At 36.8% G+C, this 71514-nt stretch overlaps 6 protein-coding genes and 2 non-coding genes across 9 annotated transcripts in view; 4 read left to right on the forward strand and 4 right to left on the reverse strand.

Annotated features, from left to right (window-relative positions):
* The window catches only part of LOC142606937 (glucomannan 4-beta-mannosyltransferase 2), a 7108-nt gene extending 6052 nt beyond the window's left edge, over window positions 1-1056 (forward strand). Inside the window, exon 9 of the mRNA XM_075778314.1 lies at window positions 259-1056. Coding sequence (XP_075634429.1) covers window positions 259-421 — 163 coding nt within the window. The 3' untranslated portion in view covers window positions 422-1056. The remainder of the gene's footprint in view (window positions 1-258) is intronic.
* Window positions 1057-8399: 7343 nt separating this feature from the next.
* TRNAG-UCC (transfer RNA glycine (anticodon UCC)) lies at window positions 8400-8471 on the forward strand. Its single transcript has one exon. It is a non-coding gene; the product is annotated as a tRNA-Gly (tRNA).
* Window positions 8472-8697: 226 nt separating this feature from the next.
* On the reverse strand, window positions 8698-8780 carry TRNAL-UAA (transfer RNA leucine (anticodon UAA)). The gene has a single exon. It is a non-coding gene; the product is annotated as a tRNA-Leu (tRNA).
* A 174-nt stretch (window positions 8781-8954) lies between these two features.
* Window positions 8955-12793, forward strand: LOC142607605 (splicing factor U2af small subunit B-like). Of its 2 annotated transcripts, none has more exons than XM_075779150.1 (5): window positions 8955-9384; window positions 9676-9757; window positions 10495-10621; window positions 10730-11194; window positions 11318-12793. In XM_075779150.1, the coding sequence occupies exons 1-5, from the start codon at window positions 9061-9063 to the stop codon at window positions 11340-11342; spliced, it is 1023 nt and encodes a 340-aa protein (XP_075635265.1). In that variant the 5' UTR covers window positions 8955-9060; the 3' UTR covers window positions 11343-12793. The 2 variants fall into 2 exon arrangements, with proteins under 2 accessions (XP_075635265.1, XP_075635264.1); XM_075779149.1 differs by having other exon boundaries at window positions 12403-12793.
* Window positions 12794-14418: 1625 nt separating this feature from the next.
* Window positions 14419-18699, reverse strand: LOC142607621 (histone deacetylase HDT1-like). Its single transcript, XM_075779176.1, has 10 exons — window positions 18464-18699; window positions 17308-17378; window positions 16987-17201; window positions 16547-16560; window positions 16394-16459; window positions 16179-16300; window positions 15517-15621; window positions 15317-15407; window positions 14797-14932; window positions 14419-14714 (listed from the first exon to the last, which is right to left on the reverse strand). The coding sequence occupies exons 1-10, from the start codon at window positions 18474-18476 to the stop codon at window positions 14654-14656; spliced, it is 894 nt and encodes a 297-aa protein (XP_075635291.1). The 5' UTR covers window positions 18477-18699; the 3' UTR covers window positions 14419-14653.
* Window positions 18700-30283: 11584 nt separating this feature from the next.
* Window positions 30284-31511, reverse strand: LOC142607006 (uncharacterized protein At4g22758). Its single transcript, XM_075778411.1, has 2 exons — window positions 30805-31511; window positions 30284-30686 (listed from the first exon to the last, which is right to left on the reverse strand). Exons 1-2 carry the CDS (start codon window positions 31202-31204, stop codon window positions 30520-30522), a joined length of 567 nt encoding a protein of 188 aa, XP_075634526.1. The 5' UTR covers window positions 31205-31511; the 3' UTR covers window positions 30284-30519.
* A 13438-nt stretch (window positions 31512-44949) lies between these two features.
* On the forward strand, window positions 44950-45525 carry LOC142606386 (uncharacterized). The gene has a single exon (XM_075777747.1). It carries the CDS (start codon window positions 44950-44952, stop codon window positions 45523-45525), a length of 576 nt encoding a protein of 191 aa, XP_075633862.1.
* A 12138-nt stretch (window positions 45526-57663) lies between these two features.
* LOC142607592 (protein TIC 100) lies at window positions 57664-66799 on the reverse strand. Its single transcript, XM_075779135.1, has 11 exons — window positions 66019-66799; window positions 65851-65922; window positions 63905-63994; window positions 63613-63786; window positions 62642-62732; window positions 62292-62354; window positions 62126-62192; window positions 61377-61480; window positions 61176-61302; window positions 58682-59439; window positions 57664-58338 (listed from the first exon to the last, which is right to left on the reverse strand). The coding sequence occupies exons 1-11, from the start codon at window positions 66645-66647 to the stop codon at window positions 57907-57909; spliced, it is 2607 nt and encodes an 868-aa protein (XP_075635250.1). The 5' UTR covers window positions 66648-66799; the 3' UTR covers window positions 57664-57906.
* Window positions 66800-71514: the final 4715 nt, after the last annotated feature.

Genomic DNA, 71514 nt, shown 5'->3' on the forward strand with positions numbered 1-71514 from the left:
GGTGATTAGTTTCCGATTTTTCTTTTTCTATTTTCAATTGCAAAAAGTCAACAGTTCTTTTCTACTTAATCTTCACCTAAAGTGATAGTTCATCATCAACAATTAAACTTTTGGGATAAGCGATAGTTTATCATCAACAATTTTGCTTCTAGGCCGTGCAATTGTTGTGTGTGTGTAAAAAACCAAGGTGAAGGGTGTGTATATATTTCCTAACATGCATTTCCTTTTTTTTGTTTCTTCTTGGTTAAATTTGAACAGGCTCAACACATTGGAGCTGGGATTTGCAGCTTTCCTCTTCTTCTGTGGATGCTATGACTATGTCCATGGGAAGCACAACTACTTCATATACCTTTTCCTCCAAACCATTAGCTTCCTCATTGCAGGTTTTGGCTACATTGGCACCATCATCCCCAGCTCTTAGTGGCTGTATTCCTAAATTATATACATTAAATTGGTGCATCATTTTAGTGTTTGTCCTGTCGTGTCCATATCTTTCATCCCAACAACAAATTATATATTGCGGAAAGGGGTTGAGCAACCATTGATTGCAATTTGTAGTATGTCAACTTATTCAAGAAGAGTTCATTCGTCATGTTGGACAAGAAAAGTTCTTGCCGTGCTTTCCTCAGGATATGTCATGCAATCACTCAAGTGATACTGGAAAATAACAAAAAGAAAAGGTTCACATTACTGGGAAAACACATTATACAGAACCAAGTACAAGGAAGAAGCTGAAACAGCATATTATTTAGGCAACAAGGAGACTGTTATTTAATTTGTTTTGATAGATTGTAATTGCGAGATTTTCTTCTTTTTTCGATTTCCTATTTGTTAGTTGTCCTTAGTTTTGGTGAATAATCCAAGCAATCAAAAGGGTGAACTTGTAATCAAAGTATTTATAGGCTTAAGCATTCATATGCCGCTTTGGTTTTTAATGTGTCAAAGTCCATAGTTAAGGGTGGAGAATATTTTACCAAAAGCAACAATTGCTATTTTGATTTCCTTTGAAAGACTGCAACAGTTTGTCTACTTTTATCAAAAATCAAATTTACCTGATTTTCTTCTAGCAAATGAATACTTAGTCGTTGCTCCTATAAAAAAATCAGTCGTTCCTCAAGTATATAAAAGCTCCCAAGTGGTTAATGATATTGATAACTAGTATGTGATACATTTTTTGCAGTTGGTGTCCTTTCTCTAGGCATCAATTACCTCTCTTTCTATAAGATCATGTGCTTTAATTTTTGGGTTTTACTAACGTTTGCACTAAGGGCATACGTTAGTAAACTATTTTAAGAAACTTTTTATGGAAAAATGAAAAAGTGATTAACTGTTTTGACTATTTTTTCAATTCCTCATAAAAATTTTCTTAAAATGGATAATTAATGTATGCTCTTAGAGCATTTACCGGGCCATAAGGGAACATTTTCATGTCACTTGTCATGCCTTGTCCCAATCATATATAGGTAAGATGGCATGAATTGCGTTTTATGAGTCCATGCTATCAGTGGTCACCTTTTGGCTTACTTCTTGTTACCATTATGTCAAGGGTAGCATTGTTTAAAACTGGAGATGGATTTTACTTTTTTATTTTTAATGAATGTTTAAAACTTAAAGTTTATGCATTACTTCTTGTGGAAGTGTCATTATCTTTTGTATCCTTTTCCTTTACTTGAAACAATGATAGTGAGAGAAAGAGAGACAGACAGACAGACTTGCACACAATTATAATATCCAATGGAGGTAGTACAAAAGTTATAGTACTAGAGCTAGTATCATAGAGGGCACATTAGATTTATTTGAACCACTGGTAAGGGCAAGAATTGTTTTTAATTAAAATTTGGAAAGATACCAATTTTTTTTTTTTTTTTGAAAGGGAAAGATACCAATAATTGGCATCTTTAAAATATCACTTCTTAATGCATGCCATATATTATGGAAACTTCCAAAGCAAGTTGTTCTGATAGCCTTGTCATGAAAAGATAAATGTCACAAACAGTGGACTTAGGGGCCCAACTGCTATGCATCATTAGCCCTTTATGCCCTTTGAATAAGTACATTTGTGATTTGTCTCACAATAGGAAGTCATATAACCCCCAAAAAAAATTATGCAAAGGAAAAGAACAAAGTAATTCACCATAGGTTCTGATAAAAGAGGGAAAAACAAACATAAAGCAAAAACCAACACTGAAAATGCACTGTGCTATTGCCAGTTGGAATGTTCACTGTTTACAACTATATAATTAAGTGTTTTTTTATTCTTTATTTTCTTCATTGGGGTCAGACCCATGTTAACTTTAATTACTGACAAAATATAGGAAAATATTTCAAATATTTTTGTGACTTGACACAAGCGAAGATTCTAAGTTTGCAGTCAGACTGACAGACCCATAAATCATAATATAATTTTCCTCCAATGATAAAGCAGATCACTATGAACCTTATACTAACTCATTTTGCTATTAGATTATGAACCAGATCTCATCCAATAACTTGTTATGGTCATAAACTAGGACTTTTATTCAGCCAAAAAAAAAAAAAGGACTGACTTTTATATTCCATTCATAATATCAGAAGCACTCCTATTGCCAACCAGTCATGGATGAATGACATAATTATAACAATCCACAAGGTGGTTCCTACTTCCTACCAAACCTTAAAAGAAAAATAAAATCCTGTAGTTAGGCATTATTACTGTAGTGTGAGGACCAACCAACCAGGCTACATTTCCCTTTCAATTAATATGGAAAAAGCATATATGCTTGTTTGAGACAAGTCTTTAATACATTTTTATCTTAAACTTATCTAAGAGATATATCTTGCGACAGATCATTTGTCTTACAGTGCATGAATCTCACACATGACACACTGTTGTTACTAAACAAGAAAATAGATCTGTGGAAGCTACTTAACGACTATGCAATTTGTTGCTGTTTATGGAATGTAGATGAGTTGTCTTTTTCAACTTCCATTCCATTCTGTTGTTTAATATTTGAGAGTGAATTTTTTAAGTTGGGTGAGGTAGATTTCTTAAAGAAGACTAAAAATAAATAAATAAATAGTGGTATACAAAAATTCACTTGGGATTAATTTTATTACAAGATTGCTTAGATGCTTTTCCCATCTGAGAGGTTTTTCCAAATATTTGATCCAATGATGTGTAAAGGCCGACAATCACAGCGAACGTTTCGCAATGTCATATGCAAAGTGGTTTTCTACGACGTTTACCTTAGTATCTTTCACCCTCACCCGCACAAGTAGTCTCGGGGAATGAGCAGTAATCTGGGGAAGGTTTTCCTGGAAATTGCTTCTTCTTCTTCTTCCTCTAAAATTCCAAGTCATCATACCATTTAATGTTTTATCCAAATGTATTTTTCATCAAAGGGCTTGTCTTGAAAACTACCTTCCAACTTCCAATTTTCTAATAAATCAACATTTTTAGTTTTTTATTTATTTAATTCATTTGACTTTAATTTGCTTTCAATTTAATCATTTCGTCTATTTCTATCCTATCTCATGGTTAAATTTGATACCTTTCACCTATAAAAACTAGTTTTAATATTTTTCGATTTTCAAATTGACGTCACTTTGTTAGGATTTGACGGTTCAAATTGGATAGAGATAGATGAAAAGATAATCGATAAAAGATCAAAATTAAATTTTGAATGATTAAAATGAAAAGAATATGTAATTTATAATTTTTTTACAAAAAGAATAAATGCTTGTCTTTTTCATCAAAGGGCTTGTCTTGAAAACTACCTTCCAACTTCCAATTTTCTATTAAATCAACATTTTTAGTTTTTTTTTATTTAATTCATTTGACTTTAAATTGCTTTCAATTTAATCATTTCGTCTATTTCTATCCTATCTCGTGGTTAAATTTGATACTTTTCACTTATAAAAACTAGTTTTAATATTTTTCGATTTTCAAATTGATGTCACTTTGCTAGGATTTAACGGTTCAAATTGGATAGAGATAGATGAAAAGATAATCGATAAAAGACCAAAATTAAATTTTGAATGATTAAAATGAAAAGAATATGTAATTTATAATTTTTTTACAAAAAGAATAAATGCTTGTCTTTTTCATCAAAGGGCTTGTCTTGAAAACTACCTTCCAACTTCCAATTTCCAATTTTCTATTAAATCAACATTTTTAGTTTTTTTTTTTATTTAATTCATTTGACTTTAAATTGCTTTCAATTTAATCATTTCATCTATTTCTATCCTATCTCAGGGTTAAATTTGATACTTTTCACCTATAAAAACTAATTTTAATATTTTTCGATTTTCAAATTGATGTCACTTTGTTAGGATTTAATGGTTCAAATTGGACAGAGATAGATGAAAAGATAATCGATAAAAGACCAAAATTAGATTTTGTATGATTAAAATTAAAAGAATATGTAATTTATAATTTTTTTACAAAAAGAATAAATGCTTGTAGGGTGTGGTGGCAAGAGCCGGGGTGCAAGTCTCTAGAAGAGAGCTTCACGCACATATATACTTAGATTAAGTTAGAATAGAAATTCTATCTTTTTTATTTTTTTATTTGAGAAACACACACACACAAGGAAATGAGATGATATAAGAGAATACACTCACACGTCAACACTAAAACTGCATGCAAATTCTATCTTGTATAAAATAAAATAAAAAAAAGTAATACTACAGTCACAAACTATTTTACAACATTTTTACAAACTGCTGATGTAGCCAACCTTTTATTGGAGACTAGATCTCCATTAATATTACTTTTTCATTTACCAATAATCACTCACCACAACAACAGTTTGTAAAAAAATTTATAAAATAATTTATATCTTTAACATTATTCTTAATTCAAGTAAATCAACACACTTTTTTTTTTTTTGGGAGCAAAACACACTATTTAATTTATTGCTTCATAAATAGAAAGATAAACAAAAAACACACACACACACTATCTACTGACACAAATTCACGTGCCTCCAGGCTCACACAAGAGAATCATTTGAGAAGTTACCCAATATATAAATATTTTTCTATATGGTGAATGAGAGGTTACATTATAAATTTTGTGTTGTCAGGCCCTATCACGTGGGCTGAATAGGGAGTGTCTTTGTATTTTCTCATGTAGGGTTCCAATTTCCAGCTCGAATTCTAGAATGAAAGCATCCATTGACACATCAGGTTACAATTAATGCCCTTAATTTGTGCACACCTTAGCCTAAGGCCCATTATCTCATACATGGGGGGTCAGCTATTTAATGTATATATTCGGCACCTTGGTTTGAAATATTCCCTTCTTGCTTGCTATGCATTAATTGGACCGATTTGATAGCAACCAAACCCCAAGTCACTTTCTTATATCATTCCAAAGAGCCAAAAATGTTGTGCTGTTTGAAAGACTTGTTACAAAGTTAATTATTTATAGGATAAAAGAAAGTTTCATGTGGGAGGACCAGTTGTCTTTGTGTGTGTCTCATTTTTGCAAATCTCAAGCATACGTATTTCCTACAAGCCTACAACACTATGAGTTCAAGTGACTACCGACATTCTTTGTGGTACGTTATTCAAGTAGTTTCTTTTTCTTTTTCTTTTTGATGGGAATTCAAGTAGTTTCTTTGTGTAATTATTAATTACCATTCTCGCATATTTCTATTTCTTTAGCAACTGTCTTATTTCATTTATAAATAATAGCACCCACGTTAGTAGGTGTATAATAAAAAAATGAGTAAAATTTATATGGTTCTAAAAATGACCCATATTAGTTTGTATATAATGTGAAAATTTATAAGTTTGCTACAGTAACTGGTTTTTATTTTCTTTATGTATTCCAATGACAAAAAAAAAAAAAAGTAGATAGTTGTGTATGAAGAAAGCGAAACAATTACAAAAATTGATATTTTAATGAAATATAATGTAAAATATATAACATGATCTGTAGTGTTTTAAAAATTGAGTATGTAAAATAGAAAAAGTAAATTTTTATATTAAAATAAAATTATATGAATCAATGGGGACGCTGACGATAAAAAGTAGTTTCTAAAATATAAAAAATATAGTATTATTAATTATGGAGCTAATTATAAACGAGCTAGTATGAGCCCATCTGTCAGTGAGAGAGGGGTCTCATGCACGCAGTGCATTTAAGATTTTTCTGCTAATAAACATGGCAGCCTGGCACTTTTGGCTGATTGAATGCGGGTTACTCGACTTTTCATTTATGAATTATGATAGCAAATTACCACATGCAAATTTCCTTCCCAGCAATCTGTCTTGGTGGCACTTTTGTAGTTGCACCATATATTCATATCCAACACTTGGTTAACCTACCCTTCAATGTCAAAAATTAGGCCTAGTTTCATTCAGATCCAGCATTATCAAAACAGGCACAAAATAGTAGTCCACTGCCCCAATCGAAAAGTTTCTTGCTTTCGTAATTGGATTTATGTGAACTGAAGCTTACGCCCAAAAAATTGTAGAATAGCTATCCGGATTTGGCCCAACAGAAAAGTTTCTTGCTTTTGTACTTGCATTTGAGGGAACTGAGGATTGGGCCCAAACAAGTGGTAGAATTGCTATCTGGATTTGGCCCAATAGAAAAGTTTCTTGCTTTAGTTATTACTAGCAGGTGATGTACGTTCAAGGTACGTGATGTTCTTGAGTGAAAAAATTTAAGATTTAAAAAAAAAAAAAATAGTATCAAACTATATATTTAAATTTAAAATAATTATTTAACATATAACTATTTATTTAGAATGATAATTTTTTAAAAGATGATATTTGGTATCAAATAATATCATGTTAGCAGTATCAAAATCTAATAAGTGTGAGACATGCCAATAAAAAATAACAAACCCACTAACAATTGAAATACATGTGTTAATGAGTAGTTATTTCTGCACGCACGTCTCTCGTTTCTTGGATTTTTATATGAATGACGTACTATTATTTGATACAAAATACTTTTTTATTTCTTAAAACCTATTTACTAAAGATAGCATCTACTTGCAAAAAAAAAAAAACTAAGAATAATAACAAATGTCGTCATCTTCCAACTTTTAACAACTAAGTTTTGATAAAACATTGTCACAATATTTAAATTTTCGCAATAAATGATGACATATGCTACAATTGAAACTCTTCAACGAAATAATTATCTACAACCATCTGCAATAAATATTTTGTTATTCATAATTCTTTCTTCATCATTTTATTTTATGAGCCTAATTATGATGCTTAGCTTACTTCGCAATAAATGAATCCATTTTTAAGAAATAAAACAAATAACAAAAGACATATGTTATTGAGGTTTCTATTATATAAAATTATAAATCTAGAAGATTTAAACCACTAATAAATTAATGTTCTCTAAGTAACAAATAGAATACCATACATCGCTATTTTTACTTTTTAAGTATGACTAACACATAAAACTCAAAATACACGAAAAGAATTTTGGGATATTAAAATTTAATGACGTATTTTAGATATTGCACAATCAAATATTCTAGGAATCATATGATTTTATTAGAGTTTAACTAAGAGAGTAACAATAGGGACTATATACTTGTCTACAATATAAATGAAGAAATTATTCAACTTTAAAGTTGGGGATGAAATTACCCCAAACATATACTTTTTCCATGATTCTGTTTTTGTGGTAAAACTATGTATTTTTTACTTTAAACAATGTGTTAAAAAAAAAAAAAGTCAGCCCAAGAAAATTGTCCTTAAAACTATGAATTTTGGCCCAACAAAAAAGTTTCTTGCTTTTGTACTTGGATTTGAAGGAATTGAGGATTGGGCCCAAAAAATTGGTAGCATTGCTATCTGGATTTGGCCCAATAGAAAAGTTTCTTGCTTTAGTTATTACTAGTAGGTGATGCACGTTCAAGGTACGTGATGTTCCTTGAGTAAAAAAATTTAAGATATTTATTAAAAAAATAGTATCAAATCATATATTTAAATTTAAAATAATTATTTAACATATAACTATTTATTTAGAACGATAATTTCTTAAAAGATGGTATTTAGAACGATAATTTCTTAAAAGATGGTATTTGGTATCAAATAATATCATGTTAGTGGTATCAAATAATATCATGTTAGTAGTATCAAAATCTAATAAGTGTGAGATATGCCAATAAAAAATAACAAACTCACTAACAATTGAAATACATGTATTAGTAAGTAGTTATTTTTGCACGCACGTCTCTCGTTTCTTGAATTTTTATATGAATGAGGGTGATTCAAACCCTGAAAATTTCTATTGGAAGTATTAGAAAGTGTTGGTTGAACTATAAGGATCTTGGCAACTAAATGGTATTAAAAGTGAACAATTAGGGAATGAACCTTATATATCAGCCCTTTTAGTTGCATTAAGTAATTGACAGTAGCATAAAAGTCAAGCAAATGCGTTTGTAGTCCAACGGTTAGGATAATTGCCTTCCAAGCAATAGACCCGGGTTCGACTCCCGGCAGACGCAGTGTCTACTTTTTTTTGTTTTTTAATTTGGTCTCCAGCTTATTTTTGAAAAATAAAAATACAAAAATCACAGTTTATTTTTTAAACATAAAAATTACAAAAAGCTATATATATATATAGGTTAATTTGGTCTCCAGTTTATTTTGAAAAATAAAAATACAGGTTAATTTGGTCTCCAGTTTATTTTGAAAAATAAAAATACAAAAAAAAAGGCAGGTAACAAAAGTTGCTGGCTGTGGGGTTCGAACCCACGCGCACTTATGTGCAGAAGATCTTAAGTCTTCCCCCTTAACCTCTCGGGCAAACCAGCTCGCTGTTACTAATGTCCAAGCTCAAATTAATTAACCGAAAAAAAACCAAAATTGCATTTTGATTCCTCGCCGAAACATCTAGAAGTAACAAAGAGAATCAAGGAACGGCCCTGATTACATCATCACTCTCTCTCTCTCTCTCTATTTATCACTTATCCGTTTCCACATCACACACGCCTTCTTTCTTTAGTTCAAAAAAAAAAAAAACGCGTTTTCTAGAGAAAGAATCACAGTTATATTTTTTGGTCACAAAAAAAAATTGTGTTTTGGTGTTGGGAAATGGCGGAGCACTTGGCGTCGATATTTGGGACGGAGAAAGACAGAGTGAACTGCCCGTTCTACTTCAAGATCGGCGCGTGCAGACACGGCGACCGGTGCTCGAGGCTCCACACGAAGCCCAGCATAAGCCCGACCCTTCTCCTCTCCAACATGTACCAGCGCCCCGACATGATCACGCCTGGCGTCGACGCTCAGGGCCAGCCCATCGACCCTCGTACCATCCAAAGCCACTTCGAGGAGTTCTATGAAGATCTCTTTGAGGAGCTCACCAAGTACGGCGATATTGAAAGCCTCAATGTCTGTGACAACCTTGCCGACCACATGGTACCTACCGCCTGTTCCAAACTAATTTTTCCCATCTTTTTTTGTTTTTCATGTCTACTGTTGACTAATTGATATACTTGAAGGTAGAATATGTGTAAAAATATTTAACATTTATTTAGGTACTAGAAAGTAAAATATTGTTATTCTTTACTATTACAAGCCATAATGTTTATGGACTTGTGTATAAGATATCTTTATTGTATGAAATTGTACGTAAATTTTTCAAAAATTTCTGGCCCAAATGTGGTTTCTCTCCAATGAGAAAGTCCTTGATTTTATATATTTTGGCAGGTGGGTAATGTCTATGTTCAGTTCAGGGAGGAAGAACATGCTGCAAATGCACTTCGCAATCTGACCGGAAGGTTTTATGCAGGTTCATTTTTCTTTTTCCACTTTTTTTAGATTGAGTTTAGGGTTTGTTATTTACTGAATATTTGTAGTCTAAATTCTGTTTATGCTAGTTATCAATAAGCTCTAGCTCAAAATCAAATGGTACCACTTTTTCATTTGTTAAGGGATGGAGTGTAAGGTTGCGCGTTCAAGACCCATAGGGTTCGTCTATAACTTCCTCATATTATGATTGAATTGGCTATAATATGTAGGACACTTGTTGTATTGAAAAAGCTCTTTGAGTAAGAGTGGGGGAGAAGGAGAGAGATGGGTAGAGAGGAGAGGAGAAGGCCACCCTTCCCGTTCACTCTCCATTCTGAACATACTGTAGAAGGTTTCTTTATCCTTAGAACTGTGTAGTTTATATCGGTTTCATGCATCTTTTGTCAAGAAGCTTAAAATTGGAATTTGTTCTCTGGTTGTATTACTATTTGGACTTATCAAAAAAAGATAAAAAAGATTGTATTACTATTTGGCTTACACTGAAACCAAAAACTTTAAAATATAATTTAAACAACTTTTGTCTTGCCAATGAGCTATAGCTCAATTGACACTTCCTTCTCCAATAATAATGGGATGTAGGGTGAGGTTGTGGGTTCAAGACCCACTAGGTGCGTGCATGTGAAACTTACCATTAGTAGTTTTGGCATTCATGTCTAGAATTAGAGATAATGAAAACAGGGTCCACATCTATCTCACTTTGGGAACCAAAAATTGCAGGCCGTCCCATCATTGTTGATTTTTCTCCAGTGACAGACTTTCGTGAAGCCACTTGTAGGCAGTATGAGGAGAACACTTGCAACCGTGGTGGATACTGCAATTTTATGCACTTGAAAAGGATCAGCAGGTAAACTGTCCTCTATGATATGTTATATTCTCCGCAATACCTAAACTTGTTATGCTGTGTCTGAAAGTGTTGCATCTGATTGTAATTCTTTTAATCTGATATTTTCAGGGAGTTAAGGCGGCAATTGTTTGGGAGGTACCGACGAAGGCACAGCCGCAGTCGAAGCCGAAGTCGGAGCCCTTACAGGCATCGTAGCTATGAAGAGCGCTCTCATGGGGGACGTGGTTCTAGCAAAAGGTATGATGAAAGGGATTATTATCATGAAAGTCAAAGCAGGAGGCACAGGACCACAAGCCCTGGCCATAGGAGAGGACGAAGCAGAAGCAGGAGCCCTGGGGGAAGGAGGAACCGCAGTCCAGTTAGGGAAGGCAGTGAAGAGAGGCGTGCCAAAATTGAACAATGGAATAGGGAAAGAGAACAACAGCAAGAAAGTGCTAATAAGGTTAACAATGATGGAGATGACGACAGCAATTATAATGGACATATGCAGAATGGAGATCAAAACTATGGCTACCAGCAGCAGCCACCTCCACAGCAAGAGAATATAATTTCTGATCCTTTTAACAGTTTCTGGTTCGTTTCCTCTTTCTTTTTGTTATTTTGATATAGTCTTTTGCTTCATTGGGAGAAAGTTACATTTCAGCAAGGACCACCAATTTAATGAAAATAGCTTACAGCCCATTTTCCACTGTGCAGGTGGTGTGCAGGTTCACAGTTCTGATATGGAATTTGAATTGTTATTTTTCCTTCTTTTTTTTTTTGGTTTGCATGTTGGGGGGGTGGGCTGTGCCTTTTCATCTGCATACATACTGCTTGCTGTATGGTTTAATACATGCTTTATCTCATGATAGGCTTTGTAGAAACTATTATATCATCTTTAACCAGTTTCTTTGCTTCCAGCTTCCATTTAGTATTTGCATTCCTTTTAAAAATCAGTTGCTATCAAGATTTCACCGTTTCATCTCCTCCCTCTTTTCCTCTCAACCAGATCTCTTTTATCCTTATTTGTCAACTAGTCAGTTTCTCATGGGATTAGGATCCACTGAATGCGTGCGACTGTAGTTACTAATAAAAAATAAAATAAAAAGCTAGAAAACTAGTCAATTCCTTTATTTAGAATCCCTTGACTAACTGTAATTGACGGCGCATTGAATCAAACAAACCTAACCACCATATGATATCTAAAATTTCAACTCATCCTTTTCCCTTTGATTGGATTTTTCTTCAGTGTCCTTTATCCAGAATTGTGATACATACGCGCGCGCGCGTGTGCGTGTGTGTGTGTGTGGAATTTATACCACCAGCCTAATGGGTAGAACTCTTACTGTAGAGGATTTACAGAGGCACGGTGTCAATTTTGATAATGTTAGGCATACAATTTTTAGGAAGTAATTGGTTAAGCCTGTATCCTTTAGTCAACACAAAGGAAATCTTTGAGGAAGTCTGTTTTTTTGTTGTTGATTTACTCCTGCTCGGAACCAAATTTAATAGCGTGCACCATAAGCATGTGTGGAACTTTTTTTTTGATTTGAGATATCAGTATATGCATGAATGATTTTACTGTCAGGGACTCTCTGAAACCACCACACATCAGGGGAACGATCAAATTTCCATGGTTCTGTCTTTGGTTTAGTTTTCTATGAACTCTCTTTTACCTTATTTTACCATAGTTTACGGGAAAGTTATGATCTTACATATTATGAGTTTTGCAGGTTCAGGTATCCCTGCTTCTAAGGACCAATATTGTTTTATTTGCAGCTTACCATGAAATTTATGTACAGGTTCTTGAGTGCAGCAGCAGAGGACAGGGTTTATGCATGAGAAGGAAAGTACCTGCAACCAAATTTTTAGCTTCTGAGAGTCGTAGGTGAGGTCTTGAAATATTATAGATGCCTTTCTGGTCACGTCGCAGGTCAGGGATATGGCTGCAGTGAAAACATTTGCTATTTGGCTGCAGTGAAAAAATTTGCCATTTGGCAATTGATGTTTTTGTGTTTTGGGTTTGTAATAGCTTTGGGATTGTTAATTGGGTTCATCGTTATTGACATCATTAGGATTTGCATTGGGTATTAAGCTATTCAACTTTTTAGCTTTTGTGTATTATGTTTTGCAATATTTTGAATGCTATTTCATTTCAGCCAATATGGTTGGTATTTGCCGTGCTGGTATTTAGTCCAGTGTACTTATCCTCTCCCCCCGCCCCTTCTCTCAACTTTCAAGTTTTGCTGAAATATCAAAGCCAGTTGCAATTGTTCTGGCATTTTCAATCGAATTTGGTTGGAAGGTCATTCTGAGCTAAAGAATTGTTTTTGTACAGAATGAGATTTGTTTGATCCCTTTCTCCATGGTTGTCAACATTCCGATATGAGTCTTATGATTTTATGATCCTACCTACCCAAAACGATCTAGATCTCTCAAAGATTTTTGTGATTGTTCAAGATCAGTAAGATTGTACAATTTTGACAATTTCAAATGATCCTGATTTTTTGTAATTTTTTATAATTTAACAGAAGGCTCAATTGGACTCATTTAAAAAATAACATTTCAATAGATCAAGTTTGGCTATTTTAATATAGAGAGATAGAGTGTCAATTTGATCTAAATAAAAAATAACTTCCTAATAAAGTGTCACGTTTTGAAATTTTTGACTTCTTTAAATGATGCTTACAAATGGATGTATGGTAATTACTTCAAATGGATGCAAATTATTGGTTTTTTATGAATGAATATATATTTTGTGATTATTTAACATACTAATATGTTTTTTCTGTTTTTTTTTTTTCAAATAATATAGGCTCCTATTTTTTGTATTTTTTGACAACCTTGCCTTTCTCATTCTTTTTCATGCACCTACTGCTCCGGCTTCAATACCTTCTCCATTGTCTGATTTCGACACCAAACCTACTTTCCACCTTACAAACACTGCTCCAATCACTCAAAACATCATTAATTTTGGACAAACCAACTTTCCAAACTTAACGACGCATATTTTCCAATCGCTACAGCGACCAAACATCAGTAAACAAGAAATCCAAAATGAGGTGATCTTTATTTTTAAACCTTTAATTTTTTTTTTTGGTTGGAAACGGCATCCTGTATGTATTGCTAAGAAGCCAAACAAAAAGGGGACAAATATCAAATATCAATACCCCATTTTGGCTCTCCCAAAATCATTTTGATCAATATATCATAAAACGAGGACCAACCTCACTCAAAATTGAATATTAATGACAGACTAAACACCCATCGGGTTTCTATAGTAGTTTGCAAAAGAAATCAAACATCCTCTCTCTTTCTCTCTTCCATGTTTTAGGTAATTTTCAATGCACACGATGTTGAATTGGTTTCGACTTAGATCGTTATTTTTCCTTCACCCCTAAGAAGGGATTCATGCGACTTCATGACAGGAAAGAAATTGATACTCAAAAACTCGTTAAATCACACGAAAGCCTGGATAACTCGCACACTTGATCTTCTCTAATCTTCTTGTTGGTTTTTAGCATAACCTAATTTTGAACTTTGATTAGGCCTCAATTCTCAGTTTTCTGAACTACTCATTTTGATAAATTCTACCAAAATAATAAAAAAGAAACAAATTCAAGTATTTATAAACAATCATTACATACCATAGACAATATTTGCCACGGAGTTTCACAGACCACACTGTTGATGCAATAATTATTTAGTTAGTTTTATTTAGTCATATTAAACAATCGCAGCCAAATTCTCTCATTCGATAAATCATAATTCTCCCAAGACTTCCATCATTCTCCCATGTTATGTAAAATAAAAGCAGATTACGAAGCAAGAAGAAAAAAAATCATAATAACAGTAAAAAATAACCTCGTTTTACGTTGTCCAAAAATATGAGAGAACTAAATCCGGAAAGACAAGACTCCAAAAACAGGACATTCAACTAGAACCCTCTCTCATGTATGGTGCCAAAATCTAATAACCCCTAGCTCTCTATGAATCCATTTCCAGGAAAATCCAGATCATGCTACAGCAGCAAATGTTGTGATAGCCCAGTCACTAATTGCCAGCATGCTTGGCCTTTGTGTGGGACTGAAGACCAACTTCAGAGCCGAAAGTCCTGTGCATATATAGAGAAGCATGTGAGACTAGAAAGCAACCTCAGTTATAGAATTGGAGAAAAGTGGAGTGAGTAAACATACTTGCTGCAGGTCTGGCAAGAGAATGCACCACCGGATTTTGGGGACTTCTGCTTAGATTGCTCACTAGTTGCAGGAGTCTTTGCAGCCTTCTTGGAAGGATGTGGAGTCGCTGTATGACCACCGACCTTCTTACCATCTAAAGCATAAAAACAAAAAATAGGAAATCATGTTTAAAGGTGCAGAGTTTAGTAATCTTTTCTCAGAAAATTATTGATTCCAATCATGTCACGGGAAGATACATATTTCCAGAAAAATAATTGATTCCAAACATGTCACAACAATAAGAGATGAAACAATTGATATGGAATTAAAAACACATGAAAAGAGAGTGAAACTGTTGCAAACATAGATATTTTTCCATGTGATCAACTTTGATTTTTTAGAAAACAAATAACACAACCAGAATAAGAAATGGAAGGTCAACTTTGATTATAGGGACAAAACATGATCATCAAACCCCTGGACCCTCAGTTTTAAAAGCAAGCAACCACAAGTTTGGACAACATAGAAACAAACTCACCAGTTTTTTGAGGAGTAGCTGCTTTTGCCTTTTTGGCTGGGACTGGAGTTTTAGTTGCGGATTCAGAAGGTCTCTTCTTGCTTGATTCAACCTTCAACAAAAGAGGTGATATCAACAATTTATAAAAACATCAGCAACGTCAAGAATATTCAAATAGATAGAAGAGAGAGTTATAGAGAATACAAGATATATTTCTATACCTTCTTAGGTGTCTCTTCAGGCTCCTCATCAGACTCATCATCATCCTCAGCAGAACCAAAAGACATATCCTCATCCTCATCACCACTAATATCATCATCATCATCCTGCAACATATTAAAATTTAAAGCTGGTAAAATTATTTTCAATTAGAATATTAAAAACAGAAAATGAAAATAGAAAATGTAAGGCCTACGGAGCAACATAAAGGTGCAATCAGCAACGCTGTAATTGCATAAAGTAGTCATTGCATTATGGCTAGGACCCAAGACAGGCGAAGTAAGAATTCTTTATCCATTAAAATCTACAACACATTGATATCAATCTTGTATGAAATTCACTGCCCAAAAATTTCCCCCCTTAGCAGAATAATTTGAAGAAATGTAGATAAAGGGCTTGTAGACAACAAAAATTGCTCCTTCAGAACACTCCCAAACACAATTTTTAGTTCCATATGAGAACAAGAATGCAGAGACACATTACTTTGATGTTACTTTTAGTGGAAAGACGAATTATATTTGAGCCAAGGCAAATTACCACAACCATAAACAGAAGATAATCATGCATATAACTACAATGCAAAGTGATTCACCTAAGGGTCAAAAGTGAGTATCTATGACATTCCTATTAGAAGAATTTCTGCAATAATATAGCAGCAGTATACCTCATCACTAGAATCACTCGAATCATTATCCTCATCATCTTTGCTTGGTTCTGAAATCTTAACCTGCTTTTCAGAAGGTGCAGCAACACTTTTAACTGCTGCAACCTTTGGGCCAGCCTTACCTGAAAATTGTTTAGCAGTCAGAGGCAGCAAGGGCTTAAAATGGAAAATAATATTCAGCTGACAGAAAATTAGATCTCAAAGGCATCATCTACCATTCTCTGCAATGTTCAGGGGCAACTCCTCTTCCTCTTCATCATCAAATGAATCCATATCAGAATCTGCACAAGTTTGAAATTAGTAAATATTTCACAATCACATTTTGAAAAGACATGAGAAATTTTAGAAATCATATTTTTATCACTCACCAGTAGCAGGCTCAGTGGCAAAGACAAGGGACTAGAGAGTCAAGGATACAACAGATAATTTAGAGGGAAACAGACCTTCCATATGCAACATGTGTTAGAATGATCCCAAAATATGGTGTCCTAATGATAATGATTTCATTAGGTAGATAGCTTTTTAGACTCAAAAATACGATCAGTTATTTACATAAACTAATATAGGGGAAACCAATTAGTCAGTTATTTTCTAAAACTAATACAGTTATTGGGAAGATGCCCATCCATTTTGAGCTTTTCTTTCCACATGCATTGGCAGATATGCACAGCTTACAGGTTCAGTAAATACTTTAGGATGTTAGCATTGGACTATCACATCAACCCCGTAAGACATGCACCAAATTTCAAGAGAAAGTAATTATCAAAGACTCAATTTGCTGAAAAAATTGAGCAAATGTTAAGGATATTCTTCATACATGGCAGCAGCCTTGTAACCTGCAAAGTAAACACTCCCATTTTTCCAGTTGTGAGAGAGCTCAAACTCCTTCTCAAAAACCAAATCAAACGATAGCTGAGGGAATTTCTCTTGAGAAAGAGTTCCCAACACAAGCTTCTGATCACCAAACTTCACAAAGATAGGTGTGGATTCATTTCCCTTGTTCTTAGACTCACCCAGGGATGCCTGAATCAAAAAGCATTAATTTAAACATTTCCAACACACCTAAAACTAGACAGCAATATAGCAATCAACCCAACAAAAACAACAGTACAAACACAATAATTTTTACCTGTGAAAGATGAATGAGCTTCTCCTCTCCAGGTGATACTTTAAGAGGCTGCCCTGCCTTGACTTCAACACCTTGAGATTAACACAAATAAAAAAACAGTTCAACATCTGTATGCCAGTTGATATAATCAAATAGATACAGAGCACTAATAGTTATCAACATTTTATAAGTAGTGGATTTGCCATGATCGTACATTACTAAGCTGTAGGAAGGTAACGGGCATGTAATGATGCAGCAGTTGACGAACAATAGTTTAAATGAACAGAGTGATTTCAAGCATTAACAAAAAATTGTAACAATCAATAAACATTACTCCACCAAATCATATAACAGGAAGAACTACTGAACCATAGCAATTCCCCCATTCATAACCACAACAATAGGAAGTAGAGACAAAAAGGCTCACATCTCCACAGCTCCAATGTTATACACAACAGAAAATATGACATTATCGCCAAATCACAAAGGCAATCTAGAACCACAGGAGTTCCATTTTCATTTAGATTGTAAAGAAAACACACACACTGACACAAAAAGCATAAGTAAAAAAGGCTTTAAAATATGGGTTTAATTCTTTGGGGGGTTATTTCCTCTCCTTTATCTCATTCTTTTCGAGAACCAAAAGACAGAAAACACCAACTAAAAACGTTTTGAAAATTCATTTTGAATTATACCAAGTTACAAACTGAAAACTAAGTAAACAGAAATAAACTAAAATCTGATAAATACAAAACACGACTTTTACACAAAGAAACAAATTCAGCAGAAAAAACCAGAAAGTACTTTCCCAACACAAAAACAACAGAACAGCAAAAAAAATATAAACAATGAAACATGATCCACGATTCTTACACATACAGTAACAAAACAGAGTCAGCAGAAAAACTAGAAATGACTTTTCCAAAACAAAAACAATTTTTACAAGAACAACGAGTAGCTTTCCAAGCTTCATAACAACACAGCCATGGCAACAAAAAAACAAACAAACACAAACAATCATGTGAACAACAGAGAAACAAATATGCAAATATTAAGGACAAGAACGGAAATGAAAGGAGAGAGACAGAAGTGTATGATGAGCATGGTATACAAAGAGGAATACGAAACCCTAACCCTAATACAAGGACGACGATGATAGTGGAGATGAGAAGCTTACCCCAAAACTCCATGGAAGCGAGTGAGAGAGAGAGAGAGAGAGAGAGAGAGAGAAGGAGGAGGAGGCTAGGGTTTGGGAGGGTTTTAGAGAGAGAGAGAGAGAGCGAGAGTTTAGAGTGAGTGAGCGATTAAAGAGGCAGAAATGAAAGTGTTTGAAGGGTTTTTTTATAAGGAATTTGCCGCTCGCCGCTTGGTTTACTTTTAAAGACCTCACTCACCTACTAGGGTTTTGAGAATGATTAATGCTTGAATACGCGTTATTATATTTGGGCCTGGTCCTGGGCCATGCATTTTTTGACATATACCTACTCGACTACTACTACTACATAAAATCATAAATGGCTTTGGATTGATTTTTGTGCTGGGCTTTGTTCGTAAGATTCCTGTTTTATAAACTTTTTTTCTTCTTTTTGTTGCTTTTTTTTTTTTTTTTTTTGGCTGAATGAAAAAGTAGCTTTTTAGTGTGAGCTCATCGATTTCATGCCACGGATACTACATAGGCCTTACTTAAACTATCGCTCAAATCGCTCCTCTCTAAATGCGAAGATAAGAACTTCTACTATCAAGTCACATTGCATGTGGTTGCTAATTTGTTTTAGAAACTACTAGTCAGAAGTTGATACTATTTTGTTTATTATTTTAATCTTGATACCACTTGTTCTTTTTGTGGCATTTTTTTAATATGCACTACCCATAATTCCATATTCTTCAGACCACACAGTGGCTTCATTCCAAATTCCAATTGTGTCTCTCATAATTCTTCAAAGTACCTACTAATTCCTTGGGAATATTCTATTTCCAATAGTGGAGTGGATTAGTTCCTGTGGCTTCACAGGAACCGCTTCAGCTTTCTGACAAGACAAATGGATTTCCCTCTCCTAATTGGGTCAATCTCAACACTAATGGTTCCTCTTTGAGTAACTTGAGTATTGCGGGGGTGAAGGTTTGCTGAGAAATGAAGATGGTGATTGGATCAATAGCTTCTCAACGTCACTAAGGAAAACATCATTTGCCATGATTGAACTCTAGGCACTCAAGGACGAGCTCACCCTAGTGCAAAAACTCGAATTCGCTTATGTTAATGTTGAATTAGATGTTGAATTGATAGTTTACTTGTTAAAAAAAAAAATTGTTATTTCATATTACAATAGAGTCTGTAAGGTCACAATTTGCACCCAAACCCAATAGTAAGAAGGGAATAGGCCCAAAAAGTCCTAAACAATGAAATTTGTAGAGAGTGGGCTTGAAATCTAAGTTCTAGTGATGTTAGATAACAAAAATAATGGGCTAGATTACCACGTCACATACAATGAACCGTTTATGTAACAGAATTTTTCCTCGGACACAAGCCGATGATGATTTTTATTATCTTTCTCTCTTCCAAAGATAGGTTACAAGTATGTATAGTGATGTGTACAGTGTTTTCTCTCTCTTTTCTTAATCCCTTATCCTAAGCGTCTTCCTTTCCTTTTATATCATCCTCCCTCTTTCCTCCATCTTTCACGTATGGATCAGATTATCAATTTAGATACTTGTCCCATCAACCTATCTCTGAAGTCTTTAGAGGCAGCTGTAAGACTGAACCCTGATGCTTAGGCATCACTTCTCCATTTAAGCGACCAGAGAAGTAGTTGCAGAGTATTCAATGTGGTAGTAACAGCTTTATCTTAGATATTTCATAGCTCTTTTTCTTATCTTATACACCTACCATGCCTGTCCGTACTTGTAGGATTTCTTAGAACATCGCCCCTTGGACGCCAAACAACCTTCTCCTACCTCAGCCTTACTTAGCCGAGGACATACTCCTCCTCGGACCAACTTCATGGATATACTTGACCAAATATCGCTTCTTTACATATTAGTATTGCTTAGTAGGTTGACATTTCTACATCCTCGGACTATTCAGCGTCCTCAGATTGAGCATTTAGCTCAACAAACCCTATTAGGCCAACCCAATACATATTCCTAGGCCCACTAACCCTACAAAGCCTATTCTCATTGATTGCATGACCATATTGAGGAGCAAATTAACCACTGCAAGGGAAAATTGGGCTTTTGCCCTTTTTTTTTTTTTAATCTAGTAATATGTTCCTGATTTGAAACTATTTAGGTTCGTATCCCTGTTTTGAAACTCAATTTTCTCAAAATAGAGTTTCAATGTAATGCCAAATCAATATGTCCCTTTTTTTTCTTTTTCTTTTTTGGTATTGATGGTAGATTATGGGTTGTTGGTGGTGGTGGTGTCAGTGTGTGTACTGCAGCAGTGGTGGGCTTTTGGTGATGGTGGTTCAGTAAATTTGTGGTTGTTCTTGAATAGAAAGAATACATAATGTGCTGTATTGTAAAATGATGGTGATTTTGGGATATATTATTTTATTGTGTAAAAATATTATTTTAATGTGTTGTCTTGTAAAAGACATGGAAAAAACTCGAATTCGCTTATGTTAATGTTGAATTAGATGTTGAATTGATAGTTTACTTGTTAAAAAAAAATTGTTATTTCATATTACAATGGAGCCTATTCTCATTGATTGCATGACCATATGACCATATTGAGGAGCAAATTAACCACTGCAAGGGAAAATTGGGCTTTTGCCCTTAAAAAAAAAAAAAAAAATAGCAATATGTCCATGTTTTGAAACTATTTAGGTTCGTATCCCTGTTTTGAAACTTAATTTTCTCAAAATCGAGTTTCAATGTAATGCCAAATCAATATGTCCCTTTTTTTTTTGTGTTGATGGTAGATTATGGGTTGGTGGTGGTGGTGGTGTCAGTGTGTGTAGTGCAGCAGTGGTGGGCTTGTGGTGATGGTGGTTTCAGTAAATTTGTGGTTGTTCTTGAACAGAAAGAATGAGAGAGAAAGAATAAATAATGTGTTGTATTGTAAAATGATGGTAATTTTGGGATATATTATTTTATTGTGTAGAAATATTATTTTAATGTGTTTTATTGTAAATGACATGGCAAAACGACCGGGTCGAGTCGGGTTCGAGTCAAGTCTATCAGGTTGCGGGTCAAGTCGGATCGGGTTGACCCGTATTTTCACATGAATTTTTTTTTATTATTTTATAAAGAAAACAACATGTATTTGCCATTTGGAAAGTTATGCAACAAATTACTTGATGTAAAATGCATTATTTTGAATTCAATTAAACTTATTAATACTTATTCAATAATTTTAAAATTATACAAATCCTAACATTGCTATCTAAAACAAAATAACACAAAGATAAGTAAATCAAATACACATGTTTTATTTATACACAATATCAACATTCCAAAATATAAAACAAAATTACAATTGACTTATTGGATAACTCATTTAATAAAAAATAAAAACATATAACATATTTACAATCTTGAAAATTAATTTTATAATCTATTATCAATTGTAGTTGGCACTCTATTTTAATTTGAGATAAACATTACAGTTTGATTGCTTACTTATTTATACATGATCTCTTTTATGAATATCACATCATTGTTAAGTAACACACCCACTCTAGGAAATATCATAATTTATTTTTAAAAGTCGTTTATTTTGGACATAAATTGTTAAAAAATAGGTTTAAGCATTCATAATTTATGTTAATTTGATACTTTAACTTCACTATTTTCACACATGTCTACAATTTTAAATCTATGTTTTTAACTTTACAGTAACCTGATTATCTTGGCATGTACTTTGTTATTTGATATCTAAAAATCTTTACTCATTACAGAATGCTCAATCATTTATCTTTCAATGAATTTGCATGTAGTTATGTAAACGTATCAATTATTTTCTTAAAGCTCACATGGCCCTTCGCTAAGTGGGGTTTAGATATCGTCGGACCTTTTCCTCGGGCAGTAGGTAATAGGAGATGGCTCATTGTCGGCATGGATTACTTCACGAAATGGGTGGAAGCCGAGCCATTGGCCAACATTAGGGATGTGGATGCTAGGAAATTCATCTGGAAAAATATCATAACTCGCTTTGGAGTCCCTCATACCTTGATTTCTGATAATGGGCTTCAATTTGATAGCAAAGCTTACCGACGGTATTGTGCAGGAATGGGAATAAGAAATGGATATTCAACACCGGCTTACCCCCAAGGAAATGGTCAGGCTGAAGCAACGAACAAAGTTATCTTGGCGGGGTTGAAGAAACGATTGGATGATGCTAAAGGATGCTGGGTAGAGGAATTGCCTCATGTATTATGGGCTTATCGTACTACACCCCGAAGATCGACAGGCGAGACTCCATTTTCAATGACGTATGGAATGGAAGCTATAATACCATTAGAATCGGGTTTTCCCATCCTGAAGTCCGACCAGTATGACGACGCGAGCAATCATGATAGGATGTATGATTTTTTGAATACTATTGAGGAAAGAAAAGAAATAGCCAGTGTGAAGATGGGCAGCTATCAGCAGAAGCTCAAGCAGACATACGACAAGGGAGTTAGATCTAGGCCCTTGGTACCAGGTGATTTGGTACTGAGAAAAGTAGTTGGGGTAGCAAGAAATCCTGCTTGGGGAAAGTTGGGTCCTAATTGGGAGGGGCCGTATAAAATTACCTCATTAGCAGGTATAGGGGCTTATCGGTTAGAAGATCTGGATGGGAGGGTGATTCCTCGCCCTTGGAATGTAAATAACTTACGACGTTATTATTATTAAGAAAAGAACCTCCTTTTGTGCTAAAGATGTGGGTGCTTGGTGTCCATTCGTATCAATCTTGCATTAATCAAAATACAAGTGTTAAACTGACCTTAGCTCTTGTTCGGCTCCTCGGGCCACAAGTCTAAGAGAAATTAATCACTTGCAGAAATACAAGTGTTAAACTGACCTTAGCTCTTGTTCGGCTCCTCGGGCCACAAGGCTAAGAGAAATTAATCACTTGCAGAAACACAAGTGTTAAACTGACCTTAATTCTTGTTCAACTCCTCGGGCCACAAGTCTAAGAAAAGTTAACCACTTGCAAAAATATAAGTGTTAAACTGATTTTAGTTCTTCTCTGGTTCCTCGGACCATAACTCAAGAATCATAAATCTAACAAGATAAAGGCTAATGTATATAAACAAACCTTAGGAGTGTAAAGTTAATCTTGTTTCATGCCTTGTCTCTCAAACGTCATAAAAGGTTAAGTCGTGAAATTATGGTGCCCAGGTTAAGCCTTTTGTGTTTCTTAAAATCACAAGTATAATAATGAACAACTTTGAAGTGATATTATGATTTTTAATTCGTGTAAGCTTCTATCTGAATGCGTACAAAGTGACAGTTGAACGGCAACACATGGTAATAGGAGTTGCATTAAAAAAAAAAAACAAAAACAAAAAGAGAAAGGCTAATATTAGTTTCTTAGAAAATATTCGTTACAAAAATGGAGCAATCATATAGCCCCTTACACCCGTAAAAAAAAAAAAAAAAGCAGAAGACAACAACAATAAAATGACTAAGCAACAGGCTGCTTGTCTTTTCTTTTCTCTGTTTCTTTATCGTTTTTCTTCTTTTTTGTTGGCTCTTCAGCCAAATCACCCTCAATTACTTCTTCCACGGGCTGAGCTGTGGGAGAAGGGTTTTTCGTGGTGGGCGCATCAGAGGGGTTAGGAGCAGGAATGGGCGCAGCTGGTTCACTTGGCGGCATGAAGGGAGCTAGTCGCTAGTCGCAATGCCGCAGGGTAGTAAACACTGTCTGGAGCCCGGAGTTCGGCATCGACGGCTACCGGCGGCGTCCAAAGCATGACCCCATACCTCCGAACAAAACGCCCTAGCAACCCCTTTGAGTTGGGCGGTCGAGCTATCGAGAGGCCTTTTTCATTCCGGCATCGTATGCTACTTGTTCGGTACGGCTGCTCCTGTTCCTTGGTGGCAAGCAACCCTTGCACTTGCTTAAGCTCAACAACAGTGAGAGCAAGCCTACTTTGAGCACTTTTTGGGCCTCGAAGAGCAAGGTTTGCTTGCGATTCATAGCTTTGCGAGGGCAGCCTCGGCGTTTTTTTGGGCTTTTTCTACCTCGACAAGTGAGTGAGGGTTTCTTTTAAATTTAACTCGGCTTCTTTTTGTGCCACTCACTTCGCCTCGGCATTATGCTCGGCTTTTCGGGCTAGATCCAAGCGAATGGTCTACCCACTCTTCGGCCATAAAAAGAAGCTTCGGACCGCTTCCATGAGACATTTGAATTAACAAAGTTAGTCATAACAAACAGTTAAGCTCATAAACGGAATGTGCAAAGATTTAGGAAATACCTTGGCTAAATCTGTTTCAAAGACGGGGAAGACTTCTCTCTTGCTGCCCGGAATGACCGCAACTCGGCCATGTCTTCGGGGGAAGGCATAGAGCCTTCTCTAAACATTCGGCCACCGGGCTCGAACTTCCCTTCTTCGGATCCCTCAAGTTGGCGTCATCCAAAACGGGGTTACCAGCCTGAGGGTGAAGTTTGGGTCGCCGCGCGCCTTCCTTGTAGACTCACTCTGGGGTCCTTCGACGAACCGGTAGGAGCGGCTTTGGAAAGGGCTTTCCCGGCCCTTGTATCTTTAACGAAGGGTCAAGACTGCTCCTTCTTCGATTTCTATCACATTTTTTGCTACTTTGGCCTCTTTTTCGTTTTTTGTCCGCCACCTCTCAGGAAGGTGCACGAGTAACGGCAAGTAGCTTGGACAAGGAGGGACCGGCATCGCCGGTGAAGAGTCGCCTGCGTGCGCTTGCAGTAAGGCCAACAGGTCGGGCTCTTTCTCTTGAAAACCCATTACGCTGGTCGACGGGTTGGAACTGGAAGGAGCGTCTGGGCGGTAGAACACTTCAAAATCCTTCTCGGTCACCTCGGGAGGATTTGGCTTGGGCGTGGCAACTCTTTCCTCGGCGACAAGATTAGCAGCTTGGTCCAAAGGAGGATAAAGTAATTGGGCAGTAAGTGGGGCAGGAAGCTGTGCGTCTTGAGTTCCTGCAGGCGGAGGTGCGGGCAGTAGGAATCTAGGGGCCGCAACGTCAATCTGAGCTAATCGTAGATCCCTTGCTCTGATTACGTTCTTCGGGCTTTGGAAACGTTTGGTGGAAGGTGTGTACCCGAGGATGATGTGGGCTGCTCGGAGTTATCTGTCCCGGTGTACAAATATTTCTGACCGAAGAATCCTGTTTAGATCAGCACGGTTCACAGCAGATAAGTTCGGAGCAGTATGGAAATCGTTTGCAATAAGGAATGAAATTGTTAGAAGGAATAAGTTAAGCAGAACAAAACACATAAAAAGAATTTGGTCATTCCTAAGTACTAGGTCAGTCCTCGGGAACACTACCTGGCATCCCTTCTCGGGTAGGGCAGTGTAAGCTGTCATGCCAGTTGCCCGAGATGACAAGGTAATCTTCATCCATCCCTTTACTTGAATCGGGTAAGCAAGAGATCAACCTAACGGAGGGGAATCTACCTTTCATATAATATTTAGTCCTATCCCCTTTTTGGCAGTTGTACACCCAATTTACATCTTGCCATGTCAAATTGGTCCCCATCCTTCGATTAAGTGCGTCTACGCATCCTAAAATTCTAAGGATGTTTGGGGAACACTGTGAGGGGGTAAGCCTATAGTTTATTAAAAAATCCCTGGTTACTCTACCCATAGGAATTTCCATGCCCCCCTTGATAAACGCAATCATGGGAATCAAAACGGATTTAGGTGGGCGAGATACGAGTGGAATCTCTTCTTCCTCACAATACATGATGTCTACGTCATCGGGGATCCTATATCGGTTTTTAAAGGCAGCCTTTGCCTCGTCTGTGTTAACTAGCTTAGCGTACCTACCCATTAATCCCCGTGACAAAAGAAGAAAAGCAAGCGAGTAGAAAGAAGCAAAAGGAAAATGAACACACCTCTGAAGATCGCTTAAAATTGGTCCTCGGGAGCTCACTCTTCTTTTAATACTTTAAAATGCCAAAATGAACTGCATCCAGCTTGAAGGTTCGCTTTTATAGGGGTGAGAAAGTAGAAATAAGGAGGTAAAAATAAGGGCGGTAACTTTCCCGCTCGTAACTGAGAGCGAAATCTGAGCCGTACATTACCCATCCAACCGTAGAACGTGCGCGGGAAAAGAAATGCCAGACTCCATAAATGCTCCATCGTGGGATACGAGACGTTTGTACGTGTGAAAACAAAGGGACAGGTAAGAAGCGTGTATGCGAAGTTAAAACTTGGTTATTAATTTATGGTTAATAACTCAAGTGTTAAAGGGGCTGTTGTGAGGTGCCAATGACCCAGGAGCCCGAGGACCCGAGGAAGGGAAGGCTGACACGTAGCAAGCAAGAGGATATAAAGGAATAAGGAACTTCACCTGACAATACCCGAAGATGAGGTGGCATGGACACTGATGACATAAAGGACATATTGCAAATATCTGAATGTGGCAGGATAACCTAGAAGATTGCATTAAATGTCACCAACCTTCTCGCGCATTAATTAGAAAATATCAACTTTGTCCGTTGCATTAATGTAGATATGACATGAACGATTGTAACGCGAGTTAGAGCTTTGTTCATTGCAGACGGGGCAGTGTCGGGGGAAAAGCTTGATAGATGGCAAGGTGTAAGGCTGAGATAATAGAAACGAATGATATAAATAGGGGCTGGAAGATATGGAATGGGGACTTTTGTTGTTGGACCCTCTCTACCAAATATATTGTATTCGGACCTTTGATCAAGGAATCAGCAGTAGGATACTTAGCGGGTTTTTGAGTTTTTAGGTCCTTACAGAGCCTATTCTCATTGATTGCATGACCATATGACCATATTGAGGAGCAAATTAACCACTGCAAGGGAAAATTGGGCTTTTGCCCTTAAAAAAAAAAAAATTTAGCAATTTGTCCATGTTTTGAAACTATTTAGGTTCGTATCCCTGTTTTGAAACTTAATTTTCTCAAAATCGAGTTTCAATGTAATGCCAAATCAATATGTCCCTTTTTTTTTGGTGTTGATGGTAGATTATGGGTTGGTGGTGGTGGTGGTGTCAGTGTGTGTAGTGCAGCAGTGGTGGACTTGTGGTGATGGTGGTTTCAGTAAATTTGTGGTTGTTCTTGAACAGACAGAATGAGAGAGAAAGAATAAATAATGTGTTGTATTGTAAAATGATGGTGATTTTGGGATATATTATTTTATTGTGTAGAAATATTATTTTAATGTGTTGTATTGTAAAAGACATGGCAAAACGACCGGGTCGAGTCGGGTTTGAGTCAAGTCTATCAGGTTGCGGGTCAAGTCGGATCGGATTGACCCGTATTTTCACATGATTTTTTTTTTTATAAAGAAAACAACATGTATTTGCCATTTGGAAAGTTATGCAACAAATTACTTGATGTAAAATGCATTATTTTGAATTCAATTAAACTTATTAATACTTATTCAATAATTTTAAAATTATACAAATCCTAACATTGCTATCTAAAACAAAATAACACAAAGATAAGTAAATCAAATACACATGTTTTATTTATACACAATATCAACATTCCAAAATATAAAACAAAATTACAATTGACTTATTGGATAACTCATTTAATAAAAAATAAAAACATATAAGATATTTACAATCTTGAAAATTAATTTTATAATCTGATGATGCGAAGAAAATCAGTAGGCTGGATGCTTCGGACTGGAAAGGACTACTGGATCTTTCTACGGCCTGAAAAAGAAAGAAAAGCGTATCAAAGGCGACCGGGGCTGCCGGCCAAAAGTCCAAAGTCCTCACGATGGCAAAGTTAGTTTTTTCCTCTAAGTTATTTGAGTTCCAACTTTTTTGGAGTAAAAGCTGAACATACCTTGGGTTTGTACGAAACAACCTTTATATAGTGTTATCATAGGCGAGTTACCAAAATTTGAACTTCTCCGGCTTCAGAGGAGAGATAGAAATCAAACGTAACTTGCATAACCGTACGGAAGTTATGCTCTTGTTTCACAACGGATACCTGGCGGTTACGCGTGGGATAAGGGATTATCATATCTCTCATTTGGAGATTTTCCTAAGTGTGACACCCTCGTCCTTGAGTTCCTCGAGTTGGGCGTGCTTTGTTTCGCACGCGGGGGATGCCTCGTCTAACGGGTGAATTTGCTCAAGACGAGGATGTCGACACTACGGGCCGAGTGCATCACTCGATGGTGCGTACCTCGTCTTGATCTCTTCTTCCCTGGACGAGGCACTTGTAGGTAAGTTTCTGAGGGTGTTTATGGTAGTAGGTGGGCTATGGACGACCTGTATGGACGACTTGGAGATGGGCTATATTATTCCCCTATCATAATCTATTATCAATTGTAGTTGGCACTCTATTTTAATTTGAGATATATATTACAGTTTGATTGCTTACTTATTTATATATGATCTCTTTTATGAATATTACATCATTGTTACGCAACACACCCACTCTAGGAAATATCATAATTTATTTTTAAAAGTCGTTTATTTTGGACATAAATTGTTAAAAAATAGGTTTAAGCATTCATAATTTATGTTAATTTGATACTTTAACTTCACTATTTTCACACATGTCTACAATTTTAAATCTATGTTTTTAACTTTACAGTAACCTGATTATCTTGGCATGTACTTTGTTATTTGATATCTAAAAATCTTTACTCATTACAGAATGCTCAATCATTTATCTTTCAATGAATTTGCATGTAGTTATGTAAACGTATCAATTATTTTCTTAAAGCTCACAATAAACAATTAAACCAATATTATCTTAATTTTACCCTTTTTTTTTACCAAAAAAAAAAGTTTTTAAAAATGGTTCGGGTTTGGGTTGACCAGCAAAAAAATGGGTCGGCTCACATATCAACTTGTTTTTCTTCAAGTCAAAAAAATTGGGTTTGGGTCGAGTATTTTTCGAGTTGGGTTGGGTCAGAAAATTCTAACCCGTTTTGCCATGTCTGAAAGTTGGGATGCTAAAAATATTATAAAATGGTATAGTATAATTAATAAAGTAATTTTTTAAGATGGTAAAATAGGATAAGATGTAATTTTCGGGTGCGAATGCTCTTACTATTTTATCCCAATGGATCCAGCTTGTGTCCAGTGCCACTGGACATGTTAAGATACAGACTGAATACGTGTTCACATCACAACGTATCCAATGGCACGGGACACCAGCTCCACCCTATCCCAATTTAGGAAGACATTATGGGGATTGGGGCCCGTGAAAAATCATGCATGCTTAAAGTTTACTTTATCCCTCTCCCTTCTTTTTTTTTTTCTACCTTCACTTTTCCATTAATTGAGTTTCCTTTCCTCCCAACCAAATATATTGGAAGAGATTCATTCCTCTCCTTACACAGAGATGGTTATTACGTTGAAAAATGATTTGATAGCGGAAGGTTAGTGAGTTAATTACAACTTACATGAAGAGATCAAAACGCTAGAGATTTTTCCTTATTGTCTGCTGTAATTTAAAAATTAAAAAAAAAAAAAAACCTTTACAATCAAAGACGAGTATGATTAACTTATAGATAGAGCAATTTGAGGCCTCATCATTAACTAAAAATCCATTACCGAGTTCAAGAAGAAAATTACTACGGCAATGGAGAATGAGAAATAATGCAGTTGACCTACCTCTCATGTGCACGTTGATCGTTATGGTTTAAATGTTTAAATATTAAGTAAAAAAAATTATCAAATTTATTCAGAAAATTCGATAGCCTTATAATTCAGTGACACAAGTTGATAGCAGTTGTGGTTCAAATGTTTAAATATTAAATGAAAAAAAAAGTATCAAATTAATTCAGAAAATGCAAAAGTCTTATAATTTAGTGATATTTTACGTTTTTTTTATTTAAAAAATAAAATCATAAATATATTGGCCAAAGTAATTGAGAAGAAAAAAATATTAACTATATTGACCAAAGTTTTAACTGTACAATTTCCAAATCACGAATTATTATGATACAAGGAACAGCAATAAGAAAAGTTGGGACACCAACACCATGAAAATGCCCCAAAATCTAACACACATGACAACTATAATTTGAACAAACAAATACTAAAAGGCTTAACCAATCAAAAAAAAAAGAAAAAAAGCTTATATAGTCCACTAAAAGGTAATCAATCACAGCAAGAAGTCCATGAACTTGAGCCAAGGAAAGCCAGTCTTTGAAACTTTCTCAGCTTCCTTAGAACACGACGTCGTTACGCCACCGTCCAACGCAGTCTTTTTGTTACACAGAAAAAAGTTCCTCGATCCCAATGCCATCATCTTCTCCTCTCTGTCCAAACCTGGCCCCCCACCATAAAAATAATTAATTAATTAATAAATAAACACGCCGCCAATCGTAACCTCACACGTGTCCCCAAAAAGCAAAATCAACGGCTATTATTATTACGAGATTCTTACTTTCTAAGCTGAACTGCGAGTAGTGGAGGTCGAACATGGCCGGATCGGTGGTCGGCAAGATTGGCCGGCGACACTCTTTCGCGTAAATCTTCACTGCTGCGGCGACGAGATCGCCTACCGTCGATTCCGGCGACATGATCACCTGTACGGGGCCGAGACTCCCCTGGATCGTCACGTTCAGCAACAACTTCGTCAGCCTCGCCGCCGGTGGCCGTCCCTCCATCGGCGTCGATCCAACTACGTTATTGTACGAAAGCAGTTCCGGCGTCGTCTTCGGCCGGCGAAGCTCCGCCGCCATGGTAAGCGGACTTTGTCCGTGAAACGATGACGCTCTATGCGCTAGCTTTCCCCTCCGGTTCTTCTCCTCCGGCACTCTCCGGTGACTCTTCGAATTCGGCATATGAAGCAAAATAATATATTTGCAATTATAAAATTTGAATTTCTTTTTTTTTTGGGGTCTAAAACCGGTTACCTCAAACGCCGGTACCGGAAGAATCTGAGGCGAGGGAAGCCGAGAGCTGGAGAAGAGCTTCTGCTCTCAGGTTTCCAGTCACCGGAAGCTAACATAACCTGAGTGGTATAACTGTAAATAACGACGAAGACCAATGGCAAAAAGTGACATCAAAAAATAAATGAAAGGAGAGGTTAAGATTCGAATGAAGAACTAAAGCCTCTCCCCTCTATGGATTTTATACGGTGACGAAGATAAGAATGTCTGCGAAGGTGGGCACGATTTTTCTTACAGACTCCACCGGCTATAGCCGGTTTTAGAGAGAATGAGATAGGTTTGATAAACTGTTAAGTCCACTTTTATGAGGACCGAATACAGGCTAGTGCCGGTTACCCCGATACATGTGTGGTTTGGGTTAATAGTAATGTGATTTGTGAGTGTAAAGAGACTTGGATCAAAAAAATTTGTGAATTTATTTTACATAATCACTTAAAAAAAATTTCTTGTATCATATTATTTATTTTAACATTAGATTACTGATGAGACTGATGAACTGAACTTATCTGGACGAAGTCATCCAAATCAACAAAGTGGCGTTTACAGACAAGGTAATCAAATGTCACTGGCGATTTCAGCTCCATCACAGACGAAGGGAAAGAAGCCACTTAATGCACTCTAAATAAATACCTCAGGCGGTTACAATGACAGTTGTATGGACCATTAAAAGGCCATTAAAGCTCATATCAATAGGCCAGGAAACGTTACTAAAAGAGGCATTAAAGTCACAATAACTACCACAACGGCTAGAATCTAGAACAACATATATAAAGCTCACGCATTACCAACACAAGGTATGGGGACAGTTACAAGATATCCCTAATCATTCTTATAGTCTACTATTATAAACTCCCTTGTACTAACTTTGGCATCGGAGGTGTTGTGGCAGGCACCACACCGGTGACCATTTCGGAGAATTTCTTCTTCCGTCGCGACACAAGCAGACCTCTAGTCCCATCTGGACGACCTCACTACAATTGACGAACCCGTGATTCATCAATTACATTAAATTATTAATTTTTTGTTTTTTCTTTTTCCCATACAATAACCATTATCCACTTAGTTATTTCATCTGCATGGTACATAAAAATAAAAATAAAAAACTAAATGTGAAATAAATAATGTCAGTATAAATTTATAGGGTCATGCTAATGAGTGCATTTAAGGTATTAGTTAACAGTTCATTTTAAGAAAGTTTTGACATCACTTTTATGATAAATGAAAAAATTATCAAAATATTAATTTTTTTTTATTTTCTAATAAAAACTTTCCAATATTCTAAGAGTATTAGTTAACATTTTTCAAATTTATATAATTCTTATAAAATTTTTACAAATTTACACATTTATAACTTTGATGCATAAAATTGAGTATTTTTTTTTTTAGAGAGTTTTAATCTATGATCTACGTTTCTGATAATAGTTCTTTATTATCAGACCAAGATACTAATAAGTTTTTAGTATAAGTGATGATTGAACTTCAAATCTCTTATACAATCATAAAAAACTTTATTAGTTAAACTAACTGAAACTCACAAATTGACTACTTCTCTTATTATTTAATTTTGTAGTGTTTGATGCAAATAGTGTTAGTTACTGCTTTGTGTGCTAAATTGCACAGGTGGTGATGACTTGGTGATAATTAGCTGACTGAAATGTACACGGGGAAGCGTGATTATGAGTGGTCCCCCGCGGAATTTTCGGGTAGTGTTTCGAATCGGTGAGACGTCACTGCATGGGTATAGGTAGTACTATTACAGAATGCCAGATTACTACTACTATTATGTATATATGTACTATCCTTCCAAAGAGGCGGCTCTTGATTAAATTTAACTGGTCACGTGTTTGACACGTGTTTTTTACTGAGCTTTGCGGTGGTAGTGGGTCATTACAGATTTTTACGTTGCTTCCACTAGAATCAACGGATGATTCCTTCTCTGCTTCAAAAGTTTTGGACAATTTGGTCATTTTAGAGGTTTAACTGTTTAACCCGGGACTTCCAAGAAGCAAAAGTTTATAACGACTTCAATATATCAGTGACACCCATTTTCATGACTTTTTGACTTATCCGATTCGATCAATCAAAAGTTTGGATACATCTAAACAGAAATGGACAGAAGATGTCTACAACTCATCGTGGATTTGAAATTTAATTTGACTGTAAATGAATCAAGTCAAAATATTAAAAGTTTCTATTTTATTTATTTTTACTTTTTTAACTTGAGTCAAGCTTTGAGCTTGTTATTGCATGTTTATAACTGACTCATTTTTTTGCTAAGTAAACTCAAATTTATTCACGAGTTAGTATATATATATATATATAATAAAATCATGATTAAAATATTTTACCTCTTTATAATCTTATGAATCTTTATTACAAATAGACTTGTTTATATTACCAATAAGTTACAAAATAGTAATTTAATATCCTATGAGTTTATTGACAAACTTATACAATCTAAATTCAACTTTATATAATATATTTTTGTACAAGTTTACCAAAAAAATAAAATAAAATCATAATACTTAAATTGAGTTTTTATGTTTAAGAGCAAATTCACAAACACATTAACATGTCTGAGTATGGCTTGTTTAACCGTCAAGTCTAAACTTAAACTTGAATTTAACTTGTTTACGAAACAAATAACTATAAGTAAATCTTTGTTTAGGTCCGTTCAATCTATTCCTATACAGTTTTATTCATTTTAAATTCCGGATGCGGTCCCTTATAATTATTCTATATTATTATTAGTGGATGACGTGTCAAAATTTGTAAGTGTGAATGATTGAGGGGGGGAATCAGTAGGGGGCAATGACATAGTGTTAGGCCGTGTAATGAGGACCTGGTTTCCGAGAATTATTGACACAGTGAAGAGTGGCGACTAAGAAATAGGGCAAAACATTGACAACATTGATCATATTGTGATTAAAATAATTTTTAATCTTGGTACCTAAATTCGCTGTCCCATCCACTTGCGTATCTGGCTTTTGGATGCTTTAATTTATGAAAAAAAGTTTCTCTCTAAATTAGTTTGGAGAGAAATTCTTTAAACTTATCAAATATTTTTATATTAAGTGTGAAATTTAAAAATTTAACCGTTTGAATACATGTTCTTATTATATTATTTATGCTTGCAAAATTTCAAGAAAATAAAAAATTAATTGCTATGTCATCAACCATGTGTTAAAATTTCAAGTTTTTGTAATCTAAAATTGTGTATAAAAAATAAGTTTATTGATCAAATAGTAAATAAAATCCGATTTAAACGAAATTTGATATACATGTTAAGAACATAAGGAACATGAAATTCAACGATTAGATTTTCAAAATTCACACTTAAAAAAAAGATATATGATAAATTTGAAGGATTTATTTCCAAACTAGTTTGGAGAGAAACTTTGCTCTTCATTTATTCATTTTGGCCTTAGATATTATTGAAACAGATTTGCATATTGTTTTCACAAGTCATAACGCATTTACAGAAGTAGCATGACGGAATAGAATAGTATTTTTTTTATTTAATGAAAATAGAATAATAATATTTAATCATCATTATTCTACTGATTTCCTTAACCCCTTTCCCCCTTAAAATATACATGGAGGGCCCAACTTAGGTACTATGTTTTTGTTTTTGTTTTTGTGTGTGGAGAAGAAGATTGTACCATGTATTTGGTCTACGTTTCTTGGGCTCAATTCTACAATCTCCCCCTCCCCCCCAAAAAAAAAACCTCCAACTTATATCTTATGTAATTGGATTTTTGGATTATGTTAGTCCCTGAAATTGATTTACTTTGAGTATTTTTTATTCTTGAAATTTCAAATGAGTGTTGTTGGTCATTGAGTTTAATAAATGAGTGTTATTGATCTAAAGTTAACTTCCATTAGTAATTGATCATTAACTAAAATACTCTATTAGTCCGTAGAATTTACCTACTAATATTTCAATATATATATTTTAGGATCAACAGTGAATTTGGGCCTTTATTTTTTTAATTAATTTTTTTTTTTTTGCTGAATTCAATCAAAAGGTTAATGATAGTTGGAAATTATTCTTGATAAAGGTTGGGGAAGGGGTTGGCAGTTCTTTATAAATTGCTAGAAACGTGTTTCTCAATTGAATAGAATGCATTAATATATAATAATTGCTGATGGAAAATAAAGGATAGCTCAACTCTCAGTAGTATCATCTAGTGCAGGTAGCATTTGCAATGCGAAAGAAGACAGATTGAGATTCCTGGAGGAGACGTGACTTGCAAGGTTGGTCTAGAGTCTAGACACAACATGTGAACAAATGAGGCAATCCACACTGCCCCTTCTTTACGTTGGTTGTCATATGCAAATTATGGACAAATGAAGAGGACAGAATCACACAATAGTTTAATAGATATGCTTGGCCATGAGCCCTTGAGACTTGGGAGACCCACCATTTGGTAATTGTTCTTTCGCACTCTTTATACTGACATTATGTATATACAACGCCTATAATTTCATGAGCGATAATCATAAAATAAGTAAGTGCCAACCTTGAAAGAGGAATGTAATTCAAACATGTTGCATTATTATTTTATATTTTTAGAGTTTCAATATATTGCATCCACTTCTGATAAGATTAAACCTCAAGTCTCTTATTTAATTATAATTTTTTTTTTCTTCAGTTGAGTTAACTGAAACCCACAATATATTGTATTATTGATATAGGCCACAAATTTTGGGGTGCCTTTCGTTTGTGGTTAGAAATATTCAAACATGCTTTAAGAAATGTCTTATTTAATTATAAATTTTTTTTTTCAGTTAAGCTAACTGGAACCCACAACATATTGTATTATTGATATAGGCCACAAATTTTGGGGTGCCTTTCGTTTGTGGTTAGAAATGTCTCTCTTGCTTTAAGTAATGGACTAGAATTCGGCATTTTTAGGCAACTTCACTCTATGGTTAGCCAAAAGGTTGGAATTTGGTTTTGTGTTTGTTTATTTATTTATTTTATTCTTGCAGTTTCTTGGTGGGCTCAACTAGTCAATGCCACGTAGAAGCAAATTCTCAATAATTGTAATATTATATTTTGGGGTTATAAGTGGAAAGAATCCATTCGTTGGCTCTCTTTGATTGCATTAGAATTCTGAGGTGGGAAAAGAAAATGAAACTTACTTGCACCTTTTTTTTTTTTTTTTAATAAATTTTTTTATGAACAAAAAATAAGGATAGGGGTGAATGTGGCAATCCTACCTGAATGTAACCATAATAATCAAGGAAGTCAATCTTGTATCGGAGGTTGTACCAGTTTGGCCAATGGAACGATATATTTCAGTACCGGTCAATACCAGTGTATTGTTTCAAATTTACCGCTATTTTATATATTTAAAATATATATATTATAAATGTGCCACGTCCACAATATTTTCTCAACACTTTTACAACAAATCATATGTGGCTATTTTTTATTAGTTCTAATTTGAATCTACCACTAAAATCACTTTTTTACCTCACCAATAAAAACCCATAACAACTTAAAACTTGTTGTGAAATTGTTGTAAAAATACGGTAAATGTTTATTTTTTTGGATACACGTATGTCAATTTTCCACTATCCTCTGCCAACAAAATTTTTTTAATATCTCACTTTTTTTCACCTCCACTCATTCTCTTTTACTTTTACAATTTATCTTTCTTTATTTTTTTATTAATTTTATCTCCTCCACATGTTTACCTCCACTAAGTCTTGTCTCATTTCAAATTTCAAGAAGCTCCTTACCTTTGGTCAGTTGGGCACCCAAAGCAAAACTCTTTGAGAAACACTTAAGAAATAAAAAAGTGAAGAAGAAGAAGAAGGAGAAGATTAGAGGAACACAGAGGTAGCAACCATGGAGAAAAATGGAAAGCTAAGCAGAAAAGAGACCGAGATACAAGATGCATCAAATCGTGAAATTTGTTAAGAAATTATCTTAGGTGAGTGAAAAACTACAAATAAATCTGGGTTTTTGTTTCGGGCTGGTATCTATCTTCCGGCCGAAATCTGATATTTCTGCCGGTACAGCCGAAATGCACCCGGTACTGTCGGTATTTAAACCGGTACGAAATGAAGATGTTTTTGTACCGTTTCAAGCACCGGAACTGAAAATATCGGCCGTACCGGCCGGTACGGTACAAAACTGACTACCTTGATAATAACACCCTACTCGCGGGGTCCGAAGCTCTGCTAGGTGTAGAGGAACCACGTGAACCATAACTTTTCAGCCCTACGGGAACAATAGTGAACCTTGAATTACTGAGAGAGACAACCCAAGTGAATCCATATTCAGACTCGAACCTTAAACCTCACACTCAGCGCATCTTGTGCATCACCTAAGACCACTAGACCACACCCCTCGATGGTACTTGCACTTCTACTTGCTTCACCTTTAGCTGCTCTATTATTAAATTTAGAAGTTTGATGTGTCCACTAGTTCAAGGTTGATGGCTTGGTGCAATAGTGAAGTTATACAATATAATAAGACCAGGTGGAAACCGAAAGTTATTTATATTATTGACTATAAGATAATTAAGTTAAATAATCATCACATCAAATGTTTGAAATGAAAGTGTCTAGTAGTGCTAACAGGGTCAGCACGTTTATTAAAATCCCACGATAATATGCTATTGCAACATATGTTTAACCTCGCATTATTGGAAACATTTTTAGCACCAAAAGATGGAATAAACTCAAAAACAGTTTCAAACGCCAAAATCATGAAAAGAACGAAAACAAGTCAAATCGGACAGAGGACTAAGTGATAGTTTGGAATCTTTGGATACAGTACCTAGCGTCTATGTTTGCGTTTGTGTATTTTTAAGTGGGTCTCGTGTACTGTTTACGAGACCTGCAAATTTCTTTTTTCACTAAAATTTTTATTAAAATTGAGTCTCACGACACTATTCACATATTTAAAAATTATTTTACTACAATATTTTTAGTTTTCAACAATAAGTGGTATCCAAACAAGCCCTAAATATCGTTCAGAATTTGAACTCCGCCTCTAAACAGCGGTGGAATCAGGATTTTAATCTCTGGAGCAAGATTAAAAAATAATTATAATAACCTAGACCATCCAATTTAATTTCTTCAAATAAATTAAGAAAATAAATCAAGGTAAAAACATTAAGAGTATATTAATATACTTTGTATACACATCAAGGTTATTTTATTTTATTTTTAATGAAAGATGAAACTTTTCTTTCTCTATTTTTCTAAGTACTTAAATTTTGGGCTTATAATAAAAACACATAATATGAAATTCTTAACAAGTCAAAAGATGAAAGGGAAAAATTACAAAGAGGTTTTGTTGCCGTACAAGGACATAAATGGTCACTAATTTAAGCCGTAATTTTTTTATTATTTAAATAAGATGATTTCATTTCATCTATAATTGATTTCATCAAAAGGCAACTGCTCTCTTTAAAATCCTGGTGGTTCTTCAATCCAAGTTCTCTCATCCTTAAACAAATTGACTTTGCAAGCAAAAAGTAAAAAGTGAGTATTTTTTCTTCTTTTTTTTTTTGAATTTTGATTGATAAGCTAGAAAAAGTGTCGTGGGCTCGTGACTAATGAGAAGGGTAAACTGGGATAAGGAAAAAAAAAAAAACCTTAGAACAAAATTGGCATGATATGGAGTTTGGACTTGGAGTGTACAGAAGTAACTTTTTCTTTCCTTTTGGTGTCAAGTCTTGTTGTTCTCAAATGGCCATGGGGTGTTTTCTTTTCTTTTCTTTTGTCAAGAGGGGCAAACTACTAAACATATAGAACAGTAAAAGTAAAGTGTGAATTTTTTAGAGGCCCCCCCCCTGGCGGGCTCTGCGCTTGGCTCTAAGTGCCCATCGACACTCCTCAGAGCATGCGTCGATCAGCATTTGCCACAGATACACTGAATTTTCATAAATTTTTTTTTTCAATTCCCACTTTCTGTGGATTCAATCCTTGGGGAGTCTTAGACTCACTCAAATTCATCAACTAAGATTTTTCTTTTCCATCACAATTCAAAGCACACATTTTCAAGGTGGCTGCTAATTCTTTTATTCAGTACAAACTAGACTCTTTATCGTTCAATTCTCTACTCTGCAATGCTCCCAAAAAAACATACTAAACCCCTACACAATTCATCCTAAACACTTCTCATTAAAATAAAAAGATTAAAAAAAAATCTTAGGCATAAAGTTTGTTACAAACTTACAATCATCCATTTGAACCTAAACTGATAATCAAGCCTTCTACAAGCATTTAAAATTTCTTAAACTTTTGGTTGATTGATCTTTGATTGTTGCCTCAAATTAATTAAAAAATTAAAAACTTAAACATGTTTGTCTTTGATGATACGATGAATTAAGATCAAAACCCTAAGACGCTTGATTAACGTTTAAATATTCAAACTATTTTTCAAAACCCTAAGACACTTGATTTATTTATTTATTTGTTGTGTGATGACATGCATTTTTTTTGGGCAACATGCTTGGATGAATGGATTCATGACATGACAGTGATTACCATACTCAAGAAGATTGATTGCATCAGGCAGAGTGGATGCCTAACACTTACCTACTTTGTAATGTAATCTCCGATCTTAGGTCAATGGTTTCTTATACAAGGTCTTCATCGATATAATTTTTATTTATTTTAAATGTAACTACTATAAGGACATTTGCTTCTCTTTGATTATATAAAAGATCAAAGATATAAAATTTTATTTTTATATTAAGTGAAATGTAAATTAAGCATTTTCTATCATTAAAATAATACATTATAGTTTTCTTATTTTTTTCATTAATTAAAATAAATGGTGACTCCAAATGTATAATCCTTGATCTAGAAATTCAAATATCATTAGTCAAATCACATACTTTGAGAGGCATTTTACACAATTTCATCCATTCAAGTGGGCCTATTAAAAGCAAAATTAACTTGAGATTGCGGTCTTTAACATTATATATATATATATATATATATATATATAGACACACACTAAGTCATTGTTTTATTAATCTAAAACAAAAAAAATTAATTTAAATATAAGCAATTTAGAATTATAATACCTAAAGAGTAAATTGTAAAAACAAATTAATGCAACAAAGGAAAATATAATCTGTAAATTAAAGCCATAAATCAATTTAACACTTTATATCGTGTTGGAAAAAAATAAATTTGGGTGGGATCAGGGGGCTGTTGCCTCGGGCTCCGCCCATGGCAATAACTTTAGTGGAAAGAAGAGTGAAAAGAGAATGTATGTAATTATTTGTTTCCATAATTCCAATCACTCCAATTTGATTCCATTGCGGTGCATATGGACCATATCCAAGTCTGGTGCATTAGTTAAACACTTGATTACTTCTTTTTTTTTTTTTTTTTTAATTGAGAAAAAGTTCAATAGTTTTTGATGGTATTGACGGATATGGAACTGACGAATATAAGTATAGACGAAGCTGCCTTCACGGACGAACATGACCAGTATCCACGTCATCAAAAAGAGTTAAGGCCATTGAATGCTGCCAATAAAGCCTCAACCGTTACAAGACCAGCTGGACGAACCAACGAGAAGGCATTAACGCCCATTACTCCCCTGAAGACGTTATCAGAAGAAGCATTAATGCCCCAACGGATACAATCCCCAAGGGTATATAAAACCCTCTCAACACCAAAACAAGGTACATATAGAAACAACATCACCACCTGAATCATTTTTGGTATTTCAATTATTATCTTCTTCGATACTGACTTTATCATCGGAGGTGTTGTGGCAGGCACCACACCGGTGACCACTTGAGTAAATTCCTGCTCCCGCAGGCTCGTCAGAGTACTTCCAGGAGCCATCTAGACGAATCCAAGCAAATCAACGAGATACTGCTTCATCAGTTTGGCGCCGTCTGTGGGAACGACTTTCTCATACAACCATAACGTGGTTCCCACCAGCTCTAGATGGAATCTAACCAGGACTCAGCGGCCTTGGCGCAGCAAGTGAAAAACCTCGCAGCCACCGTCGAAGAACTCACCAGGCAGAATCAAGAGATGAGACAGAGGTTACAGCAAGAGGAGAACCGGTCAAGAGCTGTCCAAGCAGACGAGGGGGATAGCCACGGAAGGAGTGACCGACGGAGAACGGTAACCCCGGAGGAGCGACATTCGACATCCTCCAAGAGATGAGGAAGGAGATGGATGAATTAAGAAACGCTATCAAAGAAAAGACCGATCGAAGCACGGATAGAATGGTCGGAGCGACGGACTCCCCCTTTACCATGGCGAGTCCTAGAGCAGCGGAGGTACCCGGCGAAATTTCGGCTTGCCTCGGCTCGAGCCTTTTGACGGGCTCAAAGATCCCCAAGATCACCTTAATACCTTCAAGACGACCTTAGGCCTTCAACGGCCCCGACGAGATCATGTGTCGTTCATTCCCCGCCTACGGCGAAGGAGGCCCCGGACGAGAATGGTTCACGAGATTGCCCACTTCGTCCATCGACAACTTTGAGCGATTAAGTAGTGCTTTCTGCGCCATTTCGTCGGGGGGCAACGCCCCGAGACCGACGGATCACCTACTCACTATTAAGCAAGGAGAGAGGGAGACCTTGCGATCGTATGTAAAACGCTTCACTCGGGAGACTCTAGAAGTGGACGATGCGGACGATAAGGTCCGGTGACGACATTTAAGGCGAGGGCTTAAGTTCGGAGGTCGTCGTCTCGTTAGCAAAGAATCCGCCCGGACGATGGCGAGAGATGTTATTGAAAGCTCGAAAGTACATGAATGCGAGGACGCAGCGGCCATCGTAGACGAGGGGAAGCTAAAGACGGAAGGAAGGAAGGAAGACGAACGCGAGGGGACAAAAGAGGGAGCGTCGAGCCGTCGGGGAGGTGACCGACGGACGAAAAGACGAGAAAGCTCGCGGCCCGGTAAAATTCACGCCACATTATGCACAGTGACAAAATTTTGACACGGATCCGGGATCAACACCACCTAAAGTGGCCGAGGCCCCTGCACTCGTCACCAAGTGTGCGGGACAAGAGCAAATGCGCCGATTCCACGAGGACCACGGCCATTACACGAGAAGATTGCCGAGATGCGAGAAGGGACGGATAGAAGAGCGATACAAAAGGAAAACTTCGAAGTATGTAAAGAAGGGGGACTCCAACGAGGTTCAAAGAGGGCGACACGAGCCAACGAGAGCCCTCGTCCAACGAGAATCGCCAATCTCAACCACGAAGTGATCGGGGAGATATGCACGATAGCGAGGAGGACCTTTCATGGGGGGATCGTACAAGTCCCACAAGAAAGCCTACCAGAGACAAGTAAACAGTGTCCATATGGAATCCCCATTGAAACAAAGACGGACGAACCAAGATATATTCTTCAGCGAAGAGGACGCAAGGGGAGTCGGGCAGCCCCATAACGACCCTACGGTGATAGCACTCACAATTGAAGGGTTCGATACTAAAAGGATCCTCGTCGACAACGGTAGCTACTGCGGTCATTATGTACCTAGCGTCCTGCCAACAATTGAAACTAGGTCCTGGTAGACTGCGTCAGTTTTAGTCCCCCCTCGTCAGCTTTAGCGGCGACCGGGTATACCCCAAGGTCATTGTGACACTAAAAGTCACGATAGGCGCCTACCGAAACAACGGGCCCGTCATGCTGGACTTCACGGTTGTAGGCTTGCCCCTGCTTCGTACAATGTGATCATTGGGAGGCCCACGCTCGGCCGGTTGAAGGCGGCAACATCCACCTGCGCCTAAAGATAAAATTCCCCAGCCCCGAAGACGGAGTTGGTGAGGTAAAAGGAGACCAAGTCTTGGCCGAGAGAATGCTACCGAGGCCGTGTTGGCTGCGGGGAGAAAACCACACATGGACGATTGAAAGAGAGAAAGAAGACAACATGGAAGCCACTAGAAACGGTGGAACTCGTTGAGGGGAAAGCTCGAAGGTGACGAGGATAGGTACAACCATAAGCCCCGAGATGAGGAATGAACTCGTCCGTTTCCTTAAAGGAAATTTGGACGTATTTGCATGGAGCCACAAAGATATGCCGAGGCATACCATGCCGAGTAATCCGGCACGAGTTGAAGGACGGATCCGAGAAGAAACCGTCCGGCGAAACGACGGGTCTTTGCCCCCGAACGAAACCAAGCAATCATGGAAGAAGTTAGCGGATTGTTGCGGGCAGACTTCATCCGAGAAGTTTATTATCCGAATGGGCGGCCAACGTCGTGTTAGTGAAGAAAGCAAATGGAAAATGGAGAATGTGTGTAGACTTCACGGACCTAAACAAGGCTTGCCCGAAAGATAGTTTTCCCCTGTAGAGGATAGATCGAGTTGGTAGACTCTACGAGTGGACATAAATTACTAACATTCATGGATGCATTTTCGAGTTACAACCGGATAAAGATGGTGAGGAAGATCGGGAAAAAACCGCTTTCATCACAAGCCAAGGACTCTGCTTGCTATAAGGTAATGCCCTTCGGAGCGAAGAACGCAGGAGCAACGTACCAAAGATTGGTGAACAAGATGTTCAGCAAGCAAATTTGAAGAAATATGGAAGTGTATGTGGACGATATGCTCGTTAAGAGCAAAGAAGAGTTGACTCACCTGGACGACCTGGAAGAGACATTTAATACCCTTCGGAAACACCAGATGAAGCTCAACCCTAGTAAGTGTGTGTTTGGGGTAGCTTCGGGAAAATTCTTAGGGTTCATGGTATCCCAAAGGGGAATAGAAGCAAATCCGGAGAAGGTTCAAGCGATACTCGACATGGCATCACCCAAAACCGTCAAAGAAGTCCAAAAGCTCACGGGAAGGATAGTTTGCGCTTTGAATAGGTTCGTCTCTAAGCGACGGACAAGTGTCTCCCATTTTCAAAACATTGAAGCAAGCGTTCGCACAGATGACGAGTGTGAGGCGGCTTTTCAAGAACTCGAGCGCTACCTAGGCGGCCCGCCCATCTTGAGTCCACTCGAAAAGAAGGGGAAAGCCTTTATTTATGCACAGCGGCCTCGTCCACGGCCGTCGGTGCGGCCTTAATCCGAGAAGAAGACAAGAAGCGGCTCCCGAGTTTATTATGTCGGTCGAAGCCTTCCGAGGAGCGAGAGGCCCGAATACCCCGAGTTGAGAAGATTGTTTTCGCCACAATAGTGGCTTCACGAAAGCTACAACCATACTTCGAAGCACACCCATCCTTGTAATGACGGATCAACCAATCGGGGAAATCCATGAGCAAACTGTGCAGTTGGGAGAATGGTCCAATGGGCGATCGAACTCGGCCGGTTCGACATCGAATACCATCCCGAACGGCCATCAGGCGCGGGCTCTAGCGGACTTCATAGCGAATTCACCCTCCCGGACGATGGTGACGGCATGGACGAGGCGAAACCGGTGGACGATTCGGAGGCGGACGGATCGTCGGCCCGAAGGAGGGGAGGAGTAGGGATCATTATAAACACCCCCGATGGAGAAAAACTCCAATATGGAGTCCGATTAAAATTCCGGCAACCAACAACGAGGCTGAATATGAAGGCATGCGACGGGACTAAGACTTGGCAATGCTCTCGGGATTAAGAACTTGCTCATTCGGAGTGACTCGAAACTGGCGATAGGGCAGATCAGGGAAGAGTATGAGGCGAAGGAAGAAAGGATGCAGAAGTACCTCAAGTTGGTCAGGCGTCTAGCTCAGGGGTTCGACAAGTTGAATTTCGTCAGGATCCCGAGAAACCAGAATGCAGAGGCAGACGAGGTCGCCAAGATGGCCTCGTCCATAGAAGAACCAACGAACAAGGAGATTCTCATGGAGATCCAAAAATACCCTAGCATTGAGGAGGTCCCAGTATTCCCCATCCAGAACATAGGTGGTTGGATGGCACCAATCGTTTCATACCTTCAAAACGGGCATCTCCCTCATGACTCAATGGAGGCCAGGAAGATTAAAGCAAGGGCGGCCAGGTTTACAATTTTGAATGATACCTTATACAAAAGAGGATTCTCATCGCCTTATTTGAAGTGTATCGACGAGGAAGAAGCTAAGTACGTCCTCCACGAAATCCACGAGGGGATTTGCGGAGATCACGCCGGGCCCAGGTCCTTGGTAAGCAAAGTTATTAGAACAGGATATTTTTGGCCAACTATGCGGGCGGACGCTACGGAGCTCGTCGAGAGGTGCGATAAGTGCCGAGAGGTTCGGGAACGTCCGGAGGGCTGCCCGGCGAAAAGATGACAACAATTACCTCCCCCTGGCCATTCGCACAATGGGGGATCGATATCGTCGGCCCATTACCCCTGGGAAAAGGACAGGTACGATTCTTACTCGTCGCTATTGACTACTTCACTAAATGGGTTGAAGCAGAAGCGATAGCAACGATCACAAAGGCAAGAACCCGTAGCTTCGTGTGGAGAAATATAATTTGCAAGTTCGGGATTCCGCAAACGATCATTTCAGACAATGGCCGACAGTTCGACAGCCAGGGATTTAGAGACTTTTGCTCAGGGCTAGGTATCAAGAATAAGTTCTCGTCGCCTGGGCACCCACAGTCTAACGGGCAAACGGAGGTAACTAATCGAACACTGCTCAGAATCATAAAAGCACGACTAGACGAAGCTAAGGGCGCGTGGCCAGAAGAATTGCCCAATGTCTTATGGGCCTACAGGACGACAGCAAGAACCCCCACGGGAGAGACGCCTTTCAGGCTCACTTATGGCACTGAAGCAGTAATCCCAGTCGAGGTGGGTATGGCCAGCACCAGGCGAGAAGTTTTTCGCGAGGAGAACAACAACGACCAGCTTCGAATCAATCTGGATTGCTTAGACGAGGTAAGGGACAAAGCCTCGAACATGACGATGAAGTACCAGCAGAAGATGACTGAATACTACAACAAAAGGGTCAGGCTCAGAAGACTAGAAGTGGGCGAACATTACTGACGGATACAAAAAAAAAAAAAAAAAAATTTATATAGCAGAATATGTCCAAGTAGATGTGATATTATAAAAGCCTAAAACCAGAGGCCATTGTTCAAAAAAAAAAAAGGAACCCATAAACACTGGGCTAAAAATACACATGAAAATTTCTAGTTGTCCAGGAAATTGAGCCTGAAAAACATGTCAGGCACCTCAAAAAAAAAAAAAAATATATATATATATATATATAATAAAAACTTCTTAATGACAGGTTCAGACATCCGGATCGGCATCGTCTTCAGCTGGGGCATCAAGGGCAGGGGCATCGATGACGCGAGCATCAGGAACGTCCCCAGGAGCTTCGGCGGCGGCGGCTAGGGCAGCCTCGTCGGCAGAGATCTCCTTGTCGACCTCCTCCATATCCAGCGCCTCCAAATCCACCCCGGAAGGATGCTTGATGCAATACCTCCTCAAGAGCTCAAACCCCGCTTAAAGTACCAGGCGAAGAGCACGGAGTTGTACTCTTCGATCCTGGCCGGAAGCCCTCGATGGCCCTAGAGGCGACGACCTTGATTTTTCCTTCGCGAGCGCGCTGCTCGTCCTTTTCCGAAGCAAATTTCTTGTTCAACCTTAAGATCGTCGCCCAGCTTTTTGACCTCGTCCTTGTATTGGTGAACATCCTCCATCGCGGATGTTAGATCCCTCTTCAGCCTCGAGTTCTCCATCTCCAGGACTTTGATCCGAGAAAGCGAAGACTCGACCTTGGCTTCCTGAGCTTGATACTCCGCTGAAAAATGGACGGCTTCCCCCAACACCTAAAAAAAAAAAAAAAAAAGGCATGCAAAAGAATAAATGAGAAAGGGATGGGCATATATGCAAAGGCATAATGAGAAACAAACAGGTTACTTGGACGAGTTTATGGATGTGACGACCCATCAACTCAACTGGAGTCGAACACGAAGCGCCTTCGAGGTCCTCGGCATTCGCGACCCCGCGAGCCGATCCGTCGCCAACCCCTCGTCATCCCAAATAGTGGACGAGCCGCCGGCCTCCTTTCCTTTATCCGATGTGCGAGGCCTCTTGGAAGCAGGTGTCGGGATTTCTTCTACCGAAGTGGCCGGAGAAGCCGTCCTCGTCGTCTTGGCACCCGAAACCACAGGTGTGGTCGAGACCGTCGGAGTAACGGAAGCAACCTTGCCTTTCACTCGAACCACCTTCTTCCCGAGGTTCGACAAGGGTTCGTCTTTCTTGGACCTCATTTTCTCATACATACCCTTGTTGAATTTCGTCGTCATCTCTGCAAAAGGGAAAGATTTTGTAAGGGAAAGAGCAAATCAAACAAGTACAGCCTCAAGGTCGAGACCGACGAACTCAGAAGCTTACTCTTCTTTCCCTCGATATCAAGGCTCCGTAAGACGTAGGGCGACGGATCGGGGCCAAGGTTGTAGAAAGCGAGTGTCCTCGGGTCTACCAAGTCGTCCCAATTTTCAATGGACTGGGAATACGTGATGGCCGCCTCGACGCGCTCCTTGTACCTACTTTTCAACTTCGGTCTTCGTTTAGCGCACGAAAACCGAAGGAAATTAGCTACAATCATCAAAAAAATATATATGTAAAAGATAAAAAAAGCGAGAAAGGAGGCGCGCACCTAAGGTCGGGGTTCCCCAGACGAAGCAACTGGGGATCTCACCCCGATCTGGCTAGAGGGAGTCTCAAAATTGTCCCCAGACACAAACACAAATCTGGACTTCCAGTACCTGAAGGACGAAGGTAAGCCCTTGACGATCCTAGTTCTTCTCTCCCAAGGTACTAGCTCGTAATACCCCTATTCTTTGGACTCTTTTAGACGGTATAAATAAACGAGCTCATTTACCTTAATCATATCCCCGTTAGCGGCCAACCATATTTCCATACAGTTGACCACTATTCTTCACGAATTGGGCATAAGCTGCCCGGGGGCAATCCCCAGATATGCCAGGAGCTCCATCACAAACGGGTGGACAGGAAGCCTAAGTCCACAAGTGAAAGCGGCCTCGTAGAAGCACACTTCACCTGGGAAAAACGAGCAAGCCCTGTCGTCGTCGGTAGGGGCGACGAACACGGACCGCTGCGGGAGCCCGAAACCTATCCCTAAGCCAGTGACGGCGTCGGAATCTAACCCGCACGGCTCACGAGGGCATGAAAAGCCCTAACCTCTGCAAAGTCGAGACGGCGTAGTATCTCCCTCCATAGGGTCGTCGCTAGATGACAACCCGGTATCGAGGTCACTGGGACTGACCTCGGACATCAAGCTGCGGCTTCTTCACCAAACCTTGAACCAATCGGCCGACTCTCGGAGCAATGGAAATAAATCACCCAAAGCAACACCTAAAGCCGCTACCACCAAGGAAACAAAACCCCCCAATTGGGAAAAGCACCTAAAGACCCCCTACAAGCGAGCAAGAGAAAAGAAATTGAAGGACAAGCTTCCCTAACCTCTAAATTAACGACCATGAACCCCCAAATCTAAAAAGAAGAATACTAAAATTCCCACAAAAAAGAAAGAAGAAACAAACAAAAACACAAAAAAAAAACCGGAAATCGAGATACTTGCGAAGAAGGAAAAAAGAAGGAGGGAGAGGAAGAAGAAGCTTACCTCGAAGAAGCGAGAAGCCCAACGACCAAGCAAATCACCAAAAAGAAGCAAAGAAATGTACGAAGGGGTGCTTAGAGGAGAAGAAGCTGGAGTTTGGAAGAAAATAAAAAGTAAAGTGCAAAGAAAGGAGTTTAAAAACCAAATAGAAGTGACGAGAAAATCGGCGGGAAACCCGAGGGTCGGTCCTTTCCAGCCACATCACGCCACGTGGCCACGACCCACGTAACGCCGCCATAACGCATTTAATGCGGCACGAAATCCCAAAGGGCAAAAAAAAAAAAAAAAAAAGCTGTTCGGCTTCCATGATCGTCAACGACGACCCATGAGCCGAGACATACGATGGTATTGACGAATATGGAGCGACGAATATAAGTATAGACGAAGCTGCCTTCACGGACGAACATGACCAGTATCCACGTCATCAAAAAGAGTTAAGGCCATTGAATGCTGCCAATAAAGCCTCAACCGTTACAAGACCAGCTGGACGAACCAACGGGAAGGCATTAACGCCCATTACTCCCCTAAAGACGTTATCAGAAGAAGCATTAATGCCCCAACGGATACAATCCCCAAGGGTATATAAAACCCTCTCAACACCAAAACAAGGTACATATAGAAACAACATCACCACCTGAATCATTTTTGGTATTTCAATTATTATCTTCTTCGATACTGACTTTATCATCGGAGGTGTTGTGGCAGGCACCACACCGGTGACCACTTGAGTAAATTCCTGCTCCCGCAGGCTCGTCAGAGTACTTCCAGGAGCCATCTGGACGAATCCAAGCAAATCAACGAGATACTGCTTCATCAGTTTTCATTTAACACCATGCTAAATTAGCACCAATTATAAATTTAATATCAATTGGAACAAACTCCATCCTAAATAATAAACTTGTGGTACTCCTTACCCTCCTAACTAAGGTATTTGTGAGTTTATGCCTATATCACCTTATCTACGACCATAAAAAATAAGACATCTACTCAAGACGAGCTACTTAAAATTTACTTTTAGAAAATTAGAATTGAAATATTCTTTAATTTAAAAGGTTCAATTAACATGTGCTTTAGAATATTCGTAAAAGTTGAATTTTGTAATGTAATATACTAAATTAAGCGACTTTCAATAAAGATATTTATTTATAATTCCAGCTTGCTCATCACCGACCCAGCGTGCTCAAGGACGCCATGGACAACCGTTGGGTACCACCAACATTCCCGTGGTATAAAATAAACACTGATGCCGCCGTCTTTTCACAAGCTGGAACAATCGGCATCGGCGTTGTGATCCGAGACCACTTGGGTTTGGTAGTTGCTACTTTAAGCAAAAAACTACCATTGCCACTGGGTCCGTTGGAAGCCGAAGCAAAAGCCATGGACGAAGCAGCTTTCTTCGCAGCAGATATTGGTATCAGGGATGCCATCTTCGAAAGTGACTCGCAAGCTGTCTACCTTACACTCACGGGCACCACTCCCACCCACGCTTCAATTGTCAACATCATCACCAACACTCACCACAAGATGCATGAATTCCGTACTTTTAATTTTTAACATGTTAAAAGACAGGGTAATAGACTAGCACATCTCCTAGCAAGTTTTGCTAAAGGAATTGATTCTTATGTAACTTGGCTAGATGAAACTCCCGCCTTTATCGAGTCCTCTACATTACATGATGCTATGTATTTGTCTTCACCTCAATAAAAATTGAAGTATTCTTATATAAAAAAAAACATTTGTTACTTTAGTAGGTAGGTAGAACTTTGAGCTCAGTTTGAATTGGTTTTGGCATGCGCATGGTCTTAGGATGTGCAGCCACTTCGGCGGTCCATGACCACGACTCCTAGACTAGAGTTAAAGTCGAACATGCGATTGTCATTCTCCATATGCAAGTAGATGAGGATGAGACAATTAATACGCAAACAAATTCTGTGTCTCAATCCAACACATTCAATCAACACACTTATCTTCTTAAAATGAAAATTAATTAAAACACACTCATCAATTTGGTTAGTTGGATTTAATTTATACGTATCTCTTTCTCTCTCTCTCTCTCTCTCTCCCCCTCTGTTTTTAGTTTAAATACATCGCATTAGACTTAGTCCATCAAATTTGGATTGTTTGTAACTACTAGCCAGGTGAGACCTGGGAAGTGGGAACTTGATCACAAATTCACAATCTGACCATATTATTATCCAAGTTGCCTGCACTGAGAGTGAGATCAACATAAAGCTGTAAAGTTTTTTTTCTTTAAATAAAAAATAAAATTTCTTGAAAGCAGCTTCGAATATTGTTATCCAGCAAAGGAAATCAACTGGTTATACCACTAAAAAAACATTCTTCTTTTTCTTTGCAAACCAACCATTACAAAATTGTCCATATATTATTAACCAAAATTGATTGCCAGTTAAAAATAACAAATTCTAAATCGATTAATACTAAAATATAAGGGTTAAATTGACAATAAGCTCAAAATATAATGACCAAAATAGAATAAAATTGTGCCACAAACACAACAAATTATCATAATATTTTTATAATAGTAAAAATATTAGTCACTCACTCATAAATCAAACGAAAATTAAATCAAATAATAAAATATTATACTAGGATTCACCGCAACTAAAAACAAGAATTTTATAAAGGTATAGTGACATTTTGTGCTTGACACGTTTTTGTTCTGAAAACTTTCCCCCACAAAATAATGTGAAACTGTTTCATGTGATAAAATTTAGTTTACATATCTGACTGATATTTGTTAGCAGACGTTAACCTTATCACTCAAGAGAGTCAATGGTTCATGCACACCGACAGCAGTCCAAGCAGCATTAATTCCGCGTCAACGTCAAACTGTGAAAGTGGCTAGGAGCAGTTAAACGCCGTTAGTTTTCCCACTTTTTCATAAATAAAAACGATAATAATGAAAGCCAAAATACAAAAATAGTTTAAAAATAATTTGAGCTTGGCTCAATAAATTTTTTTCTTATGTTTGTTTATTTACAAGCTAAGGCTGCGTTTGTTTGGACTGAAAACAGTTTCAGGAAATCATTTTACGCGTTTACGTATGTTTGGCAGCCACGAAAAATTCGGTCAACGGAAAATCGTTTGCAGTTTGACCGGAAAATCAGCCCTTTCCAACGGAAAATCACTTCCACTTTGATTTTACCTTCAAACCATTTCCGAAAATCACACCTGAAGAGAGAGCTCAGCACACTCCTCACACAGTCTAAAACTCATCTCCAAGCTCACCTCAGCCAAACTCCGGCCAGCCCAGCCAAGCTCCGACCAGCCCAAACGCCGCGCAATCTCGTCGTCCGAGCCGTGCCTCGCACCGCCGATCAAGCAAAGATCGATCCAACGCCGCACGATCAAGCAAAGATCGATCCCCACCGCGCGATCAAGCAAAGATCGAAGCCTCCACCGCGCGATCTCGCCTTCGCCGTCGATCGCGCGATCGAAGCCTCCGCCGCGCGATCGAAGGATTCGATCGCACGATCTCTCCTCTCTCTCTCTCTTCCTTCTTCTCTCCCAAATTTGATGATTTTTTTTTTTTTTTGGCTTTGTTTGTTCTGTGTTTATCTGAGAAAAGATTTTTATATATTGATTGGAAGCTAAGAAAATGTGAGAAAATGTGAGCAACAAATACAAAATGCATTTTCTATAATATTTTCAAGATGACAACCAAACACTTGAAAAAAAATTTCAAAGTATTTTTTCAAATGTTACCAAACACCTAAAAATATTTTCTTTTCCCGAAAATGTTTTCAGCTGAAATCATTTTACACCCGGAAACTATTTACTGCCGAAACAAACGCAGCCTAAGTTTGAATTTTAGTTTTAGGATTGTTTAATAAACGAACTAGTCCAAGCAGAATTAATTGTATAAGAGCATTCTTCTTATGCATACTAGGACTCAATAAATAGAACAAGTCGAGCTTAGGCTCATTTATAAGCTTAGTAATAAGATTCATGAGTTTCAAAAATAAACTCATATTTTACTAAGCCTTTAATTAGGGAGTTGAGATCACTTGTCGAAATCAAATGGCTTAGTAATGTATTTGTGTAAAATTTCAATGTGCTAATTGAGTTACAAGACTTTCAGGTAGAATAATATAGCGTCATTCTATCAACTCGTAGAAGTTTGAGATAATGATTTGTAAAATAGTTTTTTCAAAGTCTGAGATTTTAAATGTAAATTTTGAAGTGATAAGATTAACAATGAGTCATAATTGATCAATGAGTCATAATTCGTAAGAATAAAACTAAACTTGCTAAAAAAAGGTATTTCCAGATTTACCAAGTCGAAATTTCAAACGTAGAAAGTGGACGTGAGTGGTGACTGTTGGATACTGGATAATCAAAGTGGAACCATATGATCTTTATCATAAATTTGATATTGTCATTTTTAAGGTGTTCAATATCATCTTCCTTTTACATAAAGATATTTGATCAAGAGGTTGGTGGCTATACTTGACAAATTATCAGTAATGGTTTTTGTCTTTCTGATATTGTTTTAGGTTTTGATAATTATAGGCTCTCGATCAAATGGTTAAAAGCAAACCCATTGAAGCATCTTTTGTTAGCTAACCCCCACAACTACGAGGCCACAACTTGGGGGAGTCACCTACCAAAAGAAGACAGAAAAAAATCATGACCGGTGAAGGTGGGTCTAGACTCGAGCAAAAGCAAAACATGTGGCTGAAAGAGGCAAGTCACAGTCTCTCTTCTCCCTTATTGAAATCAGATTGGACTCTTTTTTTATGAAAAATACCATTTTGGACTCAACATAGTTCCTCCTACTGTTTAATATTGTCTTTACATGTCAATAATTGTTGTAATGTTTAACAAGTGGGCAACTGGGCAAGAATAGTTATGGATGTGGTTAGGACTTGGGCATGATGACCTCTCTGGCTTGTGGCTCCCTGTATTGTATTTGTATGGCTGCCCTCAATCATTGTAGGGCTGCTTAATTAGGTCTCTCTCTCCTAGACACCCAACGTACACAATGTCTTGCATTTATAAATACAAATTCACTGTCTCATTTTTTGTGTTTTCTTTTATGTTTCACCAATCATAACTTGTTATGTATTCATTTGATTTTTCTTATAAAACAACCAAAATTATAAATAAATAAATAAAACACAACAAACACGAGTCATACCATGACTAGTGGGATATTACAATTGGTCGAGTATAAAGTATAGAGAAATGATATGTTCACAACATTTTTACAACATTTTTACAACAAATCCTAAGTGGCAGGATGTTACTGGTTGTTATTGTTGGGGCAAAAAAGTAATCTTAGTGTTAGGTTCAAATTTGAACCAATAACAACTAACCACCTATGATTTGTTGTAAAAATGTTGTAAAAATGTTGTGGACGTAGCACCTCTCTAAAGTATAATATGAAAAGTGTGACAGGATTTGTAGCATGCCTAAACAACTGGAAATCTCCAACTGTTGGTGTGTGCACGTTAATGCTTAGCCACAATTTTAGGAATATGATTTCGTTTGGTATATGCATGCATAAGATAGGCTCACCTATTTAGGCTTGGTTTGAGACGTCATGCCGTGTCATAGACTGACTTAACTAAATTAATTTCGTTTTGAGTGAGTTTATTTTCACCTGAAAAAAGAATGTTTTTTTCACAAAAGAAAATAAATTAAACTAAATAAACTGATAAAAACTGATGATACCGAAAAATCACCAATAAGTTGCAAGTACTCTCAAATCGAAACAACACCTATAAAACGAAAAGAGAAGACCTAACAAAGAGCACCGGTGTGGTGCCGGCCAAAAACCCTTTGAAGGTCAAGTTAGAACTTTTCACAACCCTTGAGTCCCAGAGTTGAGTCAATAATGCGTACCTTGATTTATGAGGGTTTTGGAATATTTATAGTGGTGTAGGGTTAGCATCCATGCCTTGACCATGAAGTCATTTCCTTCTAGAATTGGAACTCTTTCCTTTTAGATACATTCTAGAGTTCTTTTCCTCATAAGAGTCCTTTGATTAAGGCTAAACGTGTGATGCAAGAATTCTTCTTATACACGTTCACGTGGAGATCAAGCAAGGCCACATTAGCCCTAATTATATAGCGTGAATCCTATTTAAGGTTTCTTGGAGACAAACCTGAAAGGATGACCACTGCATCATACTCGTCCGTCCGCTGTGGATCCGTCCTCCTTGGCCATGTTAAATATGAACCCGTCATCCTTATGTCGTCACATCAACCATGTAAATCCGTCATGTTCATTTTTATTCCCCTTCAAAAACAATCACATCCAAACCTAAAAGCAGCAAGCTTAGCAATTTTAAAGCATGTGATGCATGTGCGGATAACGTTTTAAAAAACATTTTGCTTGCTTCTTGATTTGTATTTGTTTTTGTTTTTAAAATGGAAAATTTTCCCTCTGTATAACTTTTTATAAGCTTTTTTTTTCTTATTTTCTCTCGCTTTTTAAGATATTAATATATTTTAGTATACTTTTAGCAAAAAATACAAAATAAAATGTACGTAAATAGAAAATTTTCATCACGGCGTCCTTGAAATGTAAAGGAGAGGCAAAAGTAAAAGCCTACCTACTCCTGACCTTTTTTAATTTCTATTTTTAGAGTTACGTGGTCTTGACTTGCTGCTGTTGGATAGTCAATATCTGTGATTAGTTTTGATGCATGAATAAGATACGTGGATGGTTATAACTTATAAAATAGGTAAGAGATCATAATGATTGTGATTTTAGCCTAAAGAAGCCAAATAAACAATGCAATATTTTGAAAATGAAGCGTTTAATATGGTTTGAACATCTTGTTTTGAACTGTACATAATGTTTGCTTATGTAAAAACAGAAGATAAGTCATAAGGTTCCCTTAAAGGAAGAAGAAGGAGAAAGATAAGTCATAGACTTAATATTATACGCTGTATCTTTCACAAATAAGAGGATGAGTCATAGGCTCAATATTCTACGCTGCATCCTTCCAAAAAAAAAAAGTACAAGTTATAGGCTTAAAAAAACATAATTTGCTAATTGATCATGAGCTAAGAGAGAAAATCATTATTTGATAAGTGTGTGTTTAGCTGGTTTTATATTCGAATTATTGTCTTGTTTGATTTTTTTTTTTTGGGGGGTTGATTTTCGTAGTTACAATAGGGTGGGAGAACTTGAATAATGAAAAGAGTAAGTGATTAATATAATATAATTAGATCCAAATTCATTGAATTAAACTTTTGCATTAAATAATATTTGTATATGTTATATTTATTATTCAATTGGACGGAGACACCTTTCGTGCAAACATTGAGCAATGAGGTGCAATGCAAGATCTCTTGTTTGACTTATTAGGTAGAGTATGTAAAGAAATCTCAATCTTTAAAGACTTTTTTAAAAAAATCTTTTTGTGTTTGTTTTGGCAACCACTTATTCTTTAAGTTATTTAGCCTATTTTTATATTTACTTTTTTGTTTTTCTTTTTAAGCACAACTATACTTTAACTAGCCTTCAACAAATAAACAAATAAGTTTTCAACAAAAATTACATTCAAAAGCACCCTCACGCTTTTAAAACTAATTCAAATGGAGACCAAATGGGGCCACGGCCCCTAGGGATTTATTTAAAAGAAAAAAAAAGAAATAATCTAAATAAATATATAAATTTTAAAAGTTTTAATCTCAAATTTTGTTACTTCCTCCCACGGATTTAGAATTAATTAATTATTATTATTATTGAATTTCATTGGTTCTAATATCAATGAACAATATTTGTTTCTATGACTGTGAGTCTATGATAGCAAACTGCTATGATTATTATATTGAATAGATACGAGTTTTATTTTTTATGTATTTATTTAGTTTGAAAGTTTAAGAATATTTTTTATTCTTGAATGGTAATTAATTTTAATCTCCATACTTTGGCACTATAAAGATAAAATCTTAGTTCTTCGGCACCCACACTAAAATCTCACAACTTTTTCACAAGAAGTTGATGTGTTAGCCGATCATAAGTCAAGATAAAATAAATTACGCGTGTGCACATTAATTCAAAACAAAGTTATAAAAATATTGTGAGATTTTGTTGTGCCCATATATTTTTTCTAAAATCTTGGTCCTGACCGACTAACCTTACGTATAGGATTACCTATTAATTCAAATCTTTCGTCCAAAAGTAGTTCTATCCCAATTTTGATTGTGTCTCCACTTGCAAGATTGTGGGAACCACTAGATGGTCTAGAACAACCCCTTGGGGTTGGAGTTGTATATTTGGGTGGCTTGTCTTATATCGCCTAAGAAACTTGATCTAAATTTTCACACCATAACACTAGTTAACTTCCCTCTCCCTCCTTCTCATTTATTTGAGTCTTCTATTGTATGGAACAAGTAATTATTTAGTATTCTTGAAGTACAATGACATAATATTCTCTCATCTTACATAATAATATGTCCTACTAATTAAATTCATTATAGTCCATCATTTATATTAGAAAAGAGAATATCATGTCACCATACTGCAAGAGAGTAACTAATAATTTTCAAGAGGCAAGTAGATTTTATACGAGTAAAATAACAAATTATAATAAAAAATATTTCTTAATGAATAGTACCATGTAAAGTGTACAGGCAAAATGTGTTCACATAATTTTCCCTTAATATTTGTCAACATCTAGGTATGTAATTATGAGACCAAAATTGAAAAATGAGAAGGACAAAAGAACCGCTAGTACAGTTGATTTATACAGAAGATAGAATAAGTTGGCAATGTAATGGAGGGAGAACAAATTATGGAACCAAACGACTCATCTAAGTAACTAAAAAAAAAGGAATCAAAACTCTACATTTTTGTTCCTGTTCATTTCCTCCAAGTACTTTATTCATAATCAAAACCCCAAAAAATTTATCAAGGCACAGGCAGCTTCTCAGCCTTTTGAATGGTACAAACGAACATATGAACCACAACGTTTTCATTTTCGGATTCTTAACTCATCTAATAAGACCAAGTACACAAAAAATTGGCCGAAATGCAGCCATGAGCAAATTGACCTACTTTTAATACCATTAGTTCATACTTCATACAGAATTTCAAGTAGGAAGAGGCAGAGGTTCACCACACATTGTTTCTCTATATGGTTCGATATGCTGCAATGTTGTCTGCAAAGACAATAAGCTTTCAAAATCACTCTCCGGTGCTTTATGCAGCCAACCATGGCTCCATGTACACTGCTCCGTTAGGCTTCTTTTGGATTTCACAGAAGCAGGTGAACGTGACAGAATTTGAGATAATGAACGCAACTGAGATAACCTTCCATTTGAGCGGCTTAGTGCTTCGTCTTTCCCATGTTTTTGCCCTATGGCTCTCAAGCGACCTCTTGAGCTTAACGCTGGTGGAAAACTGACTGAGTCAACCGTTTCCAGGAGGCTAGTAGGGCACTCAACACATGAAGAAGGAAGTGTTTTTAACGTTGATCTACCCTTTTTCCAGGATAAGAACGATTGTTGTAGCATCGATGGGATCTGCAAAGCCGACAGAAATATTTAGTTTTCCCCCAACACAGAACTAAATACGAAAATCAACTAAAACATTAAAATACCTCTAATTAAAAACAATCTATTTAGTAACTCAATAGAACTGAATAGAGGGATTATCAAATTAAAAATGCCATTGTTACTCAAAAGATTTGAAATTCCAATAAAGAGTTCATGAACTTAAACTTGCAAGAATAATACTTAATTGGATTAACCCAATGCATCACTAAGAAAATGATCTAAAAATTAACTATCCATCTTTTTTCTAGAGTCTTGAGTAGTTACAGACAACTATAATATAGAAAATAATCCATGAGAAATTAGAACTCACCCCTGAAACAAGGCTACTGGAAGCAAATGACAATGAAGATGATGAAAATGGAGATTTGCCTGGTTTGTTTCCTTTCTGGTCATTTTTTGTTGGGTCCTGATCAGCAGTAACAGACCCAAAACTTGAAGGTGCAACATCATCGTCGTCTTCCTCTTCTTCTTCTTCTTCCTCATCATCCTCCTCTTCCTTCTTTTCTTCCTCTTCTACTGCAGATGTCTCAGATTGGTTGGGCAATGCAGAAGTATCTTCTTCCTCCTGCAAACCCATTTCCACATTCTTTTCCTCTTCTTTCTCTCTTCTCTTCAACTCCTCATCCATGTCCTCAAGGGCCTCTTCCAGACACAATTCAGCCTCTACCAGTTCAAGTTCTTTTTCAATCAGCTTCATCTTCATCTCACTAGCCTTCTTCTTCTCTTCAGTCCATTTCTCCAGTTTATCAAACAATGGCTTGCATGCATTTTCCACCGCCAGCACAAGACGCATCCATATGTTTTCTTTCTTCACAGCCACCTCTCTTCCAAAAAACTCATCATAGCCCAAGGGTAGAAATTGGGCCTTCTCCGGGTCAACATCTTCCCCATCTTTCAGTGATGGCTGCCAAAATAATCGAATACCATATTTCTCATCATCAATATAATTGATTATCCTTCCGGTTGGAGTGTGTAGTATGACAGGATCTTCAGTATATATAAGCTTTGATGGATCTTCAGGATCAGGCTCAGGTTCTTTATTGATTAGAACAAATTCTGGATCCTCCTCTGATCAAACAAATCTAAAATTAATCAAGATAAATCATGCAATTTCCATTTAAAAAGGGGAAAGAAGAAAGAAATAAATATTGCCGAAACATTAGACAAAAGCAGCAGCTAAGCCATCACAGAAGAACCAGCAAAGTGGACCAAACGAGATAAGTACCAAAAGATGGAACAAAGAGAAAAGTTAGTTCACAACCAATAAGGGTTTTGTGAGATTAAAATATAAAAAATAAAAAAGCACCAAATATCTTTCTTCATCTTAACTTTGTAAAGAAGCCACCGTCCACTTGGTACCTTCACACACTCTAGAGGTTGGATATCTAGGGTTCAGCCTATGAGAGAAGGTACAACATCTTCTCTTCAATTCTCCCTCTCTTGGGAGAAAAGACAAAAGAAACGAGGTACGCTGAAGTAGGGCAAAAAAAAAAGTGTCTAGAATCTTCTCTCTCCTACCTTACCAGACATTGCCAGTTTTTACCTTTACCATACCATGGAGAACTTTTTGTATTTTGTTAAATTACATATTGTCCCAAAAGCTTAAACTATTAGGATGTGGTAAATTTAATAATTTAACCACACAATTCTAACACTTCCCCTCACATTTAGGCCCAAACTCCTCTTAATAGGTAAGGCTCAAAACGTGAGATTTTAATGTGAGGTAAAGTGGAGGAGACAAGGTTCAAACTCAGAATTTCTTGCTTTAATACCATGTTAAATTATTGATTATACCAAAAACTTAAGCTATTGTGATATGGTAAATTTAATCATTTAACTGCACAATTCTAACATATTCTAATTTTCCATCTAGTCAAGATGAGGATCAAGCATCCTACCGATTATTTTATGGTAAGTGGTCTATAGCCTAGAGGTGCAGAATTCCTTTAAAGAAAGCATATTATAAGAGGTGGTGCTAGTGACTTGAAAGGTTGCCTTTTTTTTTTTCTTTTCTTTTCACTTAAACAACTATGGGAAAAGTTTCAGTTGTCAAATAATCTCCAAAATAGAACATTGGGATTATTTATTGGATCTGTATGTGCAAGAAAGAATAGAGGGAGGGAGTCGATTGAGCACCTCTTACTTCATGTTTAATGACAAGAGATGTTTGGTTATTTGTGTTTTCATTACTTGGTGTACCCTGACTTATGCCAAATACTGATTCAGTTGCTTGATTGTTAGCAAGAAAGATTTCACTGCCACTCAAGTTCAAAAATCTGGAAGGATGTTTCTTTGTGTGTACTGCGAAAATTTTGAAGGTGCCAAACTTCTTCAGCACATTATTATTATTTTTTTTTCTTTTGAGATCTTTTGTATTACTAGATGATTGCCTAACACAGCATCCCTTTTCTATTTTTTCTTTGGGGAGGGGGGGCTTCCAAAGGTGTATCCACATATTTTTCTTGTGCTTTACGTTTTCCGATTCAAATAGAAATCGTATAATATTCTTACATATTATAATTGAGAGTTTACCCTTGACAGTGAAATTTTGATAGCCCGTTGACCCCTGTGAATTGCGTGAAAGTAAGATGCTCCAAATTCAGGAGTCCAAGAGTTACTCATATATCATGTTTACACATGCATGATAGTTTCTTTATGTTCAGGGGAACCACATCACATATTTTATTCTAATAAATAGATATCTGTGTTATGGTGTGTTGGATAAAAACAAAAAACAAAACAAAACCAAAAACATAGATGAGATTTAGACCCATCATATCTCTATCTAAAGAAAAATTGGATACCTTTGGACCACCAGTATTCAAGCTCAGAAGGCATGGGTAGTCTTAGTGGCGCTTTATAGAAGGAGTTTAACCACATTTCCCTTTCCTGATCCACCTCTTGTACATAGGTTTTCCAAAAATCAGGGACCTGCCACCAATATATATTCATTTATCATTTCTTTTCATGATCAAAAAATTAGTTAAATAAAGAATTTGACTTACCTCATAGAACTGGTTAATGAAGCCTGGTGCCATCCACACATCTTCTTCCTCATAGAAATAGGGATGTTGAGGATCACTGTATGGACCTCTCTGTTCCCTAACCACTGTGCGGGCAGAACAAAATGTAAGTCACAAACAAAAGAGAGATGATACAACAAGAAATTGCCAGACTAGATTCCATAAAGCAGAAAATAATAATTATAATTCTGAAACACGTGATTATATGTTTAACATAAACTTAATCCCGCATAGAGTGCAAGAACCAGAAACGGATGGAGCCAGCCAGGCCTGTAGCAGGACTGAATTTCAACAGAATGTACCATGTTCAGACCTATGATCAGAGCGATGTCCAAGTGGTCAATTAGTATGTCTTAGGAGAACAATTACTTTGTCTCCAAACATGGGATAAGTGAGTCTTTATAGGATTGATTAATATCCAATCTTACATGACAAGTGAGTCTATAGGAATGCTTAACAAAAAATCTTACACATGACTTGGTCCATGACATATATGCACCCAAGTATATGACTAAGATAACACTAATCTACACACACACACACTCACAAGTAAGACAACATTTTAAAAAATATGGAGATAATAAACCAAGTAATATTTTTCCTGTCCAAATTTCATAATTAATTTCTTAACCATCCAATTTCAACAAACAAATTGATGGTTACAGCATTGAACATGCCAGTTTATAGACAATAATGTACTTTTCAGTATAAAGAGTGTTAAAAAGACATACTTCCATCGGGCTTGTTAATAAACATCCGAGCCTTAGCTGCAGCTACTTCTGCTATACCCATATGCAACTGCAAAGTACATAATGTAAGAGAAATATCTTCTTTAACAGCTGGGTAGTTATTTTTTAATAATTAAAATACATCTAACAATGTCAAATTATATGATACCGCACAAATATCTTCATCACAACCAGTAGAATCCTGCAATAGCTCCCCAAAGTAGAACCTACCCTGCATGCATTCAAAACACATGTCCGCTAAATTCACTTACTACACAGAAATTTCAGTTTGTACATATTGAGGAGAATTAGAACATATAACACATGCAGAAATTTTACAAAATTTAAGCACTAGGAATTGACCCTTCAGTTGATAAGATGTCTTGCATTTTTGTCACCTCTTTACTTTCAATATGTTCAACAGAATTCATTTTGCATCCTCACTGGATTAAAGTTGAACCCTCCGAGTTTATAAATTTCGTAAACAAAAGAAGTGAAATTAAGTAAGCTGAACCCTACATAGATGGTACGCTCGTTGACTTCATAAACACCACATCCATGCATTCTGCCATGCTTCCACTGACCAGCATAGCGATATCTACCCTTCTCCCTGCAATAGGAAGACAATCATTAATAAACCCATAACATGCCTTCAGCTAACAAGTAACACTTGCGTGGCTTCCATGTCAATGAACTGCTAAATGTATAACAGGAAAACACTGAATATCATACTAATCAATGACCATATCTTTAGACAAGAGAAAGTCGACCTAAGGTTCAATCAAATTCGCACCTACCCTCTGAATAATCAATTTTCTTGATCTAGACTCTATCATGCACCTAAGGTTTGGATCCTACATGTTACAAATCACCTCCTTTATAAGGCATCATCAAATTGAAGTATATGCTTAAACGTAAACAGAACCATTTTTTCACATCAAAGATGTCTTTAAAATTCAGAAGAACCACTTTGTTTTATTTGATTATGAATGATCAAGCTAAAATATGAAGGTAGAAAGTAGAAACAAACTTCCTATTGTTAAACTAACCAACCTTTTCAGCATGTCTTCCAAATATCAATTAGGAGTTTAGTCTTTGAATGACAACTTCTTTGGAACTTTGCATTTCCTTTACTTCTAATGTTTCCTTCTCATCAAATGTGTCCTTTTTTTCAAGCACTAAGCCCATTTGATGTATATATGTCAAGTTACTATGATAATTAGCTGGTAAATTCTTAACATTGGGCATAAGGAAAGGGTCTCGCTAATAGCACCAAATCTCATACACACACAAAGAGTCAGAAACATAAATGCAGTAGCTCTCAACTTAAGCAAAAGCCAATAGTCAAAATATCAGGATAGAAATGATTAATGAGTGAGAACATCCAAACAAAGTACATTACATTGGGCAGAAACTAAAATATAGAGAAAGGATAGGATTACAAAAGTTAATATTAAAAAAGAAACAGACAGCTCAACAGTAAAACTTACGGCTTCCTCCCAAATTGTCTAATCCACTCATCATTTTCAAAAAATGGTACTTCCCACTTCCCATCAGCAAGACTTATGCTGTCTTCAATATCCATCTCCAGCCATTCTCTGTCCTCTGGAGTCATATAATCCCTATTTATTATTTTCCCTTCAGCACGCATCTTTGCTTCAAGCCTAGAAAGATGCAAAATGAGTAACTCGATATAATTATTTTTATAGAACAATTATTCAGCTTCGAAACACTGAGATATGTATGACCTTATCGATACATGTATAGGAGTCATAAACATACTTGGAACCTGGCACAGGTTCTGCATCAGGAATGTCAACTTCAACAACCCCGTGACCTTCCATGTTGTTCTGAAGCCATTCACCTTCATACCTATCAAAAGAAAATGTATCTATGAAATTTATATAACATAAAATCAGAGTCAAAATTAAATTGTAAGCTGCCAAAATAATAGTCACAGCCAATGGAGAGGGGGAAAGGGTAATATCATATAGAATCACAAGTTTAAACCATAGTTTTAAGCAGGGGCGGAGCTAGGGGGGGTCGAGGGGGGGGCACTTGCCCCCCTGGCCCCACCCCAAAAATCTGTTAATATTTTCATACTAGCTAGTCTAGATGCATTTTAGGTAAAAATATAAACTGTTATTAATGATGAAAAGCTATAAAACCATATACACAATAGGAGCAGCTGCTTTCATGGGAGGATTGAGAGCATAGCCTACTTATACGTATGTAATAGAAATTTTTGTAAGTTGTGCTTTATGTCTATCTAACAACTAAAAACCTTTCCATTTCATAAGTAGAATTATAACATTTTTTATAATTACAATTTCAAAATGATTTTTTATGTAAATAAACCCCTAATAGATAAATATAATTTAATGAATATGTTATTTTCTTTTGAATTTTCTTGCATTCAAATATTGCTTAGCATACACATGAATGAATTGTCATTTTGGTTTCTCAAAAAAAAAAAAAGAAGAAGAATGAATTGTCATTTTGCAAATTAATCTCAAACACTATATCAATATGTATATGTTCGCTTGCATGTGCGTAAATGTGATGTCAAATGTAATTTTTGCCCCCTCTCAAGTTAGATCCTAGCTCCGCCACTGGTTTTAAGTAGCCAAGAAGAACATTGTATAGCCTAATCAGAATAAGTAATACACAGTCAGGTCTCAAGATAAAAAGCCCTTGAATGTAGCAAATTTTCGGCATATACATTAATTTGTGAGCGGTTGCTAACAATTCATTAGTTCCCACGCCCCCCCCCCCCCAAAACCAAAAAAGAAAAAAAGAAAAAAGAACAGTGATTACAGAACATGATACAGCTATGTTTTTGTGTCTTCCAACAACTGGATAAATTTGAGCAAACAGTTTCAAATTCAAAAATGTTATCTTGTAATATTGTTTTTATTTGCATTGCTAAATAAAAGAGAAGACTGTTGATATATAGTAAAACCATGCCTCCAGAAATTTGATGCAAAAATAAGTGATGCGTATGGTGCTTTTCTTCAAGTCCAGTTCTCCCATTAAATAAAACATATGTACTCTCAGGTTCATCGGGAAATTTAATATGGACATGTCAAGTAGCCATGTAGAACACTCAACGTTGAACTCTTTAATGACATAATAAATCTTATGAGAATCACATTGAGTGCTAATTAATTCTACTACATGCAACATTTCTTTCATTTATTATTCCTTATTCTTCTCAAGCTTCATCACATAATTTGATAACCATTTTTTGGGTAGATTGTTGCACTGTATTGTCTACTCAAAGTCATTTTAAATACAGAACCAATATAGACACTTGATAGAAAGCATGTTTCAATGTTCAAACTGCTATTATGAAAAGGGTAAAACTTAAATGCAGTTTCTTAGATACCATACCTTAGGGTTCTCAATGAAATGCAAGCTCATGACTGTATTTACCAGTGCAACAAAAACAAAGTTATCGTTTGCCATCGACAACAAATTCAACCATGTGGTTCATTGATCAATGCAATTGAATTTAATTGGTGGACCTATCTTACGGCACTTAAGAAACTGAACCTAAGTTTTTCCCTAATGATGTAGCAATGAATATGATTGGTGGGCTTCAACTGCCTAATAAATGAATGTCTGAATTGTTTTGGGTGATTAGGGACACATCAGTTTGTAAGTTCAATGTAGTAAAATTTGTACTATCACTAGCAGAACTCTAATTAAAAAAGGAAGAAACAAACCTGACAAGCCCTTGCTCAGCAACATATACACCTTTTCCATGAGCCAAATCGTCCCAAACTGTGCCTTCATACCTTCAAAAAACAAATAGAATTACCATAAACCATACAAACCCAAACAAACATCCAAAACAAACAAACAATTTATAAGACATGTAATCAAAAACATACGAGCTGCCATCAGCAAAAATATAGCTAACCCAAGTGAGAAACTCCTCAATCCTATCCAATTCCTCAATCACAGCCTTTGGGTTGGAAATGTCATGATGATTATCAGGTATAGGTGGGTACGGCTTCCTATAAGGAATATAAAATGGTGCAATGGGTGGGTCCCTCCCAGCCTCAATCTCATCTCTCACAATGTCCCAGTCTTCCTCATCAGCCCAAACCGGGTCCCACCCGGGCTTCGTGGACTCGAGAGGCGCATCAGCCCATAGCTCCTGCAAGTCCTCTTCTCTCCAGTTCTCTGGGTCTTTCGGGAAATCGAAGAGGTCTTCGTGGTACACGTAGTTGCGGTCCTCTTCTTCTTGCTGCTTCTTCATTCTCTTGCTTTCGAGGACCCGAGCGAACCGCTTTATGTTCATCTCCGGGGTGTTGTTTGAGTCGAGTGGCTCATCACCGGGTCGAGTGTAGGTTAGCGTTTCTTCTTCGTCGGAATCCGAGTAGTCGGAGTAGTCGGAGTCAGAGTCGTCTGAGGAGGGGTTTTCGGCATCTGGGTCTTCCTCATTTTGTCGTTGCTCCTCATCTTGCTCGTATTGTTGTTCTGAGTCAGTGGGGCTAGCTGAGTCTTCGTCTGCCATTGAAGAAGAAGAAGAAGCAGCAGATAAGGTGGGAGGAGGTGAGAGGGTAGTGTAAGAACTAAGAAGTGAGTTTGTGATAGACTGATAGTTTCAAAGCAAATGGTAGCTGCTACTGTACAAGGATACAACCAGATGGAGCTTTTATTGTTTTTTGTTTTTTCTGTTTTTGGGGTTTGAAGTACTTTGAACCCAAAATGAAAATATATAAAACAGATCTACTGAACTTGTTTTGGTTGCAAAGGTATATGTGGGCTGATTGGGCCTGCTAAGGCCCTTTAGCCTAAGGGCCATAACTAAACCAATTCTTAAAAAGTTTATGCTTAAGCTAAAGTTCAAAAATAAAAGTTCACCTTTATTTGTGATGCTCCATAATTTTAGTTTGAAGCTCACCTTTTCCCTCTCTCACATGAGTTGCGTGATTATGGTCATGATCAGGGATAGCAATTGGGGTGGACAGGGCCAAAGGATAAGGCTTTTTTCTCCCCTCGTATGGTTTTGTTTTAACCTATTTTCGCTCTGCCTCACATGACTGGATGGGCAAGACAATGTAACTTGCCCTATCTCCGCCCTGCAAAACTTTACTTTGTGTTAATCAATCACACCCCACTCCACACCTATTACAATTTTTTTAATATATATAACTTCTTTTATTAATATAAATATACTTAAAATTACAATTAAATTTATTAAATCAAATCAAATTACTTTTTAGTAAGGACTAAATAATGTTATCAAAAAATTTTAACAAAATAATATCACAATAAAACAAAAATTATTAATATTAATGCATTTAAATGCTTAGTAATACAAACTAAGTCTTTAACACTAGCAGAACAGAACAAGGTAGGGCAGGGATAGGGTTTGGCTAAAAAGCCTAAACCCATCTCCACCTTGCCCCAGGCCACAAGGGAAAAAATCTTGCCCCACCACCTTTTCAGGGTAGGGAAATCTAGCGCAAGGCAAGCAGGGTGGGACAGAGAAAATTGTCATCTATACTCATGATCTTATATAATATATAATTTATTTGAGAAACTGTAACTAAATAAATGATTATTATATATTCTACTAGTTGCAATACAATGAGTTTTGTAAGTGAGTTGCGGTTTTGTTAGCAATAATAATAATGAAAAAATAGATATTGAAAGTAGTTTTTACCTTTGCACGGTTGTTGTACATCTCTTTATACACTATATGTTTAGTGTATCCTTGTTCATCTTTGTCATCGTGCTTTATCAAATATTCAAGACACTCATGACTATTACTTGAGACAAAGCAACATACAATATAGAGACTAGAGAGAGATCCCCACGTAATCCAGATAAGATCAAAGAGAGAGCCCATTGTGAACTAAATTATGACCCAACTCGCGACCCACAATGGCCAGCTCACAACCCAACCACCTGGTTTGTACAGTAGCCACTAGCCGGATTGAAACCTCTTCACCTCCTGCAAATATGAATTTGTTTTTGGATCAGTTTTGGGGTTAGCGATGAAATAGTAATACATCTCATTCATTATTTTTTATTGGGTTTTGGGGTGTCAAGGAAAGCTTCTTTTCATGTGTTTTTCTTTTTCTTTTTCTTTTTTTCTTTTGTGTTCTTCACAATTATGAAAAAATGTATATTTTTATTAGTTGTTTAGATAATCTAATTTTAAGAAATTTAAAAAATAAAAGTAAAAATAAAAACAAAATTACGTAGTTTTTGTATAGTTAAAGGAACGGTCTTAATAAATTTGGAAGAAATGATTACATTGAATAAAAATAAAAGTTATAGGACTAAAATGAATAAATTAAAATTATGTATTAAATTTAATTTTGAATAAAGTTAAAAGTTGTAATTCGTAATTTAATATTTTTTGTTGTCATTTTTTTCAAGAACTTGTTAAAACTTAAAATTATCATTGTAAAACACAGAGTGTTGTAAAATAGCTATGAAAGAACAAGTTTTGACTCAACAATATAATCCTAAAAATTAGCAATAAAAGAAAATTAGAGAGAGAGTTTAGAAAAATCTCACAAACTATAAAATTGCGTAAATAGTGTTTCTTTAAATGTTGATTCGTGTCACTCAAAATAGAACTTTGTGCGTGTAGCTCTCTTGGTCAAACGACCCCTCATGATTAGACTATAACAGTTTCTTCAAGTTAAATGAATACCAAAGCAAGAAGAATAATGAACAACCATATTTTGCCTTTCCTTAAACCAAGAATTAAGAGCTTAAATTTTTGTGGAGAAGAGCATAATAGAGGGAGAGAGATGCAACTATGAGAGGCTAGGCTTGTTTGGATCGCCATGATTTTAAGTGATATCACTCAGTTTTCATCACTGAGTTTCCAAAATGCGTGGGTCCCACTGAAAAAATCTTGTTTGGCTTGATTTTTGGGTGATGTTTCCATCACTCAAAACTCAAAAATTTGAGTGATGGATGATGAAAACTGAAAACTGAGGTGCTGTTTGGATTTTGCAAAACTCAGTTAACAAAATTGAGTTTTGTTAACTCATAACCCGAAAACCGTGGGCCCCACATGTATAATGTTTGTTTGGCTGATTTTCACGGGTGTTAACTCAGTTAACAAAACTGAGTTTTTTAGATTTTGAGTTAACAAATTCAAAAACTCCCGTGGACTGTTTTCAAGTGATGAGTTATGTTAACTCAGTGGCATTAGCGTAATTTTGAACAAGAGTTGGGTCTCACAGCAGTGTGTAGTTACATCACTGTAGACCACTTACATTACTACACAGCACCTGAAGCTCCCAACAGCACTTTTGTATTACTTTCCCAACTACCCAGCTTCACTCCTTCCATCTCACTTTCCCTTTTCCTTCTCCCAAACCCACAACACTCCAACAACTGAAGTAGAGCTCTCCACTGATCAGCACCTTCAGCCCGAGATATACACAGCTCCGTTCACCGATTTTTGTTTCCAGTGAGACCCAAATTCAACCCTGCAATCTATTGGGTTTTATTTTGATTTTTTATATTTTTTCCATGTTCCTCCATTTTTTGTGATGAGTGATGAGTGTTGTCATTCCTATTGTTTATGATTTAGTTGTGTTGTTAGTGTATTTTCAGCCCCTCCATCTGTTGGGTTTTATTTTGATATTTTTTTGTTTTTTCCATGTTCCTCCATTTTTTTGTGTTGTGTTTATTGAGATCTTGGCTCACTTGGCTGTGAATGCTTGTTTATTTATACCTCTTTTTTTACTCTCTACTCAAGTATAGCTTTTATGCTTCTTTTTTCATTTTATTATTATTATTATTATTTTTTTAGAAGTTTCTCTGTCTTGTTCCTTTGTTACAGTCATGGTATTATGAACAATGTCTACTTTGCTCTGCTGTTGGCTTGGGAAAAAAAATTATCAGGACCGAAACTCTACCAAAACACCGTCACGGATTCCTTGAGGTTTAGATTTAGTTTTTTTAATTATCATTTTTTAAGAAAACTAATCACCCTCTCATGTTGTGGGTTCCCTTGTGTTGCTCATTTTTAAACAATGTAAACAATGCCTGCTTTGCTCTAAAGAAAAATTAGTATTATGAACAATGTCTGCTTTGCTCATTTTTTACGAAAACTAATCATCATTTTTTTTTCTTTGCTTAATCCGTGATGTGGGTTCCCCTACATATTTGCTTACTGATTATACTATTTTTCGACATGGTTCATGTGATATTCTTATAATGAAAGATGGATGTACCTTTTTCAAAAAAAATATTAGAATCAAAGATGGATGTGCCTTAGTTGCTCTATCTTGTTTTTTATTATGATTGTTACTTTAGTTATTACTTAGTTTAACCGATAAGATGTAGCTACTGACAGAATATACATCAATAGATCAATAAAGTATGTAACATAGCTAACTGTATCCATATCCATAAACAATATGGTGGGTTTTTAAGGGAGGATAAAGTGAAAACTATTGCGATGGGTTTACAAGTTGAAGGTGAGGAAGATGAGCAACGCGGGATACCTGGGTTAGGTTCAGAGTTGGGAGTCTGGGATTCCTTCATGTGAATTTCTAGAGTTCAAGATGAGGGAGAGATCTAACGCAGTGGAGGCGGGGAAGTGAGGGGCAGAAAATGAGAGGCGGAGTAAGGGTTTGGAGAGCTGAAGATCGGTGGTGTGTGGGTTTCTGAAGTTGGGGACAAAGTGTTTTGTTGTGGAAAGGGCGTGAAGAGGAGAGAGAGAGAGAGGCAACACGGGTAGGCTTGTGACCATTCTGTACAACTGCCTTTGCAATTGATTTTTGTGGGACCCAGTGAGTGACATAAAGGTGAGTGTTTGAATTGAAAACCCACTGAGATATTCCACCCAAACAGGCTACCCAACAGAGTTATAAGAAATTGGAGTATTTTTTAGTGATGAGTGGTAAGTGACGAAAATTGAGTGAGGAGTGATGAAAAAAAAAAAACCAAACAGGGCCTGAATTTTGGTGTTTTTAGTTCCTGAAATATGATTTATGGTGGCAAAAGGTGAGTTATGTGACCAAACAAGAATTTTGGAGTTTTTGAGATAAAGTAAGGTTTAGGTTATGAGTTATAGGTTTTGAGTATTGAGTTATGAGTATTGAGTTATGAAAACTGAGTCATGGCAAAACCAAGAAGAGAAAAGAGAGGGACTTAGGTGTGTTCCTCCAAAATAAAGATTAGTGGGCTGTCTATTGGGCTACACCTCCAACATGTCACTGTGTAGATTTAATGCCCAATGAGCAAATCCAAATGGGCTGGAAAGAGGGGACAAAAATACACAAAGGCTTGAAAGAGAAAAAAAAATACAAGGATTTAGGTGTGTTCTTTTCTAATAAAGACTAGTGGGCTGTCTTATGGGCTAGACCTCCAATAGTCACTGTGCAAATTTACTTCCCAAC

The sequence above is a fragment of the Castanea sativa genome, chromosome 8 (assembly GCF_040712315.1).
Source record: "Castanea sativa cultivar Marrone di Chiusa Pesio chromosome 8, ASM4071231v1".
NCBI lineage: Eukaryota > Viridiplantae > Streptophyta > Magnoliopsida > Fagales > Fagaceae > Castanea > Castanea sativa.

Coding starts and splice junctions, on each gene's coding strand:
- LOC142607006 (XM_075778411.1), bottom strand. CDS start 31,204: ATGCCGAATTCGAAGAGTCACCGGAGAGTGCCGGAGGAGAAGAACCGG. Junction 30,687..30,804: donor CTCGCAGTTCAGCTTAGAAA/GTAAGAATCTCG, acceptor GTGGGGGGCCAG/GTTTGGACAGAGAGGAGAAG.
- LOC142606386 (XM_075777747.1), top strand. CDS start 44,950: ATGCAGAAGTACCTCAAGTTGGTCAGGCGTCTAGCTCAGGGGTTCGAC.
- LOC142607592 (XM_075779135.1), bottom strand. CDS start 66,647: ATGGCAGACGAAGACTCAGCTAGCCCCACTGACTCAGAACAACAATAC. Junction 62,355..62,641: donor TCAACGAGCGTACCATCTAT/GTAGGGTTCAGC, acceptor GAATGCATGCAG/GGTAGGTTCTACTTTGGGGA. Junction 58,339..58,681: donor CCAGTAGCCTTGTTTCAGGG/GTGAGTTCTAAT, acceptor TCGGCTTTGCAG/ATCCCATCGATGCTACAACA.
- LOC142607621 (XM_075779176.1), bottom strand. Junction 15,622..16,178: donor CGAGTGATTCTAGTGATGAG/GTATACTGCTGC, acceptor AATATGTTGCAG/GATGATGATGATGATATTAG. Junction 15,408..15,516: donor CTGAAGAGACACCTAAGAAG/GTATAGAAATAT, acceptor CTTTTGTTGAAG/GTTGAATCAAGCAAGAAGAG.
- LOC142607605 (XM_075779149.1), top strand. CDS start 9,061: ATGGCGGAGCACTTGGCGTCGATATTTGGGACGGAGAAAGACAGAGTG. Junction 9,385..9,675: donor ACAACCTTGCCGACCACATG/GTACCTACCGCC, acceptor ATATTTTGGCAG/GTGGGTAATGTCTATGTTCA. Junction 10,622..10,729: donor CACTTGAAAAGGATCAGCAG/GTAAACTGTCCT, acceptor TGATATTTTCAG/GGAGTTAAGGCGGCAATTGT.